This window comes from Hordeum vulgare, chromosome 2H, assembly GCF_904849725.1.
Source record: "Hordeum vulgare subsp. vulgare chromosome 2H, MorexV3_pseudomolecules_assembly, whole genome shotgun sequence".
NCBI lineage: Eukaryota > Viridiplantae > Streptophyta > Magnoliopsida > Poales > Poaceae > Hordeum > Hordeum vulgare.
The window spans coordinates 19,018,062-19,077,219 of record NC_058519.1 but is presented as its reverse complement, the minus strand read 5'-3'; the positions used below and the strand labels follow the sequence as shown (position 1 = coordinate 19,077,219).

The 59,158-nt window shown below is 44.1% G+C and overlaps 2 protein-coding genes across 2 annotated transcripts; both read right to left on the bottom strand.

Annotated features, from left to right (window-relative positions):
• Positions 1–18,331: 18,331 nt before the first annotated feature.
• On the bottom strand, positions 18,332–19,518 carry LOC123429260 (expansin-A1-like). The gene is made up of 2 exons (XM_045113317.1): positions 19,294–19,518; positions 18,332–19,205 (listed from the first exon to the last, which is right to left on the bottom strand). The coding sequence occupies exons 1-2, from the start codon at positions 19,448–19,450 to the stop codon at positions 18,574–18,576; spliced, it is 789 nt and encodes a 262-aa protein (XP_044969252.1). The 5' UTR covers positions 19,451–19,518; the 3' UTR covers positions 18,332–18,573.
• Positions 19,519–53,586: 34,068 nt separating this feature from the next.
• LOC123429259 lies at positions 53,587–55,506 on the bottom strand. Its single transcript, XM_045113316.1, is given in 5 exon segments — positions 53,587–54,216; positions 54,314–54,619; positions 54,911–55,033; positions 55,035–55,332; positions 55,394–55,506. Coding segments are annotated over 5 exon segments (1,470 nt in total).
• Positions 55,507–59,158: the final 3,652 nt, after the last annotated feature.

The window sequence follows — 59,158 nt, the reverse complement described above, 5'->3', positions numbered from 1 at the left end:
TTATAAAACACGTGGCTAGCAAAATAAGTCTCTACCAATAAGGCTGAACACCTACGAGAAGGGAAAACAACCAATCAGGTTACAAGTTCTAATCGAAAAACAAATTCCTAAAAACTTCATCAGGGCCAGCCCATAGGCCGGGGCAACGGGGCGCCCGCCCTGGGCCCCTGGGAGATTGGGGCCCCGGCCCAGGTAGTAGCACAGTATATGTTTTGCGATATTTCTTTCTTAGATCCAGAAAATAAGAGGAAATAAAAAGCCTAAGACATTACCTAGTTAGCACCAACGGATCAAAAGAATCGATCGCTAGTTTGGGTTTCTTTGTCCACAAGGCTCCATTTGATTTTCCCGCCCCAGGGTCCAAAATATATATGGATGGGTCCTGAACTTCATGACTTATCGATATCTGTACTTACCATAGAAGACATTCTATCAAAAAATAGGCACACGGTACATGTTGTCTTGTAGGTATAGCCTGAGTACGCTGAGTAATTTCTGACATACTGGTAGGATGCAATTTGTTGGCTAATATTTTTAGCGTGTGTTCTTGTTTTCCTTTTTCGTTTCTTCTTTGTACTCCCTCGTTAAACTGATATAAGAGCATTTAGATTACTAAAGTAGTTATCTAAACGCTTTTATATTAGTTTACAGAAGGAGTAGGATTTATCGTCATAAGTGCTTCCTCTGTTTCATCTTTATACCGTTTATCGTCCAAAATGCTTTCTATATTCATAGTAAGAAAATGCTTCCTTTAAATAGATAGTGCCATAGAGATCCAACACACATTGCATCGGTGTAGAAGGGTGTTCTCTTGACTTCTGGGCCCTACGAGGTGTCACTGTCAGGAGCTCCTCTCCCATGCACCAAGCGAATGATATGAGGCAAACATACACCGCAAATTATATATATATATAATGTTTAGGAGATTTAAAACTAACTAAATTATAAAATGCTTATAAAAATTAGAAGGTACTAGAAAATTTTTAAAATGTTTACATAAATATGTTTATGAATTTTGAAAGCATTCATATATTTTGAAAGAAAATGTTCACATATGTTTTTTACATAGTCATAAATTTTAAATATAACAGTGGAACAAAAACATATATAAAACAAAAATGGAGAAATATGAAGAACAAAATAAATTATAGAAACGAAATAAAAATAGAAAATGGTAGAACAACTAGTAGAAATGCTAAAAACTAGAGACAAAAAACTGGCCAGTAAATTCCACACCCCCCCCCTATAACGACCCGCCTAACGCAACCACTGATGTGTGATTCTACCGATTTCAGAGTTTTCCATGCAATGAGCATAAACCAGGATTTACGTTGCTATATTTCGCATAGTACAAGGAATACTTAGCAATCGTCTGCAGTTGTTCTCGCTGGATTAGGCCAGTGTGTCGTTCTCGCCAGGTTTTCTTTCTGAATGAGACATGTATTACCATGTAAAAAAAAGGATTAGGCTAGCGTGTTGTTCTCGCCAGGTTTTCTTTCTGATTTTTGTGGTTTTCCTCCGGATCATGTTTTTGTAAGGTTTTGTTCCGATCTGGTTCTTTAGGGTCATTTTATGCCAGCTCTGTAGATTCTCTTTTGGCCTTTTATTTTATTGTCTTTTGTACCTTTATTTTTTTTCTCATTTAATTATTAATTCTGTTTCAAATTACTTTTCTTTTTTCATGTTTATTTCTGACATGAACATTTTTCTACAATGAGTGATTATTTTAAAAAACGTAAGCATATTCCATTAGTGTTCCTAAATACTTCTACAAAGTTTTTTTTAAAAATATTTTCAAAAATCAATTTCAAAATATTTATTTTATCACATTAATATACTTAGAAAGTGCGAAAACACTTATTAAAATCGGATGATACATAAGTAAAGTGTGATCGCTTTTAGAAATATCAGAAAACAAGGATATGTTTTAGAAACACATGCTTTTTTTTATATTATATGTTTTCTACTCCCTCTGTTCCTAAATATTTGTTGTTGGGGAGAACTAGACTAGTTCTCCCCAACAACAATTATTAAGGTACAGAGGGAGTAAGATATTAGCAGATTTTAAAATGAAATGAACATTTTATATAATTATAATTTTTATTTGATATGTGAGAATATCTTTTATGATAAACTATTACTACTTTACTTATTAAATTAATCAGTGATATCAAATTTATTTTTCTTCAAGGTTTTCGTTTTTTGCGGATTCAAGGTTTAAATTAGTAAAAGGGGAAAAAGGAATACCTTTTTTTTAAGCTAGGGAAAAAGGAATACCTGTTAATGGGCAACAATATAGTTGGGCCAACTGGAGTCGCCAGCACACAAAAGTTCTGCTCGCGCTATGAGGGAGTGATTGACCTCTTATTTGAGGCCCGTCAAAAAGTACGCGAGAACACGCTTGAAGGAAAAATCCAAATTGGCCAGTCCAGTTGGGCAAGCTCAGTTGAGCTGGGTTTTCATTTTTGTTTTCAGTTTTCTGTATATCATTTTGAATAAAAAATTTGGTGGAATTTTGAAAAATAATAATTAATATTAAAACATATATTTATTTAAACAGTAAGTGTGCATTAAAAACAATTCACCATATATTTGAAAAAGGTTTACTTTACATAAATAAAACTAACCATGTATTTAAAAGAATTTCATAATATGATAATTCTGTGTCTATCATAGCTTACCATAGAACTAGTTTAGCCTTGCGAAGTTTTAACGGTTTAAAAATTATCAAAATTATAAAATAAATAGTGGAGCATCACTATAATGTAATAAGATGAATCAATGAAGGGATTTTGAAAATATGCATTTATGTGTCCTCGGTAAAAATATATATTTTCAGCTCACCTAGACATAAATATATACTGAATCATTTGTTATTTTTGTCCAGGTCACATACAATCATCTTTTTCTCAATCGCTTCATTCTATCATCTTATATTATAGGTGTGTTGTTTCAGTTTTTTTTTCAGAATTAGTGAGAACTTTTACACCGTCGAAAACCTTAACTAATTATGTGGCAAGCAATGATAGAAAATCCTACTACTTCATAATACAGAAAAATAGTTCATCCTATATTACAAAAATAGTCCATCACATATAAAAGACATCCAACATATAGTAAAAAAATGTTTTTCGTGTCTTAAAAAAAGAACGATGGGTATTCAGATTCACCTTATATTAGAAAATGTTTACAATATGGAAAACTTAGAAAAATAAAAAACCACAAAAGAAAAACCAAGAGAAAACAAAATCACAAAGGGAAAAAAATAATAAAAACCATATCTCGAAGAAAAACGGAAATGAAGATAAATATGATAGAAAATCAAAAAAACAACATAAGAGAAAAAAAACTGAAGTAGCAACAACACCGAAGACTCCACTAGGCCGACACAACTTGACTCCCATGTGGACTTCGTGTAGGCTGGTTGCCGCATGCTGGCACCGAATAAGATCATGCTTACATCCATAATTGCCCACTAGATGTGCCTTATAAGTTTTTCGATTTCCAGGCTCGAGGATGTTTGAGAGGAAGACTTTGTGTTGTGTTGTGTGTCAATGGAAATGCCTATACGTGCATAGAAAAAAGGCAAGTGTTTTCCCCTACGGTTTCTCCAGGGTCTACATCTCCTTGGGTAGCGATTACCGATATCCACAATATTTTACAGTTGATTGTCGAATCTTCTCTCGGCGATTGACATGTCCACCAAATTGAGCTTGTTTTGCGAGGTTGCATTGTGGAATTGAGGCAAAAGGAGATCAGTTGAGGGTGACTGTTGGAAATATGCCCTAGAGACAATAATAAAGTGATTATTATTATATGTCCTTGTTCATGATAATTGTTTATTATCCATGTTATAATTGTATTGATAGGAAACTCGAATACATATATGGATATATAGACAATAAAGTGTCCCTAGTAAGCCTCTACTAGACTAGCTCGTTGATGAAAGATGACTAAGGTTTCCTAGCCATAGACATGAGTTGTCATTTGATAACGAGATCACATCATTAGAAGAAGATGTGATGGACAAGACCCAAACCTTAAGCATATCATCTGATCGTATCTGGTTCACTGCTATTTTTTTTTCTGCATGTCAATGTATCTCTTCCTATGACCATGAGATCATGTAACCCACTGACACCGAAGGAATGCCTTGTGTGTATCTGATGTGTCTCCATCGTATCTACTTTTTCAAACTCTTTTGCCCTTGTTTTGGACTCTAATTTGCATGATTTGAATGGGACTAACCTGGACTGACGCTGTTTTCAGCAGAATTGCCTTGGTGTTGTTTTTGTGAAGAAATGAAAGTTCTCAAAACGTCCTGAAAATTTACGGAGAATATTTTTGGAAAATATGAAAAATACCTGCGCAAAGATCCACCGGAGGGGATGGGCCAGTGGGCCACAAGCCCTGTAGCCGCAACCCCCTGGTGGCGGCTAGCAAGCTTGTGGGGCCCACGTGGCTCTGCCGCCCCCAATCTCAGCTCTATAAATTCACTTTCGTCCCAGAAAAAAATAAAAAGATAAGATTTCGTCGCGTTTGCGATACGGAGGCGCCGCCACATCCTGTTCTTCATCTGGAGGGAAGATCTGGAGTCCGTTTTGGGCTCCGGAGAGGGGAAATCGTCGCCATCGTCATCATCAACATTCTTCCCTCTCGAATTTCATGAAGCTCTTCATCGTTCGTGAGTAATCTATTCGTAGGCTCGCTGGGCGGTGATGAGTAGGATGAGATCTATCATGTAATCGAGTTAGTTTTGACGGGGATTGATCCCTAGTATCCACTATGTTCTGAGATTAATGTTGCTACTACTTTGCCATGCTTAATGCTTGTCACTAGGGCCCGAGTGTCATGATTTCAGATCTGAAATTATTATGTTGTCACCATATATGTGTGTTTTAGATCCGATCTTGCAAGTTGTAGTTACCTACTATGTGTTATGACCCGGCAACCCCGGAGTGACAATAACCGGAACCACTCCCGGTAATGACCATAGTTTGAGGAGTTCATGTGTTCACCAAATGCTAATGCGTTGGTCCGGTTCTTTATTAAAAGGAGAACCTGTTGGGGGAACGTCGCATGGGAAACAAAAATTTTCCTACGCGCACAAAGACCTATCATGGTGATGTCCATCTACGAGAGGGGATTTCCGATCTACGTACCGTCGTAGATCGCACAACAGGAGCGTTAGTGAACGCGGTTGATGTAGTGGAACGTCCTCACGTCCCTCGATCCGCCCAGCGAACCGTCCCACGAACCGTCCCGCGATCCGTCCCACGATCCGCTCCGATCTAGTGCCGAACGGACGGCACCTCCGCGTTCAGCACACGTACAGCTCGACGATGATCTCCGCCTTCTTGATCGAGCAAAAGAGACGGAGAGGTAGATGAGTTCTCCGGCAGCGTGACGGCGCTCCGGAGGTTGGTGGTGATCTAACCTCAGCAGGGCTCCGCCCGAGCTTCGCAGAAACGCGATCTAGAGGAAACACCGTGGAGGTATGTGGTCAGGCTGCCGTGGCAAAAATTGTCTCAAATCAGCCCTAATACCTCAGTATATATAGGAGGGAGGGGGAGGGAAGAGGCAGCCTCAAACCCTCAAGGTTTGGCCGAAATTGGAGGTGGAGGAGTCCTACTCCAATCCTACTTGGAGTAGGATTCCACCTTCCCACTTGGAAACTCTTTCCACCTTGTGTTTTTTCCTTCTCAAACCTTATGGGCCTTAGTGGGAACTTATTCCAGCCCACTAGGGGCTGGTTTATCTCTTCCCATAGCCCATGAGACCCCTTGGGGCGTGACACCCCTTCCGATGGTCCCCGGCACCCCTCCCGGCACTCCCGGTACACTACCGATGAGCCCGAAACTTTTCCGGTGACCAAAACAGGACTTCCTATATATCAATCTTTACCTTCGGACCATTCCGGAGCTCCTCGTGACGTCCTGGATCTCATCCGGGACTCCGAACAACAGTCGGTAACCAACCATATAACTCAAATACGCATAAAAGCACGTCGAACCTTAAGTGTGCAGACCGTGCGGGTTCGAGAACTATGTAGACATGACCCGAGTGACTCCTCGGTCAATATCCAATAGCGGGACCTGGATGCCCATATTGGATCCTACATATTTTCCGAAGATCTTATCGGTTGAACCTCAGTGTCAAGGATTCATATAATCCCGTATGTCATTCCCTTTGTCCTTCGGTATTTTACTTGCCCGAGATTCGATCGTCAGTATCCGCATACCTATTTCAATCTCGTTTACCGGCAAGTCTCTTTACTCATTCCGTAATACAAGATCCCGCAACTTACACTAAGTCACATTGCTTGCAAGGCTTGTGTGTGATGTTGTATTACCGAGTGGGCCCCGTGATACCTCTCCGTCACACGGAGTGACAAATCCCAGTCTCGATCCATACTAACTCAACGAACACCTTCGGAGATACCTGTAGAGCATCTTTATAGTCACCCAGTTACGTTGCGACGTTTGATACACACAAAGCATTCCTCCGGTGTCAGTGAGTTATATGATCTCATGGTCATAGGAACAAATACTTGACACGCAGAAAACAGTAGCAACAAAATGACACGATCAACATGCTACGTCTATTAGTTTGGGTCTAGTCCATCACATGATTCTCCTAATGATGTGATCCCGTCATCAAGTGACAACACTTGCCTATGGTCAGGAAACCTTGACCATCTTTGATCAACGAGCTAGTCAACTAGAGGCTTACTAGGGACAGTATTTTGTCTATGTATCCACACATGCACCGTGTTTCCAATCAATACAATTATAGCATGGATAATAAACGATTATCATGAACAAAGAAATATAATAATAACTAATTTATTATTGCCTCTAGGGCATATTTCCAACAGTCTCCCACTTGCGCTAGAGTCAATAATCTAGTTCACATCACCATGAGATTCCAATGAATCCAACACCCATATAGTTATGGGGTCTCATCACGTCTTGCTCGTGAGAGAGGTTTTAGTCAACGGTTCTCAAACTTTCAGATCCGTGTGTTCTTTACAAATCTTTATGTCATCTTATAGATGCTGCTACTATGTGCTATTCTGAAATACTCCAAATATCTACTCTACTATACGAATCCGTTTCACTACTCATAGTTATTCGGATTAGTGTCAAAGCTTGCATCGACGTAACCCTTTACGATGAAATCTTTAACCACCTCCATAATCGAGAAAAAAATCCTTGGTCCATCAGTTACTAAGGATAAATTTTGACCGCTGCTAGTGATTCAATCATGGATCACTCTCTGTACCTCTCAACAGACTTTGAGTCAAGGCACTCATCAGGTGCGGTACCCAGCATGGCATACTTTAGATTCTACGACCAAGGCATAGAAGACGACCTTCGTCTATTCTCTTTATTCTGTCGGGGTCGGGTTTTGAGTCTTACTCAAATTCACACCTCACAACGCAACCAAGAACTCCTTCTTTGCTGATCTATTTTGAACTCCTTCAAAAACTTGTCAAGGCATGCATCTTGTTGAAACTTCTATTAAGCGCTTTCGATCTATCTTCATAGATCTTTGATGCTCAACGTTCAAGTAGCGCAATCCAGGTATTCCTTTGAAAACTCCTTTCAAACAACCTTGTATGCTTTACAGAAATTCTACATTACTTTTGATCCACAATATGTCAACCACATATACTTATCAGAAATTCTATAGTGCTCCCACTCACTTCTTTGGAAATACAAGTTTCTCATAAACGTTGTACAAACCCAAAATCTTTGATCATCTCATCAAATTGTATATTCCAACTCCGAGATGCTTGCACCAGTCCATTGAAGGATCGCTGGAGCTTGCATGCTTGCTAGTATCTTTAGGATCGACAAAACCTCCTGGTTGTATCACATACAATGTTTGCTCAAGGAAACCGTCGAGGAAACAATGTTTTGACATACTATCTACAATATTTCATAAATAATGCAACAACTACTAACATAATTCTAACAGACTTTTAGGATCGCTACGAGTAAGAAAGTCTCATCATAGTCAACTGTTTGATCTTGTCAGAAACATCTTTGCGACAAGTCGAGCTTTTCTTAATAGTGACTTATCACCATCATCGTCTGTCTTCCTTTTAAAGATCCATCTTTACTCAATAGTCCTATGACCATCAAGTAGTTCTTCCAAAGTCTACACTTTGTTTTCATACATGGATCCTCTCTCGGATTTCATGGCCTCCAGCCATTTGTCGGAATCTGGGCCCACCATTGCTTTCTCCATAACTCGTAGGTTCACTGTTGCTCAACAACATGACCTCCAAGACAGGGTTACCGTACCACTCTGCAGTAGTACGTGACCTTGTCAACCTACGAGGTTTGTAGTAACTTGATCCGATGCTCGATGATCACCATCATCAGCTTTCACTTCAATTGGTGTAGGCGCCACAGGAACAACTTCCTGCGCCCTGCTACACACTGTTTGAAGTAATGGTTCAATAACCTCATCAAGTTCCACAACCCTCCCACTCAATTCTTTCGAGAGAAACCTTTCCTCGAGAAAGGATCCGTTTCTAGAAACAAACACTTTGCTTTCGGATCTGAGATAGGAGATGTACCCAACTATTTTGGATATCCTATGAAGATGCATTTATCCGTTTTGGGTTCGAGCTTATCAGACTGAAACTTTTTCACATAAGTGTCGAAGCCCCAAACTTTCAAGAAACGACAGTTTAGATTTCTCTAAACCTCAGTCTATACTGTGTCATATCAACGGAAATACGCGGTGCCCTATTTAAAGTGAATGCGGTTGTCTAGACATCATAGCATGCACCATACCAAATAGTGCGTGGCTATGACGTTCAGACACATCATCACACTATGATGTTCCAGGTGGCATGAACTGCGAAACAATTTCCACATCGTCTTAACTGCGTACCAAAACTTGGAACTCAGATATTCATTTCAATGATCATATCGTAGACAGTTTATCCTCTTGTTACGACGAACTTCACTCCTGAAACAGAATTGAACTTTTCAATATTTCAGACTTGTGATTCATTAAGTAAATACTCTTGTATCTACTCAAATCGTCATTGAAGTAAGAACATAATGACATCCACTGCGTGCCTAAGCACCCATTGGACTGCATACATCAAAATGTATCACTTCCAACAAGTTACTATCTTATTTCATCTCAATGAAAACAAGGCCTTGCTCATGTGGTATGATTTGCATGTCACTAGTGATTCAAAAATCAAGTGAGTATAAAGATCCATCAGCATGGAGCCTCTTCATGCAATTTATACCAACATGACTCAAGCGGCAGTGCCACAAGTAAGTGGTACTAGCATCATTACCTCGTATCTTTTGGCACCAATATCATGAACATGTGTAACACTACAATCGAGATTCAATAAATCATTGAAGGTGATTATTCAAGCAAATAGAGTAACCATTATTCTCTTTAAATGAATAACCGTTGCAATAAACACGATCCAATCATGTTCATGCTTAACGCAAGCACCAAATAACAATTATTTAGGTTTAACACCAATCCTGATGGTAGAGGGAGTGTGCGACGTTTGATCATATCAACCTTGGAAACACTTCCAATACGTATCGTCACCTCGCCTTTAGCTAGTCTCCGTTTATGCCGTAGCTTTCATTTCGTGTTACTAATCACTTAGCAACTGAACCGGTATCCAATACCCTCGTGCTACTAGGAGTACTAGTAAAGTACACATCAACATCATGTATATCAAATATACTTCTTTCGAATTTTGCCAGCCTTCTTATCTACCAAGTATCTAGAGTTGCTTCGCCTCAGTGACCGTTCCCCTCATAACAGAAGCACTTAGTCCCGGGCTTGGGTTTAATCTCGGGTCTCTTCATTAGTGCAGCAACTGCTTTGCCGTTTCACGAAGTATCCCTTCTAGCCCTTGCCTTTCTCGAAACTTAGTGGTTTTACTAACCATCAACTATTGATGCTCCTTCTTGATTTCTACTTTTGCAGTGTCAAACATCGCGAATCGCTCAAGGATCATTGTATCTATCCTTGATATGTTATAGTTCATCACGAAGCTCTCACAGCTTGGTGGCAGTGACTTTGGAGAACCATCACTATCTTATCTGGAAGATCAACTCCCACTTGATTCAAGCGATTGTCGTACTCAGATAATCTGAGCACACGCTCAACGATTGAGCTTTTCTCCTTTACTTCGTGGACAAAGAATCTTGTCGGAGGTCTCATACCTCTTAACAAGGGCATAAGCATGAAATCACAATTTCATATCTTTAGAACATCTCTTATGTTCCATGACGTTTCAAAACGTCTTCGGCGCCTTGCTTCTAAGCCATTAAGTATTTTGTACTGAACTATAGTGTAGTCATCAGAAACGTGTATGTCGGATGTTCACAACATCTATAGACGACGCTCGAGGTGTAGCACACCGAGTGGTGCATTAAGGACATAAGCCTTCTGCGCAGCAACGAGGACAATCCTCGGTTTTACAGACTCAGTCTGCAAAGTTTGCTACTATCAACTTTCAACTAAATTTTCTCTAGGAACATATAAAAACAGTAGAGCTATAGCGCAAGCTACACCGTAATTCGCAAAGACCATTAGACTATGTTCATGACAATTAGTTCAATTAATCATATTACTTAAGAACTCCACTCAAAAACTACATCTCTCTAGTCATTTGAGTGGTACATGATCCAAATCCACTATCTCCAGTCCGATCATCACGTGAGTCGAGAATAGTTTCAGTGGTAAGCATCTCTATGCTAATCATATCAATTATATGATTCATGCTCGACCTTTCGGTATCATGTGTTCCGAGGCCATGTCCGCACATGCTAGGCTCGTCAAGCTTAACCCGAGTGTTCCGCGTGTGCAACTGTTTTGCACCCGTTGTATGTGAACGTTGAGTCTATCACACCCGATGATCACGTGGTGTCTCGAAACGAAGAACTGTCGCAACGGTGCACAGTCGGGGAGAACACAATTTCGTCTTGAAATTTTAGTGAGAGATAACCTCATAATGCTACCGTCGTTCTAAGCAAGATAAGGTGCATAAAGGATTAACATCACATGCAATTCATAAGTGACATGATATGGCCATCATCATGTGCTTCTTGTCTCCATCACAAAGCACCGGCACGATCTTCTTGTCACCGGCGTCACACCATGATCTCCATCATCACGATCTCCATCAACGTGTCGCCATTGGGGTTGTCATGCTACTCATGCTATTACTACTAAAGCTACGTCCTAGCAATATAGTAAACGCATCTGCAAGCACAAACGTTAGTTTAAAGACAACCCTATGGCTCCTGCCGGTTGCCGTACCATCGACGTGCAAGTCGATATTAACTATTACAACATGATCATCTCATACATCCAATATATCACATCACATCGTTGGCCATATCACATCACAAGCATACCCTGCAAAAACAAGTTAGATGTCCTCTAATTGTTGTTGCATGTTTTACGTGGTGACCATGGGTATCTAGTAGGATCGCATCTTACTTACGCAAACACCACAACGGAGATATATGAATTGCTATTTAACCTCATCCAAGGACCACCTCGGTCAAATCCGATTCAACTAAAGTTGGAGAAACCGACACTCGCTGGTCATCTTTGAGCAACAGAGTTACTCGTAGCGATGAAACCAGTCTCTCGTAAGCGTACGAGTAATGTCGGTCCGAGCCGCTTCGATCCAACAATACCGCAGAATCAAGAAAAGACTAAGGAGGGCAGAAAAACGCACATCACCGCCCACAAAAACTTTTGTGTTCTATTCGAGAAGACATCTACGCATGAACCTAGCTCTGGTACCACTCTTGGGGAACGTCGCATGGGAAACAAAAATTTTCCTACGCGCACAAAGACCTATCATGGTGATGTCCATCTACGGGAGGGGATTTCCGATCTACGTACCCTCGTAGATCGCACAGCAGAAGCGTTAGTGAACGCGGTTGATGTAATGGAACGTCCTCACGTCCCTCGATCCGCCCCGCGAACCATCCCACGAACCGTCCCGTGATCCGTCCCACGATCCGCTCCGATCTAGTGCCGAACGAACGGCACCTCCGCGTTCAGCACACGTACAGCTCGACGATGATCTCGGCCTTCTTGATCGAGCAAGAGAGATGGGGAGGTAGATGAGTTCTCTGGCAGTGTGACGGCGCTCCGGAGGTTGGTGGTGATCTAACCTCAGCAGGGCTCCGCCCGAGCTCCGCAGAAACGCGATCTAGAGGAAACACCGTGGAGGTATGTGGTCGGGCTGCCGTGGCAAAAGTTGTCTCAAATCAGCCCTAATACCTCAGTATATATAGGAGGGAGGGGGAGGGAAGAGGCAGCCTCAAACCCTCAAGGTTTGGCCGAAATTGGAGGTGGAGGAGTCCTACTCCAATCCTACTTGGAGTAGGATTCCACCTTCCCACTTGGAAACTCTTTCCACCTTGTGTTTTTTCCTTCTCAAACCTTATGGGCCTTAGTGGGAACTTATTCCAGCCCACTAGGGGCTGGTTTATCTCTTCCCATAGCCCATGAGACCCCTTGGGGCGTGACACCCCTTCCGATGGTCCCCGGCACCCCTCCCGGCACTCCCGGTACACTACCGATGAGCCCGAAACTTTTCCGATGACCAAAACAGGACTTCCTATATATCAATCTTTACCTTCGGACCATTCCGGAGCTCCTCGTGACGTCCTGGATCTCATCCGGGACTCCGAACAACAGTCGGTAACCAACCATATAACTCAAATACGCATAAAAGCACGTCGAACCTTAAGTGTGCAGACCCTGTGGGTTCGAGAACTATGTAGACATGACCCGAGTGACTCCTCGGTCAATATCCAATAGCGGGACCTGGATGCCCATATTGGATCCTACATATTTTCCGAAGATCTTATCGGTTGAACCTCAGTGTCAAGGATTCATATAATCCCGTATGTCATTCCCTTTGTCCTTCGGTATGTTACTTGCCCGAGATTCGATCGTCAGTATCCGCATACCTATTTCAATCTCGTTTACCGGCAAGTCTCTTTACTCGTTCCGTAATACAAGATCCCGCAACTTACACTAAGTCACATTGCTTGCAAGGCTTGTGTGTGATGTTGTATTACCGAGTGGGCCCGGAGATACCTCTCCGTCACACGGAGTGACAAATCCCAGTCTCGATCCATACTAACTCAACGAACACCTTCGGAGATACCTGTAGAGCATCTTTATAGTCACCCAGTTACGTTGCGACGTTTGATACACACAAAGCATTCCTCCGGTGTCAGTGAGTTATATGATCTCATGGTCATAGGAACAAATACTTGACACGCAGAAAACAGTAGCAACAAAATGACACGATCAACATGCTACGTCTATTAGTTTGGGTCTAGTCCATCACATGATTCTCCTAATGATGTGATCCCGTTATCAAGTGACAACACTTGCCTATGGTCAGGAAACCTTGACCATCTTTGATCAACGAGCTAGTCAACTAGAGGCTTACTAGGGACAGTGTTTTGTCTATGTATCCACACATGCACTGTGTTTCCAATCAATACAATTATAGCATGGATAATAAACGATTATCATGAACAAAGAAATATAATAATAACTAATTTATTATTGCCTCTAGGGCATATTTCCAACAGAACCTTAATATCCCGTAGTTTCCTTTTGGACCTCGCTGCCACGGGAGGGATGGACAATAGATGTCATGCAAGTTCTTTTCCATAAGCACGTATGACGACACACGGAATGCATGGCTACTTCACATTGACGAACGGGAGCTAGCCACATATCTCTCCGTGTTATAACTGTTGCATGATGAATATCATCCAAACAAATCACCGACCCATTGCCTACGAGTTTGTCCCACTGCTGCTGTTACTTGTTTTGCTCTGCTGCTGTTACTTGCTACTGTTGCTGCAGCTGTTACTTGCTGTGTTGCTACTTGCTACTGCTGTTACTTGCTACTGTTGCTATTTGCTACTGCTGTCACTACCGTTGTTCCTTGCCACTGCTACTACTCGTTACACTGCTGCTACCGGCTACAATTTTGGTTCGCTCGGCGTTGACGGGAAAAGACAATTTCCGTCAACGGGCAACGGCTGGCGCCATTGATACGACCGTTAGAAATAGTCTGCCGTGTCAACAGGTCGTTTCTGACACCGTTGTTATCATACTACTTTGCTGTTGATACTTTGCTTGCAGATATTAATCTTTCAGGTGTGGTTGAATCTGACACATTCAGCTGCTAATACTTGAGAGTATCCTCTCACTTCCTATCGACGAACCAACAAATTTGGGTTGAATACTCTACCTCGAAAACTGCCTCGATCCCACGCGCTGGTGGGTCATTGCAAGACAATTTCTAATTGTTGAGCAATCGAGATAGCATTCGTCTAGCTATTGCCAGAGAGTGCCAATCAGTATCAAACATCATAACGTAACTGAGTGACTATAAAATGCTCTACAGGTATCTCCCAGGGTGTCTGTGGAGTTGGCATGGATCAAGACTAGGAATTGTCACTCCGTATGACTAAGAGGTATCTCGAGACCCACTCGGTAGTACAACATTACAATAAGCTTGCAAGCAATGCGGCTAAGGAGTTAGTCACGAGATCTTGTATTACGGAACGAGTAAAGAGACTTGCCGCTAACGAGATTGAATTAGGCATGGAGATTCCGATGATCGAATCTCGGGAAAGTAATATACCCATGGACAAAGGAAACTACATACGTGATCAGCTCAATCCTTGACATCGTTGGTTCGATCGATATAAATCTTCGTAGTATATGTGGGAATATAGCTAGCCACCCTCTCCCATTGCCCAACGTTTTTGTTTCTTCCGCACTTCCAGTTCTAAAAATACCAAAGATCGGTGATATGTTTATGCAGAACGGTTCTTTAACTTGTGCATTTTGTACGATGGGCTACAAAAATCCATGCACAAAAGGGCAATGATTAAGGATCAAGGCATCATCAGGTGAAAACAAAAACATATCTGAAGAGTGCATGTCGGATGATGCCCGAGATCCATGTGAATTCTTGCCCCCCCACTACACACCTAGAGTAAACAATATGCCTCGCGATATTGCGGATTGTGAGTTATGTAGAACCATAACAAACTATTTCACCTAGTGCACACCCACGGCATTCTTTAGAGTATTATAGATAATTCCAATTTATTTTGCATACTTTGAGCACAACGCCATAGTTTTAAGCCGGTCAAACCCCATGCATCCTTATGAGTCATCTCCTCTACCCTCGACCCTACACAACATGATTAACTCATCAACTCTGCCTAGTGCGAGTCACTGTGTCCATCTTATAATCATCATTTGCATCATATAATTACATACACATGGTGTATTAAGACCGTATCAAAATTATATTCTGGATGTTTATGCGTTTATAATAATTTTCATGATATCCGATATGTACCAATGCATGTATTCCTATTACTTTTGTTGTGTAGTTGTTAGGTCCATTTTACCTAGTTCGCACCAAGGCCTCTATAATGCTAGGGTTGGCTCTGTGGTGGACCACTTCCCACCTTATGTTAGGTAAGGGAACGATAGCACCCCCTCTAAACATTACCATATTGTGTTTATTCAGTCGTTATTTATGCTTGAGTACATGTATCTTACATTCATCCTTTATATCATAAAATACATACACCGATGCACCCGTTGCAACCGGAAATTCCCCATTAGGCAGTCTTTGGTCTGCTTGTTGCGAAACGACGTGCTCGATGACAGGCGTGTCGCAGCCACTGCGATGTCCACAACATCGATAGGATGAATACATATTTCAAAGCGTCATGTGAGTCTAGATGAACTAACGTGATGATAGACAGTACTGCCACAAGATGACGTGGGGTTTGAGTTGTACGATTGATGGACAAGATCACACAGATGCAACACTAGTTTAGTGTTATGGAAATAGTTTTATCTGAGAATTACTTAGTTCTTAGTGGATGTTGAGACCGTCCTATTTCGAGTTAAGAGCAGTGCAAGCCATATGGTTTAGGCTAGATGGCATGAGATGGTAATTTTTCATTGCCTTTTATACTTTTGGCCACTCCTCAGTTTTGCTGAATGTGATGTGTAAATTGCTCATACCAGATGCTACTGGCTAGTTACATGCGTGTCGAGACATTGTCGGTTGGGCTAGGGTCTCCACCATTAGTTGCACATTGGAGAACTCAATTACTAACTGAAGATGTCCAAAAGAGAGAATCGAGGGAAAATACGAGTGAATCTCGTTAGAATCCTTTTCTGAGTAATTTGACCATCTCCTTAAGGAACACCACGTGGGGATTTTCCTTTTATTATTATAGCCTAGTCAATGAAACTAATTCAACAAATAGTAGTCTATGAACTGAAAAGTTGATGTTACATAGCCATAATCACCTTTTATTAGGCGAAAGAATTGTCCGCTTTGTGCTCACTACCTTGTATATATACACATCAAGTGTAGTCGACAATGCGGAATTCAGATGCGCTAAAGGATCTCGGTACCCTTTGATGGTTTCTATAGTCTAATGATTGTTTCCATCAATAATCACTAAATGTGAAGCACAATAACTGTAAAGTGCTTATTTGAGTTTCGTATTGGAGAAAACCCAATCAAATGAAGTTACATATATAAGGAACAATCATCCAAAGTGGCATGTCAGCTGAAATGCAAAGCATATGTGACTCCACATAAATATACAACAACACACCTTATGTAAACAGTGTGCCTTGATATTGTGGATTGCGACTTATCTAACATGATAACAAGAAATTTCACCGAGCGCCTGCCCACGACATTCTTCTGAGTATCACGAATACCTCCAATTTCATATGCGAACTTTTAGCACATCACCATGGTTTTAAGCCCATCAAACCAGTTGCATCCCTCATTAGTCATCTCCTTTGACCAAGACCCTCCACAATATGAATAACCCATCAAGGCACATACAAAATCAGAACAAGTCGAGCATGCAAATTCTTACTTGTAGCCACTATCTAAGTGGCTATCATGGCAACCACGGACTCTTCCCTCCCATTGCACTCCGTTGCCACACACATTGCTAAGTGCCAGGTTGTCAAAGAAAATGACAAGAGCATGTGAAGTCTTAATCGCAGATAGCGTTGCATGTATATAAATATCCTAGCATGTTACCTTGTGATTTAGTTGCTCGTATTAATGTGATTGTATAAATAAATATTTATTAAATCCTGCCCGTAATTTACATTATGTTTTAAAGAGAAGTTTTACAAGTAATTAAAGTGTAATAGGCTCATAAGATAAGTAAATTAAGGTAATTAATTATCATACAAGGAAGGTTGGACGAAGTGGGTGGAAAGAAAAGTGAAACATGGAAATATCGAATCTTACCTTCGTTTTAGAAAATTTTAGTAGTAGAGATAGAGAAGAGATTTTCAATTCTATTTGTTTTTTCATCAATTTTCCAGCTGCAGTATAGATACGTTCAACAATGAAATTCATTTTCCATCTAAAACAAAAACAATGAAATATATTATCCACTTCCTTTTTCTATATAATTTAAAAAGTACACAAGTAGAGCAACCTGTCATTGTGAAATATATTATCCACAATATTTCACCAGGACACATGACCAAATATTATGCATCCATCACGGATCAAGAAATACATACATTTTTAAAATATAAACAAATTTAAGAAAAAAGCAAACATCTTTGAAATTGCCGAACATCTATAAAAAAGAAAATGAAATAAAATAAAAAACAAACCAAAAAGCTAAAAATGAAATGGACCGGCGGGCACCATATGTTTATAATTGTATGTAGGATCTTCAAACCATAGCTAGGATCTTCTCAACCTAATTAACCTCTCCCCTTGATATTCAACGGGGTGGCCCCTCCTCCCCCCTTAATCTCCAATCAAAACTCTGTTCTTGTAAAAGCCCGTAGTGTTTTGTACGTGTAGCATTACTCGCTTTCTCTTGGGCCAATTTGCTGTGTTACCCGTTCTCTTTCTTTGCAAATTTGTTTGTGGAATATCTCCTTTAAAAAAAGTTTATGGAATTTCCATTTTGTGGATCAAAAGTTCGATTTTCATAAGATCTACTTCCTCTAGTGACTTAAAAGGCCTTATAAAAGTTACAGGGGGGGGGGGGGGTAAGATCTAGCAGTCCACGCGGCCCCAAACCTCGAACTAGTATGCTCCAATGTCGTGCTGCCACGTGGCATGGTATTAGAAATCCAATTCTGGCCAATCAGAGGACGTCACATGTCCTTTTTTTTTTTCCTTTCAGATTAATCTTAAAGCATCTTGAACTTTGAAAATCCATATCTTTCGAACCATAGGTTTAAATTTGATGAAACTTTTTGCATTCCATCGTGAAGGTTGACTCCAACTCGGACGCAGAGCCAAATGCATGGATGATTAACACAAAACCCACACAACACCTCGTCCGGAGAAGATTTCACGGCGACGCTGCCGGCAGATGATCGAACATTATGCACCGATCACTGATCAAGAAATACCGGACACCCCAAAAGAAAGGACTGGAGTATAGATTAATTTGTAAACCTCTCTAATTACGAGAATTAAGAGAACTGCTTGTTGGTGGCGAAGGTCTGGCCGAAGCCCCATCCGGCGGGAGCGACGTTGGGGAAGGTGATCGTCTGGCCGTCGGTGCTGGTGACCTGGAACGAGAGGCTCTGCCCGCTGAGCAGCGCGTTGGACTGCCAGTTGACCCCCCAGTTCCTGGACATGGGCATCCACCCGGTGCGCGACCCCTTGATGGACACCGACCGGATGGAACCCACGCCGCCGACGTTGCTGACGAGCACGAGCTCGAAGTAGTCGTGGCCGTTGACGGTGAACCTGACGCCGCCCTTCTTGGCGCAGGGCACGCGCTGGTAGAGGACCGGCACGATGCCGCCGCGGTAGACGCCGATGTTGAGCCATGCCGGCTCCGCCATGTCGAAGTGCTGCCGCGGCGGGTTGCACCAGCCGCCGTCGTCGTTGGGGAGCGCGTAGTTGGGCGGGCAGAGGTTGGTGGCCGTGATGGTGACGGAGGCGCCGCGGATGCAGAACCGCGGGTCCGCCGCGTAGTCGCACCTGATCCGGTAGCACTGCCCGCATGACGCGCCGTCGTTGAACAGCGCCGTGCTCAGCGCCGCCGTGCTCGTGCCGTACCCCGTCGAGTACAGGTTCCCGTACCCGCACGCCCCACCTGCGATCGAGTGCTCAGCATCGCATCATCAGCTTGAGTGTGTTCGTCAGGATCGAATGGAGTCAACTACCCCTGCTTACGTACGTACCCATGGTCCCTGAGGCGTCGCTGCCGCCATAGAAGGTGGCGAAGGCCCTGCTGACGCCGGACGCGGAGAAGCCGGACGCCGTGCTCCAGAGCAGGCACGTCGCGGCGGCGAACAACGCAAGGAACCGGGCGAACGATCCGGCAGCTGGCGTCCCCATGTTAGAGAGATCAATGAAGCTCGTGGTATTGGTAATGGCCAGACCCAGACATGACCGGCAGATCTGGCAGCTTAAATAGCCATGGCTTGCACTGCACTGGGGCCAGCTGGGGGATGGAAGCGCGCCCGGACGAAGCTCTGCTGGCGCGTTGCGACGGGCCATGCATGCATGTGGGCGTGCATGCACAGATGCGGGTGGAGTGTGTGCTCTTTGGGGAGCCGAGGTGACGGGGACACGAGCTCGCTCGCTCGATCGATCGGTGGCGGTGCTGGCGAGCGGCATTATTAGTGCAGGCCGACGCATGGAGGCTCGTGGGAGATTCTATCGGGAGAGCTCTGCCCATGTTCCCGGGTCAATAAACTGTTGCGCGCCTCTGACGTGTGTCGGGTGGAGCCATGAGCTAGATGCATGCGGCGTTTAATTTCGATCTGTCGGCGGGGCGCTTGCCACTCCCCCTCGTAGATCCCGGCTCCGTGTCTTCCCCTCTCCCCTGTGCCGCACAGTGAAATTCGGCGCTTGTTTTTGCCGTGGGTACACATGGGGAAAGTGTTTCCTTGGATTTTCATAGTGAGAAACAAGGGGCCACGAATGAAGTTGAGGTTTAGCTGATTTTTCTTGGGGCTGCTACGCATCTATCGGTGGATATTTATTAAACATCCACCGCCTCGAGAGCGTTAGATCTCGCGCGTAGCGTCCGATCCGCTCCTGTACTTAATTCCTGAAACGACGCTCGAGTTGCAGAAACTTTCGCTTTGTTGCAAGAAATAAACTTTGGACCCGTTAATTCCTGAAACAACGGTCAAGTTTCAGAAACAATTTGCTTGTTGCAGGATTTTTTCTTCGTTTTGAGGGAGAATTTTTTGCAACAAAGGTCAAGTTGCAGAAGCACTACCTAGCGAGCAGGAAAGCTCCCCCGGCGGCGGCATCCGACCACGGGAGGCGGCGTGGTCCCGTTGCTTGCCGGACTGGAGAGAAGGCGTCCGGCGAGCTCTAGGCGGCGGGGTGGCCGGCGAGCTCTTGGTGGCGGGGCGGCCGGCGAGCTCTTGGCTTGCTTCCGGTGGAAGCCGTCGTCGCCATGCCTGAGTTCCCTTCTTCTGCAACTACTTTCAAGCTGCAGGAACAACGTCCTGAAACAATGGAGTTGTTTCAGGAAAACGGTCACGGCTCGTTCGCCTGGCCACGTGGCAAACAAAGGAGGCGATGGACGCGAGAGCAGGATCAGTCGATTGAAAGGTAACGTTTCCCATTTTTCTTTCTAGAAGAAACTTCCAATCTACTCACCGGAAACTCGCACGGGCACGCACCCCTGCCAGGCCGCTCTATTGCCTCGCGATTCGGAAAGTAGCTGAATTGCGCACGAGTCGAAAAATAGTTGAATCCTGCACGAGGCCACGCATAGCAAAGGAGCTAACCTCCCGACCCTGATGTTGCCTTGTTTGGGCGACACGGGGAACCCTGAGCCGCTGCCGCAAGGCCTTCACCCCCTGCCCCCTGCATCACCGCTGCTGGAGTGTTCGTCGACTAAGCCCGTGCGTACCAAAGGGATGGTGGCGGCGGGGCATTTCCTCTGTACCTGGGCTTGTGGCGTGAGGGTTGCGACCTCGGGTGGATCTGGGCACGCCCATCTCCGGGACGATGGATCCATTCGATTGCGACGCGGGAGGTCCTCGGCACGTGCAGTGGCGCTTCCATGGTGGGTGAGCGGCGCATCGGGCATCCACACCCTGCTCGCGGTGATGGTGGACCGACCAGATCTGCACGATCATGGTGGCTCCCGGTGGCGCGGCGACTCTCGATGTCTTGGTGGCCTCCTAGGTGGTGCCTTCTGTGGGTGGTGGTCACAGAAGAAGCTTCGTCGATGAGTTCCGGGCTCTGTCCCGGCTGCTCATCCCCGGCGAGAGGGGTGGTGTGGCGACCTTCTTCTTGCTTCTTGGAGCTTCGCCTCTGCGGGCGGCTGCTGCATGTGGAGGCCTTTGAAGTTATGTTGCACCGTCGGTCATCCCGGTAGGCAAGCACGGGGTACGATCACCGGTCTTCAACGCAACGACCCAAAGGGGAAACGGCGCTGAGACGACGTCGTTGTCCGACCCAGATGAAGTGGGTCGAAGAATTCCACGACGTGCCGTCAAGAAGGGAGACGACACTCGTAGACGCCGCCACCGCCGGCCAGCCAAAGTCGAGCCAAGCTTGCACTCAGTGCCGACCCGACGAACATCGTCACGCAGCCAACTGAAGTCAGCCCACACCACCAGTGGCCCGCACACCCCTGCAAAGCAACTGCGTTGTTGCCACACACAGACCACCACTCAGTGCATCCGCCTCGCTGCTGCCCGCCATGGGTGCACGGCGTTACGGTTGGCAGGTGCCTAACCGGTGATGCGAGTGGTTGGCGTTGCAACTTGTGTGGCGGCAACAATGATGCCGTGCGGAGCTGGGTCGCGACTTGTCCTTCTGATGTCGATTGTCCGGTTTGCCAACAAGTGTGCCTATGTTTATTTTTCACTCTGACAGAAAAGTCGAAGATGCGTCAGGCGGGGACCGTACGACAACGATGACTCCATGAAGGTGGTTTGAGTGGATGGTGCTATTCGGAGGTTGCACTGGGTTAGGTCGGTGCGAGGTGTGTAACTTTTTCCCGTGAAGCGCATCAACAAAATTGGAGTTGCCGGTCCTCGACGGCTTCGATTGATTGTTTGGCTTTGGATGGCAAGGTTGTCGTGTACGGTTCGTCCGAAGGGGTCTTGACGGGTCGTCTGCGGCGAAGTCGGAGTCACGTGCTCAGGGAGATGTGATACCGATGACAATGCATGCATCCTCCACAATGTCCTCTTCTCGATGGTGTGTGTGGTTTTGTTGGTGTCAGGTCTGCAGGGTGCCCTCTTTTGATGGTGTGTTGTAACAGTTTTTGTCAGGGTTTCTATAAATTAATCGGACAACTCTATTCTACCCTTTTAATGAATCGGGTCTTAAGGATCGTGTTTCAATTTTTCTTCTTCAAAATTCGTCAATACGTATTTGAAATGGATCTTATTTGAAAGCCCTCGTCATGAGAAACATGAATATGAAAACAAAATCTTAATTTGGACTTTTTTAAAGATATGTTTTTTAAATTGAAAAACAAAAGAAAAAGCATTCACGAGGGACTCGGTGCTCCTGCACTTGAGTGCCACAAATCCTTTGTCATCTATTCACCATCAATCACGCCAATCATGACAATACAGAGAACTGAGAATAACAGAGGTAATAACAATCACAATCACCGATGTAGCGACGTGCTATAGAAACAATTTTTAACCCTTTTTCGCGACGAATGTTTAGATCGTTGCATTGCATGTGTGGGCGATAGGAGAGTCCATCCCACACGGTATGGAAAAATCATCGGCGATGGTGAACGACGAACACAAGCGATCTACGAAACATAATCATGTACGGCGAAGAAACATATCACACACACTATATTTTGGACGTACGTATGGGGTTTAGGATCGATCACACACGTCTATCACGAGTCAAATGCGTCTAATTTCTCATGAAAAACAAACAATGTTTGACCTTTTACTGTTTGCAAAACATTACCTAATGCACAGGGGTCATGGTAGAAACTATGTGTGATATCTTCACTATCGCATGAGATTTCCCTCCCAACCGTGTGCCATGCATGATATTATCGCACACGTTTCCCAAAAAGTTACACGTGGGATGTCTTTGCATCGGGCATGGTTTATTTTTGGCTTACATGTGAGATAAGGTGCTATCTCAAATGATTAAGGAGCTCCTCGCACACATACAAGTGACGCAAACTGTGTGCAATTTCTTATGTATCACCGATGTTTTAGTATGCTTTTCCTGTAGATCACAGACGGTCGCGCTATGAGTTGCGTGCGCTTTCCATTATACTAGATCGCACACGCTTGGTTGCTTGAACCGTGTTCGTTGAAATGACCAGGTTATTTTTAAATATCGCATTTGAATCACTCCGTGAATAGAAAATTCGCCACAATATGCAACCGAATAAATAGTGCGCACACAAAGAACATTCATCATGATTAGGCACAATATGCAATTGAACAAATAGTTCACCATAATTTGCGACAATATGCAATTGAACAAAGGCTAGATAAGTTCCACAGATGTATGGGTGTACTCAATACATAATCTTATTTTATGAAATACGAAGAGATGATCACATGGAAAACAATACATCCATGCATATATGTGTAGCTGATAACACTATATGAATGCGTGCTTATTATTGGGGGATACAAATACTGAAATCTTCGATGTCTTTGGCGGGCTTGATATAGTGATTCACAAATATGGTGCTGATAAATTTTCTAACAGACAATAATTCATCTGCGGCGAGCGGTTCAAAGTTTATCGATCCGAGGATCAATTGCAGGACTTTTAGATCAGAATGTGACATACGTGTGGAGTAGAAGATAGTAATTAAGAAACAGACTTATTGGTTTAGTGTTGTCAGCATCGAGACCACATAGAATATGTCTCAGTATGTTCATCATGTGTGCGCAAACGTAGTCACTAGTAGAAAACGGGCCTTTGGCCTGGACCATTTAGTCCCGGCCTGCCTCTGGGCCGGGACTAAAGGCCCGGCCACGTCGCCCCAATTCTCAATGCCTCCCTCGAGGCTTTAGTCCCGGCCCGTAAGGAGCCTTTAGTCCCGGTTCGTGTCCCAAACCGGGACTAAAGGGCTACGCGGTGGGCAGCCCGCATGTGCGTCACCTTTAGTCCCGGTTTGTGTCTCAAACCGGGACTAAAGTCCTCTGCCTATATATAGCACAACCCCCCTCTCCCCACTTCGTTGCATTTTTCTTGGATGGAGGATTGTGGGTGGGTGCTTGCTCTCCACTTTTTTTGATGCACTAGAGGTGTTTGTTGTAATGTGTGTTAGAGCGATGCCGCTTCAGTTCATCGAACACAACTACGATATGAGATGCCCGAGCCACGCTTAAACCTCTTCCTCTTTATTTCTACTTATTCTAAAAGGTTAGCAACTATATTTCCTCGTTTAGACCGTGCGGTACTAATTTTTAGGATCGTGATTGTATTTGATATACTGTCGTATAACGCAGAGATGAGCCATCCATGGATGTACGGTGATCGACGCACAGCCGCTTACAGAGAAGGTGTGCATTCTTTTCAAGATGCAGCCGATGCGAACAAGCATGGTGGTGGCTATATGTTTTGTCCATGTGTTGAATGTCGGAATGAGAAGGATTACACTTCCTCAAGAGTCATTCAGAGCCACCTGCTTCGGTCCGGTTTTATGTCGGGCTATAATGTTTGGACCAAGCACGGAGAAAGAGGGGTTATGATGGAAGACGACGATGAAGAAGAAGAGAACGATGATGACAACTACCGATCTATGTTCCCTGAGTATGCTGATACCGCAATGGAAGACAATGAAGAAGAAGATCACGATGAAGAACGGGAACCAGATGAGCCTGCTGATGATCTTGGTCGGGTCATTTCTGATGCACGGCGAGGTTGCGACACAGAAAAGGAGAGGTTGCAGTTCGAGCAGATGTTACAGGACCACAACAAATTGTTGTACCCAACTTGTGAAGATGGCCAGAAGAAGCTGGGTAGCACACTGGAATTGCTGAAGTGGAAGGCAGAGACCGGTGTGACTGACTCGTCATTCAAAAATTTGCTGGTACTGATGAAGAAGATGCTTCCAAGAAAGAACGAATTGCCCGCCAGCACGTACGAAGCAAAGAAGCTTGTCTGCCCTCTAGGATTAGACATGCAGAAGATACATGCATGCCCTAATGACTGCATCCTCTACCGCGGTGAGAAGTACGAGAATATGGATAAATGCCCGGTATGCACTGCATTGCGGTATAAGATCAGAAAAGATGACCCTGGTGATATTGAGGGCGAGCCACCCAGGAAGAGGGTTCCTGCCAAGGTGATGTGGTATGTGTTGGGGAACGTAGCATAAATTCAAAATTTTCCTACGCATATTCAGATCTTCCTATGGAGAAACCAGCAACGAGAGAGGGTTAAGATCATCTTCATACCTTTGAAGATCGCTAAGCGGAAGCGTTGCAAGAACGCGGTTGATGGAGTCGTACTCGTAACGATTCCGATCTAGTGTCGAACAACGGCACCTCCGCGTTCAACACACGTGCATCCCGGTGACGTCTCCCGCACCTTGATCCAGCAAGGAGGAGGGAGAGGTTGGGGAAGAACTCCAGCAACACGACGGCGTGGTGTCGATGGAGAGGCGAGGTCTCCCGGCAGGGCTTCGCCAAGCACCGGCAGAGAGGAGGAGGAAGAAGAGCAGGGCTGCGCCGAGGGAGAGGGAAAAGTCGGATCTCCAATGGCCAAAAGTGCCCACTATATATAGGGGAAGGGGAGAGGGGGTGCCACCCCTAGGGTTCCCACCCTAGGGGGTGCGGCAGCCCTCCCAGATGGGTGGTGCGGCGGCCAGAAGGGGGAGGAGGGGGTGGCGCACCAACTGGTGGGCCTTAGGCCCACCTGGCTTAGGGTTTGCCCCCCTTTTCTCTCCCTTGCGCAATGGGCCGAGTGGGGAGGCGCAGCAGCCCACCTAGGGGCTGCTTCCCACCCCCACTTGGCCCACCTTACCTCCCGGGGTCGTTGCCCCCTTCGGTGGTCCCCCGGGGCCACCTCCGGTGGTCCCGGTACGTTACCGGTGATGCCCGAAACACTTCCGTTATCCGAAACCATCCGTCCTATATATTAATCTTTACCTCCGGACCATTCCGGAGCTCCTCGTGACTTCCGGGATCTCATCCGGGACTCCGAACAACTTTCGGTAACCTCGTATAACAATTCCCTATAACCCTAGCATCATCGAACCTTAAGTGTGTAGACCCTACGGGTTCGGGAGACAGACAGACATGACCGAGACACCTCTCTGGCCAATAACCATCAGTGGGGTCTGGATACCCATTGTGGCTCCCACTTGCTCCACGATGATCTCATCGGATGAACCACGATGTCAAGGATTCAATCAATCCCGTACACGATTCCCTTTGTCTGTCGGTATAGAACTTGCCCGAGATTCGATCGTCGGTATACCCATACCTTGTTCAATCTCGTTGCCGGTAAGTCTCTTTACTCGTTCCGTAGCACGTCATCGTGTGACTAACTCCTTAGTCACATTGGGCTCATGATGATGTTCTACCGAGTGGGCCCAGAGATACCTCCCCGTCACACGGAGTGACAAATCCCGATCTCGATTCGTACCAACCCAACAGACACTTTCGGAGGTACCCGTAGTGCACCTTTATAGTCACCCAGTTACGTTGTGACATTTGATACACCCAAAGCACTCCTACGGTATCCGGGAGTTGCACAATCTCACGGTCGAAGGAAAAGATACTTGACATTAGAAAAGCTTTAGCATACGAACAATACGATCTAGTGCTAGGCTTAGGATTGGGTCTTGTCCATCACATCATTCTCCCAATGATGTGATCCCGTTATCAATGACATCCAATGTCCATGATCAGGAAACCATGATCATCTATTGACTAACGAGCTAGCCAACTAGAGGCTTGCTAGGGACACATTGTGATCTATTTATCCACACATGTATTACTGTTTCCTGTTAATACAATTATAGCATGAACAATAGACGATTATCATGAACAAGGAAATATGATAATAACCATTTTATTATTGCCTCTAGGGCATATTTCCAACAGTATGCTCCTATAATAGCACGGTTGAAACGTCTGTTCAGAAATAAAGATCATGCGAAGTTGTTGCGATGGCACATGGAAGATCGTATGAAAGACGATAAGTTGAGGCACAGCGCTGATGGTCGGCAGTGGAGAAAAATTGAGAGAGAGTTCCCGAGATTTGCAGCTGACGCAAGGAACTTATGGTTAGGTCTGAGTACAGATGGCATGAATCCTTTTGGGGAGCAGAGTTTGTTGGAAATATGCCCTAGAGGCAATAATAAATTAGTTATTATTATATTTCTTTGTTCATGATAATCGTTTATTATCCATGCTATAATTGTATTGATTGGAAACACAATACTTGTGTGGATACATAGACAAAACACTGTCCCTAGTAAGCCTCTAGTTGACTAGCTCGTTGATCAAAGATGGTCAAGGTTTCCTGGCCATAGGCAAGTGTTGTCACTTGATAACGGGATCACATCATTAGGAGAATCATGTGATGGACTAGACCCAAACTAATAGACGTAGCATGTTGATCGTGTCATTTTGTTGCTACTGTTTTCTGCGTGTCAAGTATTTATTCCTATGACCATGAGATCATATAACTTACTAACACCGGAGGAATACTTTGTGTGTATCAAACGTCGCAACGTAACTGGGTGACTATAAAGATGCTCTACAGGTATCTCCGAAGGTGTTCGTTGAGTTAGTATGGATCAAGACTGGGATTTGTCACTCCGTGTGACGGAGAGGTATCTCGGGGCCCACTCGGTAATACAACATCACACACAAGCCTTGCAAGCAATGTAACTTAGTGTAAGTTGCGGGATCTTGTATTACGGAACGAGTAAAGAGACTTGCCGGTAAACGAGATTGAAATAGGTATGCGGATACTGACGATCGAATCTCGGGCAAGTAACATACCGAAGGACAAAGGGAATGACATACGGGATTATACGAATCCTTGGCACTGAGGTTCAAACGATAAGATCTTCGTAGAATATGTAGGATCCAATATGGGCATCCAGGTCCCGCTATTGGATATTGACCGAGGAGTCTCTCGGGTCATGTCTACATAGTTCTCGAACCCGCAGGGTCTGCACACTTAAGGTTCGACGTTGTTTTATGCGTATTTGAGTTATATGGTTGGTTACCGAATGTTGTTCGGAGTCCCGGATGAGATCACGGACGTCACGAGGGTTTCCGGAATGGTCCGGAAACGAAGATTGATATATAGGATGACCTCATTTGGTTACCGGAAGGTTTTCGTGCATTACCGGAAAAGTTTCGGGCTCATCGGTAGTGTACCGGGAGTGCCGGGAGGGGTGCCGGGGACCATCGGGAGGGGTGTCACGCCCCAAGGGGTCTCATGGGCTGTGGGAAGAGATAAACCAGCCCCTAGTGGGCTGGAATAAGTTCCCACTTAGGCCCATAAGGTTTGAGAAGGAAAAAACACAAGGTGAAAAGAGTTTCCAAGTGGGAAGGTGGAATCCTACTCCAAGTAGGATTGGAGTAGGACTCCTCCACCTCCAATTTCGGCCAACCCTTGAGGGTTTGAGGCTGCCTCTTCCCTCCCCCTCCCTCCTATATATACTGAGGTATTAGGGCTGATTTGAGACAACTTTTGCCACGGCAGCCCGACCACATACCTCCATAGTTTTTCCTCTAGATCGCGTTTCTGCGGAGCTCGGGCGGAGCCCTGCTGAGACGAGATCATCACCAACCTCCGGAGCGCCATCACGCTGCCGGAGAACTCTTCTACCTCTCCGTCTCTCTTGCTGGATCAAGAAGGCCGAGATCATCGTCGAGCTGTACGTGTGCTGAACGCGGAGGTGCCGTCCGTTCGGTACTAGATCGTGGGACTGATCGCGGGATTGTTCGCGGGGCGGATCGAGGGACGTGAGGACGTTCCACTACATCAACCGCGTTCTCTAACGCTTCTGCTGTACGATCTACAAGGGTACGTAGATCACTCATCCCCTCTCGTAGATGGACATCACCATGATAGGTCTTCGTGCGCGTAGGAAAATTTTTGTTTCCCATGCGACGTTCCCCAACAGTGGCATCATGAGCTAGGTTCATGCGTAGATGTCTTCTCGAGTAGAACACAAAAGGTTTTGTGGGCGGTGATGTGCGTTTTGCTGCCCTCCTTAGTCTTTTCTTGATTCCGCGGTATTGTTGGATTGAAGCGGCTTGGACCGACATTACTCGTACGCTTACGAGAGACTGGTTTCATCGTTACGAGTAACCCCCTTTGCTCAAAGATGACTGGCAAGTGACGGTTTCTCCAACTTTAGTTGAATCGGATTTGACCGAGGAGGTCCTTGGATGAGGTTAAATAGCAACTCATATATCTCCGTTGTGGTGTTTGCGTAAGTAAGATGCGATCCTACTAGATACCCTTGGTCACCACGTAAAACATGCAACAACAAAATTAGAGGACGTCTAACTTGTTTTTGCAGGGTATGATTGTGATGTGATATGGCCAACGATGTGATGTGATATATTGGATGTATGAGATGATCATGTTGTAATAGAAATATCGACTTGCATGTCGATGGTACGACAACCGGCAGGAGCCATAGGGTTGTCTTTATACTAACGTTTGTGCTTGCAGATGCGTTTACTATTTTGCTAGGATGTAGCTTTAGTAGTAATAGCATAAGTAGCACGACAACCCCGATGGCAACACGTTGATGGATGATCATGGTGTGGCGCCGGTGACAAGAAGATCGTGCCGGTGCTTTGGTGATGGAGATCAAGAAGCACGTGATGATGGCCATATCATGTCACTTATGAATTGCATGTGATGTTAATCCTTTTATGCACCTTATTTTGCTTAGAACGACGGTAGCATTATGAGGTGATCTCTCACTAAAATTTCAAGACGAAATTGTGTTCTCCCCGACTGTGCACCGTTGCGACAGTTCTTCGTTTCGAGACACCACGTGATGATCGGGTGTGATAGACTCAACGTTCACATACAACGGGTGCAAAACAGTTGCGCACGCGGAACACTCGGGTTAAGCTTGACGAGCCTAGCATGTGCAGACATGGCCTCGGGACACATGAGACCGAAAGGTCGAGCATGAATCGTATAGTTGATATGATTAGCATACAGATGCTTACCACTGAAACTATTCTCGACTCACGTGATGATCGGACTTGAGATAGCGGATTTGGATCATGTACCACTCAAATGACTAGAGAGATGTACTTTTTGAGTGGAAGTTCTTAAGTAATATGATTAATTGAACTAATTGTCATGAACATAGTCTAATGGTCTTTGCGAATTACGATGTAGCTTGCGCTATGGCTCTACTGTTTTTTATATGTTCCTAGAGAAAATTTAGTTGAAAATTGATAGTAGCAAACTTTGCAGACTGGGTCTGTAAAACCGAGGATTGTCCTCGTTGCTGCACAGAAGGATTATGTCCTTAATGCACCACTCAGTGTGCTGCACCTCGAGCGTCGTCTGTGGATGCTATGAACATCCGACATACACGTTTCTGATGACTACATGATAGTTCAGTGCAAGATACTTAATGGCTTAGAAGCAAGGCGCCGAAAACGTTGTAAAACGTCACGGAACATAATTGATGTTCCGAAGAGATGAAATTGTGATTTCATGCTTGTGCCCTTGTTAAGAGGTACGAGACCTCCAAACAAGATTCTTTGTCCACAAAGTAAAGGAGAAAAGCTCAATCGTTGAGCGTGTGCTCAGATTGTCTGAGTACGACAATCACTTGAATCAGGTGGGAGTTAATCTTCCAGATGAGATAGTGATGGTTCTCCAAAGTCACTGCCACCAAGCTATGAGAGCTTCGTGATGAACTATAACATATCAAGGATAGATACAATGATCCTTGAGCGATTCGTGATGTTTTGACACTGCGAAAGTAGAAATCAAAAAGGAGCATCAATAGTTGATGGTTAGTAAAACCACTAAGTTTCAAGAAAGGCGAGGGCTAGAAGGGATACTTCGTGAAACAGCAAAACAGTTGCTGCGCTAATGAAGAGACCCAAGACTAAACCCAAACCCGAGACTAAGTGCTTCTCTAATGAGGGGAACAGTCATTGAGGCGGAGCAACTCTAGATACTTGATAGATAAGAAGGCTGGCAAAAGTTGAAAGAAGTGTATTTGATATACATGATGTTGATGTGTACATTACTAGTACTCCTAGTAGCACGAGGGTATTGGATACCGGTTCGGTTGCTAAGTGATTAGTGACGCGAAATGAAAGCTACGGCATAAACGGAGACTAGCTAAAGGCGAGGTGACGATACGTGTTGGAAGTGTTTCCAAGATTGATATGATCAAACGTCGCACGCTCCCTCTACCATCGGGATTGGTGTTAAACCTAAATAATTGTTATTTGGTGCTTGCGTTAAGCATGAACATGATTGGATCGTGTTTATTGCAATACGATTATTCATTTAAAGAGAATAATAGTTACTCTATTTTCTTGAATAATCACCTTCAATGGTTTATTGAATCTCGATCGTAGTGTTACACATGTTCATGATATTGGTGCCAAAAGATACGAGTTGATGATGATAGTACCACTTACTTGTGGCACTGCCGCTTGAGTCATGTTAGTATAAATTGCATGAAGAGGCTCCATGCTGATGGATCTTTGTACTCACCTGATTTCGAATCACTAGTGACATGCGAATCATACCACATGAGCAAGGCCTTGTTTTTCATTGAGATGAAATAAGATAGTAACTTGTTGGAAGTGATACATTTTGATGTATGCAGTCCAATGGGTGCTGAGGCACGCAGTGGATATCATTATGTTCTTACTTCACTGACGATTTGAGTAGATACAGGAGTATTTACTTAATGAATCACAAGTCTAAAATGTTGAAAAGTTCAATTCCGTTTTAGAGTGAAGTTCGTCGTAACAAGAGGATAAACTGTCTACGATATGATCATGGAAATGAATATCTGAGTTACGAGTTTTTGGTACACAGTTAAGACAATGTGGAAATTGTTTCACAGTTCATGCCACCTGGAACATCATAGTGTGATGATGTGTCTGAACGTCATAGCCACGCACTATTTAGTATGGTGCATACTGTGATGTCTCTTATCGAATTACCACTATCGTTTATGGGTTATGCATTAGAGACAACCGCATTCACTTTAAATAGGGCACCGCGTATTTCCGTTGAGATGACACAGTATAGACTGAGGTTTGGAGAAATCTAAACTGTCGTTTCTTGAAAGTTTGGGGCTTCGACACTTATGTGAAAAAGTTTCAGTCTGATAAGCTCGAACCCAAAGCGGATAAATGCATCTTCATAGGATATCCAAAACAGTTGGGTACATCTCCTATCTCAGATCCGAAAGCAAAGTGTTTGTTTATAGAAACGGATCCTTTCTCGAGGAAAGGTTTCTCTCGAAAGAATTGAGTGGGAAGGTAGTAGAACTTGATGAGGTTATTGAACCATCACTTCAACCAGTGTGTAGCAGGGCGCAGGAAGTTGTTCCTGTGGCGCCTACACCAATTGAAGTGGAAGCTGATGATGGTGATCATCAAGCATCGGATCAAGTTACTACAAACCTCGTAGGTCGACAAGGTCGCGTACTGCTGCAGAGTAGTACGGTAACCCTGTCTTGGAGGTCATGTTGTTGAGAAATAGTGAACCTACGAGTTATGGAGAAAGCGATGGTGGGCCCAGATTCCGACAAATGGCTGCAAGCCATAAAATCCGAGAGAGGATCCATGTGTGAAAACAAAGTGTAGACTTTGGTAGAACTACTTGATGGTCATAGGACTATTGAGTAAAAATGGATCTTTAAAAGAAGACAGACAATGATGGTGATAAGTCACTATTAAGAAAAGCTCGACTTGTCGCAAAGATGTTTTCGACAAGATCAAACAGTTGACTATGATGATACTTTCTCACTCGTAGCGATGCTAAAGGTCTGTTGGAATTATGTTAGTAGTTGCTGCATTATTTATGAAATATTGCACGTAGGATGTCAAAACATTGTTTCCTCGACGGTTTCCTTGAGCAAACATTGTATGAGATACAACCATGAGGTTTTGTCGATCCTAAGGATACTAACAAGTATGCAAGCTCCAGCGATCCTTCAATGGACTGGTGCAAGCATCTCGGAGTTGGAATAAGCACTTTGATGAGATGATCAAAGATTTTGGGTTTGTACAAGGTTTATGAGAAACTTGTATTTCCAAAGAAGTGAGTGGGAGCACTATAGAATTTCTGATAAGTATATGTGGTTGACATATTGTGGATCAGAAGTAATGTAGAATTTCTGTAAAGCATACAAGGTTGTTTGAAAGGAGTTTTCAAAGGAATACCTGGATTGAGCTACTTGAACGTTGAGCATCAAAGATCTATGGAGATAGATCGAAAGCGCTTAATGGAAGTTTCAACAAGATGCATGCCTTGACAAGTTTTTGAAGGAGTTCAAAATAGATCAGCAAAGAAGGAGTTCTTGGTTGCGTTGTAAGGTGTGAGTTTGAGTAAGACTCAAAACCCGACCACGGCAGAATAAAGAGAATAGACGAAGGTCGTCTTCTATGCCTTAGCCATAAAATCTAAAGTATGCCATGCTGTGTACCGCACCTGATATGTGCCTTGACTCAAAATATGTTGAGAGGTACACAGAGTGATCCATGATTGAATCACTAGCAGCGGTCAAAAATTTATCCTTAGTAACTAATGGACTAAGGGATTTTTCTCGATTATGGAGGTGGTTAAAGAGTTTGTCGTAAAAGGTTACGTCGATGCAAGCTTTGACACTAATCCGAATAACTATGAGTAGTGAAACGGATTCGTATAGTAGAGTAGATATTTGGAGCATTTCCGAATAGCACGTAGTAGCAGCATCTATAAGATGACATAAAGATTTGTAAAGGACGCACGGATCTGAAAGTTTCAGAACCGTTGACTAAAACCTCTCTCACGAGCAAGACGTGATCAGACCCCATAACTATATGGGTGTTGGATTCATTGGAATCACATGGTGATGTGAACTAGATTATTGACTCTAGTGCAAGTGGGAGACTGTTGGAAATATGCCCTAGAGGCAATAATAAATTAGTTATTATTATATTTCTTTGTTCATGATAATCGTTTATTATCCATGCTATAATTGTATTGATTGGAAACACAATACTTGTGTGGATACATAGACAAAACACTGTCCCTAGTAAGCCTCTAGTTGACTAGCTCGTTGATCAAAGATGGTCAAGGTTTCCTGGCCATAGGCAAGTGTTGTCACTTGATAACGGGATCACATCATTAGGAGAATCATGTGATGGACTAGACCCAAACTAATAGACGTAGCATGTTGATCGTGTCATTTTGTTGCTACTGTTTTCTGCGTGTCAAGTATTTATTCCTATGACCATGAGATCATATAACTTACTAACACCGGAGGAATACTTTGTGTGTATCAAACGTCGCAACGTAACTGGGTGACTATAAAGATGCTCTACAGGTATCTCCGAAGGTGTTCGTTGAGTTAGTATGGATCAAGACTGGGATTTGTCACTCCGTGTGACGGAGAGGTATCTCGGGGCCCACTCGGTAATACAACATCACACACAAGCCTTGCAAGCAATGTAACTTAGTGTAAGTTGCGGGATCTTGTATTACGGAACGAGTAAAGAGACTTGCCGGTAAACGAGATTGAAATAGGTATGCGGATACTGACGATCGAATCTCGGGCAAGTAACATACCGAAGGACAAAGGGAATGACATACGGGATTATACGAATCCTTGGCACTGAGGTTCAAACGATAAGATCTTCGTAGAATATGTAGGATCCAATATGGGCATCCAGGTCCCGCTATTGGATATTGACCGAGGAGTCTCTCGGGTCATGTCTACATAGTTCTCGAACCCGCAGGGTCTGCACACTTAAGGTTCGACGTTGTTTTATGCGTATTTGAGTTATATGGTTGGTTACCGAATGTTGTTCGGAGTCCCGGATGAGATCACGGACGTCACGAGGGTTTCCGGAATGGTCCGGAAACGAAGATTGATATATAGGATGACCTCATTTGGTTACCGGAAGGTTTTCGTGCATTACCGGAAAAGTTTCGGGCTCATCGGTAGTGTACCGGGAGTGCCGGGAGGGGTGCCGGGGACCATCGGGAGGGGTGTCACGCCCCAAGGGGTCTCATGGGCTGTGGGAAGAGATAAACCAGCCCCTAGTGGGCTGGAATAAGTTCCCACTTAGGCCCATAAGGTTTGAGAAGGAAAAAACACAAGGTGGAAAGAGTTTCCAAGTGGGAAGGTGGAATCCTACTCCAAGTAGGATTGGAGTAGGACTCCTCCACCTCCAATTTCGGCCAACCCTTGAGGGTTTGAGGCTGCCTCTTCCCTCCCCCTCCCTCCTATATATACTGAGGTATTAGGGCTGATTTGAGACAACTTTTGCCACGGCAGCCCGACCACATACCTCCATAGTTTTTCCTCTAGATCGCGTTTCTGCGGAGCTCGGGCGGAGCCCTGCTGAGACGAGATCATCACCAACCTCCGGAGCGCCGTCACGCTGCCGGAGAACTCTTCTACCTCTCCGTCTCTCTTGCTGGATCAAGAAGGCCGAGATCATCGTCGAGCTGTACGTGTGCTGAACGCGGAGGTGCCGTCCGTTCGGTACTAGATCGTGGGACTGATCGCGGGATTGTTCGCGGGGCGGATCGAGGGACGTGAGGACGTTCCACTACATCAACCGCGTTCTCTAACGCTTCTGCTGTACGATCTACAAGGGTACGTAGATCACTCATCCCCTCTCGTAGATGGACATCACCATGATAGGTCTTCGTGCGCGTAGGAAAATTTTTGTTTCCCATGCGACGTTCCCCAACAGAGTTGCAGTCACAGCACCTGGCCCGTTACTCTATGTATCTACAACCTTCCTCCTTGGTTGTGCATGAAGCGGAAGTTCATTATGATGCCAGTGCTTATACAAGGTCCAAAGCAACCCGGCAACGATATTGATGTGTACCTAAGGCCATTAGTTGATGAACTTTTACAGCTGTGGGCCGAACCAGGTGTACGTGTGTGGGACGAGCACAAACAAGAGGAATTTGACCTTCGAGCGTTGCTTTTCGTAACCATCAATGATTGGCCTGCTCTTAGTAACATTTCAGGACAATCAAACAAGGGATACAATGCATGCACGCACTGTTTGGATCAGACAGAAAGTATATATCTCGACAACTGTAGGAAGAATGTGTATCCGTACAATCGTCGTTTTCTTCCGCCCAAGCATCCCTTAAAGAAAAAAGGCAAGCATTTCAATGGCAAGGCAGAACCCGGGGGAAGCCTGTCATCTGTACTGGTGCTGAAGTATTTGATATGGTCAAAGATTTAAATGTAATCTTTGGAAAGGGTCCTGGCAGCCAACCTGTTCCTAACGGCCCTGATAAGCGCGTACCCATGTGGAAGAAGAAATCTATATTTTGGGAGCTACCCTACTGGGAAGTCCATGAGGTCCGCTCGGCAATCGACGTGATGCACCTGACGAAGAATCTCTGCGTGAATATTCTAGGCTTCCTGGGCTTGTATGGGAAGTCAAAAGATACACCGGAAGCACGGGAGGACCAGGAACGTCATAAAGGAAGAGATGGCATGCATCCAGGGCAGTTTCAAGGGCGTGCCAGCTACGCTCTTACTAAGGAAGAGAAGGAAATCTTCTTTGAAGTCCTGTTCAGTATCAAGGTCCCGACTGGCTTCTCGTCGAATATAAAGGGAATCGTAAATATGAAAGACAAAAAATTCCAAAACCTAAAGTCTCATGACTGCCACGTGCTTATGACGCAATTGCTTCCGGTTGCATTGAGGGGAATTCTACCAGAAAATGTTCGCCTGGCAATTGTGAAGGTATGTGCATTCCTCAATGCAATTTCTCAGAAGGTAATCGATCGAGAAAGTCTATCAGGGTTACAGATTGATGTGGTCCAATGTCTGGTCAGCTTTGAGTTGTTGTTCCCGCCATCCTTCTTCAATATAATGACACACCTCCTAGTTCACCTTGTCGAAGAGATTAGAATTCTCAGTTCTGTGTTTCTACACAATATGTTCCCCTTCGAGAGGTTCATGGGAGTCTTAAAGAAATATGTTCGTAACCGTGCTAGGCCAGAAGGAAGCATCTCCAAGGGCTATGGAACAGAGGAGGCCATTGAGTTTTGTGTGGACTTTCTTCCTGACCTTAAGCCGATTGGTGTTCCTGCATCTCGGTATGAGGGTAGGCTGACAGGAAAAGGCACACTAGGAAGGAAAGCAAAAGTATGTATGGACGGGCATTCTTTCTCTCAAGCACACTACACAGTTCTACACAATTCCACCATGGTGGCTCCGTATATCGTGAGACACAAGAATATTCTACGCTCCGAGAACCCGGGGAAGGCTAACTCTTGGATTAAAGGGGAACACGAGAAGACTTTCGGCAGTTGGTTGCAGACACATCTCATGAATGACGACACCGTTGAAGATGAGCTGTACTGTTTGGCCAGGCCACCATCTTCGACTATATGTACTTTCCAAGGGTATGAGATAAATGTGAATACATTTTACACGGTTGCCCAAGATAAAAAGAGCACCAACCAAAATAGTGGTGTCCGCTTTGATGCAACAGACGAGAATAGGCACTGTTTGGAAACATATTACGGGTACATAGAGGAGATATGGGAACTTGACTATGGACCTACTTTTAAGATCCCTTTATTTTGGTGCAAATGGTGAAGCTGACAGGAGGCAGGGTAGTTGTAGACCAAAAGTACGACATGACAACAGTGGATCTCAACAATCTTGCATACATGACGAACCATTTGTCCTAGCCAATGATGTCGCTCAGGTTTTCTATGTGAAGGACATGTCTACATTAACGAGAAAAAGAAATCAGCAAAAGAAGATATCGTCCGATGAGCCAAAACGCCACATAGTTCTTTCAGGGAAAAGAAACATCGTGGGAGTAGATGATAATACAAACATGTCAGAAGATTATAATAAGTTTCATGAAATTCGGCCCTTCAAAGTGAAAACTGACCCAAGCATCCTACTGAATGATGAAGATTCTCAATGGCTACGACCCAGAAGAAAACAGAAATAATAGATAGGAATATTGGTGCAATAATGTAATAATGTATTAAACCTTTTATGTAATGCATGTATGGAATGTACTAAATTTCAAACACTTTTCATTTTCATAGTATCCATGTAAGAGATGAGTTCTCGTTCGAAACCTTGATACTTCGAGAGAGATTGTCCGTTTTGTACACGAAGTGCATCCAGTTTTTGTCGTAGCCCTCTCAACTTTTTAACACATGCTATGTGGGTGAAATGATGATAGTATGCCAACTTTCAACATTTTCAGAGTTCATTTGTAGTGCTTTTCAATTTCAGGGTCAACTAGCTCAAAAAAAATAAGTAAATGCACGAAATATACCAAATGAAGTCAGAAATTGTTGAAATTTTGTGATGTGCCTTTGAATGGTGCATTTTGAACACACAAAAAGTATGGAGTTCAAATAAGTTCAAAAAAATGAAATCCCTTTGTAAGAGATGAGTTCTCGTTCGAAACCCTGATACTTCGAGAGAGATTGTCTGTTTTGTACACGAAGTGCATCCTGTTTTTGTCGTAGCCCTCTCAACTTTTTAACACATGCTATGTGTTTGAAATGATGATAGCATGCCAACTTTCAACATTTTCAGAGTTCATTTGTAGTGCTTTTCAATTTCAGGGTCAACTAGCTCAAAAAAATAAGTAAATGCACGAAATATACCAAATGAAGTCAGAAATTGTTGAAATTTTGTGATGTGCCTTTGAATGGTGCATTTTGAACACACAAAAAGTATGGAGTTCAAATAAGTTCAAAAAAAAAATGAAATCCCTTTGTAAGAGATGAGTTCTCGTTCGAAACCCTGATACTTCGAGAGAGATTGTCAGTTTTGTACATGAAGTGCTTCCAGTTTTTGTCGTAGCCCTCTCAACTTTTTAACACATGCTATGTGGGTGAAATGATGATAGCATGCCAACTTTCAACATTTTCAGAGTTCATTTGTAGTGCTTTTCAATTTCAGGGACAACTAGCTCAAAAAAATAAGTAAATGCACGAAATATACTAAATGAAGTCAGAAATTGTTGAAATTTTGTGATGTGCCTTTGAATGGTGCATTTTGAACACACAAAAAGTATGGAGTTCAAATAAGTTGAAAAAACCATTGCAGAACATATGACCAAATTAATACAAGTTCATCATCACATTAAAGCCAAAGAACACTAGTGATCAAATGTTATTATTGCAAAAAATAAATACATAAAGTTCTCTCATAAAACAACATACAACTATGTAAAACATTTAAATGCAACAACAAACGCGATCAAAATCGCAACTAAGGTAACAATTGACCCAACAGCATAATGATACCAAGCCTCTTTATCAATGACATATTTTCTAATATTCCTAATCTTCAAGCGCATTTCATCCATCTTCAAGCGCATTGCATCCATCTTCAACCGCATCGCATCGATCTTCATCTTGCGATCATCGATGACATCGGCGACATGCAACTCCAGTTCCATATTCTTATCCTCAATTATTTTCAATTTTTTCTTCAAGTATTTGTTTTCTTTTTCAACCAAATATAACTTCTTGAAAAGAATTTTTATGTGGGTTGGAATTTCCGGTTCACATACCTCCTAGATTAAAAAAATATATGTCACATTGGTCGTCATAATTGTCATAAACACTAAATAAAATAAATAGTTATAAATGATAATATATACCACATCCGAATCATAGACAGGACGAGGGCCGACGGAGGCGGATACCAAAACCATCGCACTATATAATAACAAAAAATAATGAAAGTGAGTAATTTATACAAGTATGTATCTAAATCATACAAGTAAGATTTTTTTGATTTTAAAAAGAAGATAAGAACAAGAGGCTCACCACGGTGGTGCTCGCAGTTGGTGCACGGCCAAACCTAGACAAATATTAAGGAAAATGGAGCTTGGAGGTCGAGCTTGGAGAGGAGAAAGCTTAAGTAGAGTGGCTCGGGCATTTCATCGAACACGTCATGTGCATGAACTAGAGTGGCAAGAGCATGGCATGGTCACACTTCAACAACCAAAAAACAGGGGATATGGCGGGCAGGGGCGAGGGTTTATATAGGCAAAACTTTAGTCCCGGTTCTTGCCACGCCCCGGGACTAAAGGCCCCTGCTTCCCACCTTCTTGTGTGCCGAAAAAGGGCCTTTAGTCCCGGGTCGTGGCTAGCCACGCCCCGGGACTAAAGGCCCCTGCTTCCCGCCTTTTGGTCTGCCAAAAAAGGGCCTTTAGTCCCGGGTCGTGGCTCCACCCGGGACTAAAGGGGTCTTTAGTCCCAGATCGAGCCCCGAACCGGGACTAAAGATGCACCTGTATAAGCGGGAGTTAGAAAATTTCGAACCCAAATCGTCCATTTTCTCTTCTTCTTCCTCTCGTTCTCCTGCCCGGCGCGGCAAGCGACGAACTCGACGACGCCATCAGGCTGCTCGCCGTCCTGCTCGCCGCCGCCTGCCGTCCTCCTCGCCGTCGCCGTTGTCCTGCTCGCCGCCGCCGTCCTCCTCGCCGCGCTCCGCCCTCCTCGCGGCACGTCGCCGTCCTCCTCGCCGCGCGCCGTCGACACCTCCAGCCGGTAAGCCCCACGCCCCCTCCTCCCCAACACTCCGTCCAGCACAAGCAAAGAAGAAAAAGGAGAAGAAAGGAAGAAAAAGGAGAAGAAAGGAAGAAAAAGGAGAAGAAAGGAAGAAAAAGGAGAAGAAAGGAAGAAAAAGGAGAAGAAAGGAAGAAAAAGGAGAAGAAAGGAAGAAAAAGGAGAAGAAAATAAGAAAAAGGGAAGAAAGGAAGAAAAAGGAGAATAAGAAGAGGAGGAGAAGAAAAGAAGAAAAAGGAGAATAAGAAGAGGAGGAGAGGAGAAGAAGAGGAAAAATAGAAGAAGAGGAGAGGAGAAGTAGTAGAAGAAGAGGAGAAGTAGAAGTAGAAGAAGAAGTAGAAGAAGAGGAGAAATAGAAGAAGAGAAAAAATTAGTTTAGGGTTACAAGAAGAAGAAATATTTTTTTTGTCATTTAATTTTGCTATGGTATAGTGTATATGCTTAAGTGTTAATAGTGTTTCTTAGATTATTGCTATTGTATATGCTTAAGTGTTAATAGTTTAATTTTTCTATTGTATATGCTTAAGTGTTAATAGTTTATTTTTAGCAAGAAAATTAATAGAACTAGTTTAATTTTGCTATTGTATATGCTTAAGTGTCCGGGACTGGGCTCCGCCCGGCTGGTATTTTAGAGTTTAGGTTCTAGCCAAGACCCGGGACTAAAGGTCCTCCTATATAAAACGAGCCTTCGAAGTTTCCGCCCGGCTAGTTTGTTAGTTTATTAGTTAATCAAATGTCCGTTTTTTGCAGAACTATGGATCCACATATCAGGAACCTCGAAGAGGAAGAACTTCTCGAAGATATAATCAAAGACGGCCCCGACGTTGAACCAGCCGAATCTCCGACGTCATATCTAAACGACTTCGGATATGGAATGGAGGTCGAGCGACACGAAGATGAAGCCGATGGGGCAGGAGATAGGTCCCGTGACGGTGAAGGTGATAGCTCCACTGATGGAGAAGCCGGTGAAGAAATAATAAAGTCCGGCGAGGTATACATATGAAGTTCGACAATCACTTGTAATATGTGAAAAATATTGGAGATAGCTCTATATTGTATACATATACATTCATTTGACGAATGTTTCTCCCTCTTAGGCCTCCACATCGAGCAAATCTACGAAACGAGGCCCGACTAGAAAGTTGGATGCACGGACGCATTACACCTTTGAGGTGATAATGCCTACGGGCGAACCCAAGCTTCCTAAGAATGCTGCTGACACATTCAAGAAGCAATGCGGAGTTCTCGTTAGGGATCACGTCCCGATCAACGTTCGGGAGTGGAACAAGCGCAAAGGGGCAGCCGACAGTGACTATGTCGCTGAAAGGTACAAAGATAATCTTTGGAATGATCTCATGTCACATTTCAACCTGCCAGAATGTGAGAATGAAGACGCCGCACACAAACTGAGGGCCAAAGTCAAGAGTGGACTCTAAAGAAGATGGCCGAACTGTTCCGTAGCTCAAAGAAGAAGCTATGGAAAAACTATCTGGAGACAAAGAAAGTGCCAGTATTCGAGGGTTATCTAGCCAAGCAGGCGAATCACTGGAAGGAATTTCAAGAGTACAAGGAGTCAGAAGATGCACAAGCATTATCAGAAAAGAACAAGATAAATGCCGACAAGAATAAATATCACCACAAGCTCGGGCCAAGGGGCTATGAGACTGCCATCCCAAAGTGGGAAAAGAAAGAGCAAGATCTGATAGATAAAGGCATCGTACCTGAACCACTCCGTGATGAGTGGGAATTGAGAGCAAGAAATTGGTTCCTTGCGCATGGTGGGTCGTACGACGAAACAACAGGGGACCTCATCTGCAATGACAATCTTAGGATACCGAGGGAGAATTGGAAAAAGATAGTGAAAGAAATTAAGGAGGGACAAAGAAAGTTCACTACAGATAGAGATAAAGATTTGCTCACACTGGTCCTCGGCAATGACGAACATGGAGGACGAACGCGAGGCTTCGGTCCATCTTACCCGTGGTGGCTTGGGTTTGCCAGAGACCAAGACACTTACAGAAGCCGAGAGAGAGCAAAGAAGCGGTAGCAGGATGAGGAGAATGACAAGTTCAACCAGTTTCTTGCCAGGATTAACGAGCAACATAAGCAGATTGATGAGCTTAGAGGAGTACCGCGCCAGGAAGATCCTGCACTTGATACTACCGACGCCCCATCTAAGCGGAAAAGCAGCGTGGCTGAATCTGAGGCCCCGCCCGGCGATGAACGAAGAATGATAGAGGGCGGTCCCGGCTACCCCGTGGATGGAATCAAGGAGTCAACATCATGTGAACTCCATAAAAAATTCAAGAACATATCCATGAAGGTGGCCGTCGGACAAGCTTTACCTTCTGGCCCTGATGCACGCTGGCATGGCCGTGAGATTCCAGCTGGCTTTGCTAAAGTCGGGGTGGATGAAATCATGATGGGGTTTAGTGATATGGAGCTCGACATAGCTGGACCCCAAGATGAGAGGACACTCGGAGAAGTACTGGGTGGAGTCATCCTATGGGACAAGAACTACATCAAGCTTCCAGGCTCGGCCCCAAGGACAACACTGCCTCTGAGTCGTCGCAGGTCACCTACACCTCCATTACCTCCAAGCCCTCCACATGACGTCGGCCAGCACAACACGAGTCCATCTCGATCACCGCCGCCGGACTTGGGTCGTCCGTCTCCGCCGCCGCCCGCTCCAGATACAAAGCCTGAGCCTGCAACGGATACAAAGCGGGAGCGTTCCACCAAGAACGCTCCGCTGCCGCCCGCTCCGGATACAAAGCCCGAGCCTCCACGGATACCAAGCGGGAGCGTGCCACCAAGAACGCTCCGCCGCCGCCCGCTCCGGATACAAAGCCTGAGCCTGCCATGGATACAAAGCGGGAGCGTGCCACCAAGAACGCTCCGCCGCCGCCCGCTCCGGACACAAAGCCTGAGCCTGCCACGGATACAAAGCGGGAGCGTGCCACCAAGAACGCTCCGCCGCCGCCCACTCCGGATACAAAGCCTGAGCCTGCCACGGATACAAAGCGGGAGCGTGCCACCAAGAACGCTCCACGGCCGCCCGCTCCGGATACAATGCCTGAGCCTGCCACGGATACAAAGTGGGAGCGTGCCACCAAGAACGCTCTGCCGACGATTCCTAAGCCACAGAGCACCCCAAAGCGCAAACGGTCGCCCCTCCCAAAGGTACGTCATGCTAATCTTCCTATCGGACCTTATGATCGTACCCCCTTCCATCACAGTATGACTTACACCATAAGCCTGATGACTATACACGCACATTGCAGAAGGAAGTGAAAAAGAGCAGATCACGTGCAAGCCCTCCACATGACGTCGGCCAGCACAACACGAGTCCATATCGATCACCGCCGCCGGACTTGGGTCGTCCGTCTCTGCCGCCGCCCGCTCCGGATACTAAGCGGGAGCGTGCCACCAAGAACGCTCCGCCGACGATTCCTAAGCCACAGAGCACCCCAAAGCGCAAACTATCGCCCCTCCCAAAGGTACGTCATGCTAATCTTCCTATATCAGACCTTATGACTTCCACCATAAGCCTGATGACTATACACGCACATTGCAGAAGGAAGTGAAAAAGAGCAGATCACGTGCAAGTGCAAGTGGGAGCGAATCAAGTTCAACTACAAGCAAGAAAAAATCAGACGTTCCTCAGCTTGGACAACAGGCCAAACAGTCGATCCCACCCCTCAAGGTGTTAACCGAGAATGTTCCCCCTTCGGTGCAGGGGCTAGCTTTAGAAAGTGCAAAGGAGTTGGCGGCTGCATGTGGTGTCTCGGTTGAAGAATTGCTGTCTTCCCAAGACGACAAGGTACCCAAGGCTGTGGTAGCCCCTAAGCCACAGTTTGTCATGGGTGAGCCTTTGGTCAGCAAAGATGATCTCCCAACAAATATGCGTTACTTGCATCAATGGTACTTAAGTGAATCAAAGAATGGGAGAACGATGATCGTGCTGAGTGTCCCACAAGAGTACTACGGCCGCCCGAACAAACCCATATCGACTTTGATGAACCCTTCCAGATGTACAATGGCGACGCCCTCGACAAATCACTTATGAGTTGCTATTGTCTGTAAGTTTTTCAATTCGTTGTCTACATATAACTTGTTTAGTTTTTTCAATTCATTGTCTATATATAACTTGTACTCTATTATGCAGAATGAAGATTCTGGATTGTAAAAGTAAGAGCATCCTAAATATTGGGATTATTGACCAAGATAAAATACATATAGCGACGCTAACTAATTATCCCAAGGAGAGAGAGGAAAACCTTCTAAGGTTTCTAATAAATCAAAATTTCTGTGACCACATACTGTTTCCATACAACTTCAGGTGAGGGTCTTTACTCTGTTGTGTCCATTCACATATAAGTGTAATTGATAAGTTACTGACACACACACACACACACACACACATATATATATATATATACATGTTCAGCTTTCATTGGATTCTGTTGGACATTCAAATTGATAAGGGAAGAGTTGATGCCTTCGACCCATTATCGAGACCCTTGGAACAGTTCCAAAGCCTGCAGGACATGCTCCAAGGGTAATTTTAATCATTCTTGCGCTCTATCGGTCTCTTTCGATGATTTTCTGATATATCAATTAATGAAAAACTTAGCAAATCATTATCCTTGTCGGGCAGGGTTTGGAAGCGGTTCAAGTGCGTGACTCCCGGTAACTTTCATGAGAAGCTGACCTTTAGAGCGGCTCAGGTAAGTAGTAGTATGATATACTTCTATTAATTTTCAATACATTTATGATGCTAGATTATTATTTTGATTATATATATTCTATTTTCGTAAAGTGCGACCAGCAGCCACGGGGAACGCATCTATGCGGATACTATGTTTGCGAGACCATTCGCACGTTTACCTCTCAGCACAAGGATCACAGATTCGATGTAAGCAATGAACATTCACACCTGTATTTTTACCCGTCATTCTTTGTTATCATGATTGATATTCATATTCATCTCCTCTTCTTATATAGCACACGACCATGACGACGAAGGTCCTACCAGAGCAACGCGCGATTGCTGTTGCAGAGGAGCTTGCGACCTTTCTGAGGACGGAAGCTATAGATGACAAAGGACGATTTAGTGTAGCTAGGGGCCATTATTGATGTTCGTCCATGTAATCGAATAGACGGGCTCTAGTCCCGATAATTCAGATCTCCATGTAATTGTATATATATGCTCGCTTGTAAGATAAGTTAGTCTTATATATATATGCATAATTATTTCTATTTAAATTATATTAAAACTAATTCCCGAACACCAAACGAGGCATCACATTAATCTTCCGAACACCTAAACCCTAAAACCCTAAAACCCTAAAACCCAAAAATAATTTCATTAAAAAAAAACCAAAAATAAGCAAAATCTGAAAATCTTTAGTCGTGGTCCTTGTAACGAACCGGGACTAAAGGGCCTGCCCCTGGGGCGCTACGAGGCGCCCACGTGGAGCACCTTTAGTCCCGGCTTGTAACAGGGCCGGGACGAAAAGGTTAGGCCTTTAGTCCCGCCCCTTTAGTCTCGGTTGGTGAACCGGGACTAAAGCCCCTTACGGGCCGGGGCTATAGGCCCTGTCCCCACTAGTGAGTATGCACATAGGCTGGTCCCTTGTTGTTGAGGACACTATTTTTTTATAATATTAGTCATGCATTTGCCCTGTTAGGAACAACCTAACCGGTGTAACTTTTTGTTTTTTTTTCTTTGGATATAAATATAAAGAGGATTACTTACAAACTTGAACATCTCGCTAGCATCTTCTGAAAATAACGGATTTCGTTCACTTACCAGAGAAATGATCACGTGCTCCGGAGATAGTTGGTGGTCGAACAGTCTCCTTCCTAAAGTTATGTTCTTTGACAATACACTACAAATGAAGATGAATTTTCACATACTCAATTCTTGAACCAGATATGAACAGAACATATTAACATGAAAGAATTCAATACCTATCCATGAAATCCTGAAGATCATTTAGACCCCGAGGCTTATTTGAGACTCTGAGAGAATCCACGCAGTAAACCGTGTTGCGTTTTGGAAGAATGTCCACCAAGATCCAATGCTGGCTATAGTTTAAGAAAACCTTGAACTTACGAGCTTTGTCAAACACTGAAAGGCGATTAATGCATGCGTGGTTGTATATTTAACTTACCATTCATGATATGGCCACATGAAGAATTCTGCTAGATTTAACTTAAACAAGATAATGGCGACACGATCAATGGAATCCTTGCGTGTAGCATTATTACGTAAAATGTCGTTTGCTAAATAAGGATCTATGAAATACGCATGCACCCTCAGTGCCCCGTCAATACTCTGAGAGGAATACAATACAATTAGTTTTTTTGTCCACTTACATCCTTGTATAGAGAAGTTGATCACAGTTTGTGAAGTACTTACAACATCAAATATTTGACAAGAGTGGCAACAAGCTCATCGAAGTTGAAGTAGAGATGGAAGTCCTCGAATTCCACATTGATAGTACCCTCACGGTGATTGATGTGCCTACTATCGTAGTGCACTTGCAGAATGTTAGTATCTTCTCCTTCTCACATACTGCCCATGCAATATTTATGTAACTTGCGACAAGTGGAACTTCACTCCTCATAGTATACGCCAACAAGAAATGGCTGTCCATGCTTGTACTTGCGTGCTTGATAACCCACAAGTGTAGGAGATCGCGACAGTCTTCAAGGGTAGTATTTCGTCCTAATTTATTGAGTCAACATAAGGGGAGCCAAAGAATATTTATTGGCCATAACAGTTGACTTGTCAGTTCAACAACACTTGAGATATCCTTCGGCAGCAAATATTTAGTAGCACAACAAATGATAGTTGAAAGAGTAAGAGTGATAGCAGCAATTTTGGTAATAGTAGTAGCAGTCGTGACAGTAGCAGCAATAGTAGTAACTTAGCAAGATTTAATAAATGTAACACATAGGCACGTGGATCAGCAGTGAATAATGTTTTAGATGACATTGATCATATAACAGTTACACACGAGGGCGACACAAAACTAGCTCCAATGCATCAATATAATGTAGGCATGTATTCCGTATATAGTCATAGGTGCTTGCGATAAGAACTTGCATGACATCTTTTGTCCTACCCTCCCATGGCAGTGGGGTCCTATTGGAAACTAAGGGATTTTAATGCCTCCTTTTAATAGAGAACATGAATAGAGCATTGACACATTGTGAATACATGAACTCCTCAAACTACGACAATCACCGTAAAGAATCCCAATTATTGTCACCTTGGGGTATGCAGATCGAGACACGTAATAGTAACTATAACTTGCAAGATAAGATCCAAATCACTCTTATATTCATGGAAAAATGATAGGTTCAGATCTAAAATCATGTCACTCGGGCCGTAGTGACAAGCATTAAGCATAGAAAAGTCATAGTAACATCAATTTCACAACATAGTGGATACTAGGGATCAAGCTCTATCAAACTTAAATCAATTACATGATCAATCTCATCCAATTCCACCGCTGTCCAGCAAGCCTGCAAAGTAATTACTCACTCCCAGTGGTGAGCATGATGGTGGTATTGATGGAGAAGGGTTGGTGATGACGACGGCGATGAATCCCCCTCTCTGGAGCCCCAAACGGACTCCAGATCAGCCATTCAGAGGAAGAGCACGAGGTGGCGGCGGCTCCATCTCTTAAAACGTGATGAAAACTTCTCTCCTATTTTTTCTCGACGAATAGGAGTTTATAGGATTGGAATTAGGGTCGGAGAAGCCTCGAGGGCCCCACAAGCTATCTGGCCGCAACCTAGGGGGGCCTGATAGCTTGTGTCCCCCTAGTATTTCCCCTCCGGCAGGTCTTCGCTCCATAAATCCTTATAAATCCCAAAAATAATTCACAAGAATTTCGTCCGATTCCGAGAACTTTTATTTCTGCACAAAAATAACACCAAGGTAGTTCTGCTGAAAACAACGTTAGTCCGGGTTAGTTCCATTCAAATCAAGCAAATTAGAGGCAAAAATCAGAGCAAAAGTGTTTGGAGAAGAAGATGTGTTGGAGACATATCAACTCCCCCAAGCTTAACTCATTGCTTGTCCTCAAGCAATTCAGTTGATAAACTAAAAGTGATAAATAAAACTCTTACAAATAATTTTGTTCTCGTTATTATACACATGCTTAGCTAGTGTTCAAGTTTTCAGCATAAATCATAAACAAACACATCCATGATAATAATTTAAACATCATATCCAATCATGGCAATACTTAACCAACTAGTAAACAATAATAAGATATCTCACATGCCAAAAATTTGTCAAAACAATCACAAAATAATATGGTGACATGGTATCTCACTAGCCCTTTTTGAGACCGCAAAACATAAATACCGAGCACCTCTCAAATTAAAGTAGTGACTAAATATTATAATTCAGAATAGAAATAGATTCTAGTCATTCTCATAACCAAAATTGACTAGACCCAATGCATAAAAATGACAATAATGCTCTCTGGTCAGGTGCCTCTAGTAAGAGGGTGATGACTGAACATAAAAGTAAATAGATAGGCCCTTCACAGAGGGAAGAATTGATTTATAGAGGTGCTAGAGCTCAAGTTTATAAAGAAGGATTGAAAATATAATTTTTGAGTGGTGTTCTTTACTGTCAACGTTACGACAAAGGTTCTCAGTATCTTCCATGCCAAACTCATTATAGGTGGTTCCCAAACGAAATTGTAAAGTTTTACTCCTATCCACCATCCATACACAACCATAGCTAGCCAAATTCACGGATGCCCTCCAACATATCATCCTGCCCAAGGATTTTGTTTTTGATTTAGTTTTGGTTAAGCAGGGCTAGGAACCCTTGTTACCAACCTTCCTCGTGCAATGACAATAAATAAACGCCCGTCTTGAGAGTAACTCACTTAGCATGGAAGATATCGATTGCCCCGTGGCTGCATGAGCGGTACGAGTGCACAAAATAGATGTTTATTTGATGGTTTTAGACGTGACACATGAAATTTACTTGGGATGGAAGGGTAATACCGCATATAGGTAGGTATGGTGGACTCATTGGAATAACTTGGTTTCAGGATATTGCACTACAGGAATCAGAGACTTTGTCGTCTGCCATGGCAGACGGCAAAGGGGGGCACCCTGGACGGCAAAGCCTTTGCCGATCGTCAGCCCAGGGCAAACTAGACGTCAAAGAATTATCCGGTGAAGCGGTACTTTGCCGTCTACCTTTGGCCTGCGGATGACAAAGAACCTTTGCCGTGGGGGGGGGGGGGGGGGTAGACGACAAAGAACATGGGACGACAGATCCGCGGGCACCTCCATTAAGTGTTAACGACAGCCTGCTGGGCCCACCTACCCTTTGCTGTCTACCATGCCCTCCCTTTGCCGTTTGCCATGCTTGTGGGCAGACGACAAAGGGGGGCACCCAACCCCTCTCGTTGGACCCTTTGCCGCCTGCCATGTATGTGGGCCGACGGCAAAAGGGGGCACCCAGTTTGCTTCAACCCTAAACCTTTGTACCCTTTGCCGTCTGTTGCAACCCCTTTGCCGTCGGTGGGCAGACGACAAAGGATCCAAACTGCCCCTGTTTATTTTATTTTTTATAATATCCAGCAATTTTCACACAAATCAGGGATATATATATATATATTTGACAGAAATAATGTTGTTGCCATACTCATAACCATATTAAAATAAGTTTCATCCATAATACATACATATTATGCAAGTTTCATTCATACCAAACCATATATTACACTAGTTCCATCCATACATACAAAGTTTTATATCCATATACTACAATAGTTTCAATCCAAGCTTTCATGAAGCTATTTTAGAAGAAACCATATTGAAGCACTCCATCAATATAATCCAAGCTTCCGTGAAGTGAATGTAATATGCAAAATGGGGAATAAGAAAGTTAGAAGAAGAAGACTAGATGAAGAAGAGAAGTATAGGTCATTTTAGAACTAATTTAGCTTACTACATCATTTAGGAGGAAACTAAGCTAAGTATATGTCATTTTGGAGCAACTTAAGTAAAAATAGGTCATTTTTGAGCTAACTATGCTTATTAAGCCATTTTGGAGCTAGCTAAGCTTATTATAGGCCATTTAATAGCTAAGTTAGGGGGAATAGGTCATCTTGGAGCTACGTAAGCATATTATGTCATTTAGGAGAGAACTTAGCTAAGTATAGGTCATTTTTTTTATTAAATAGGCCATTTTGTAGCTAACTAAGCTAATTATATCATTTAGGAGGAAACTAAGCTAAGTATATGTCATTCTAGAGCTACTTAGGTAAAAATAGGTCATTTTGGAGCTAACTATGCTTATTAAGCCATTTTGGAGCTAGCTAAGCTAATTATAGGCCATTTAATAGCTAAGTTAGGGGGAATAGGTCATCTTGGAGCTACGTAAGCCCGATTATGTCATTTAGGAGACAACTTAGCTAAGTATAGTTCATTTTTAATTAAATAGGTCATTTTGTAGCTATCTAAGCTAATTATGTCATTTAGGTGGAAGCCAAGCTAAGTATAGGTCATTGTAGAGCTAACTTGCGTAAAATATGTCATTTTGGAGCAAACTATGCTTATTAAGCCATTTTGGAGGTAGCTAAGCTAATTATAAGCCATTTAATAGCTAAGTTAGGGGGAATAGGTCATCTTGGAGCTACGTAAGCTTGATTATGCCATTTCGGAAAGAACTTAGCTAAGAGGGTGTTTGGATACTCTCTAGTCATGTGACTAGTAGTAGTCAGACTAAAAGTTTTTAGTCAGGCCCTGTTTGGAAGGTGACTACTACTAGTCAGCATTAAATGTCTCAGTATTAAATTTTTCTCTCTCCCTTCCATTTATCTCTCTTCTCTCCCTTGTGCAACAGAAACTACCGCTATACTCCCGCGCAAGGAAGGAAAGCAGCTTCCTTTTCTCCCTCACGCCATGCAACAACAGCTCTCAATACCCTTTTCTTCTCTCCGCACGCAAGCAACACAAGCACCAGACTATCCCTCACGAAAAGCACAAGGAAAAATGTACATACATAAGAAATCAAAATTGTCCACACAAGGAAATCAAAACTGTCCACACATAAGAAAACTAAAATTGTCCCATAACGTTACATGTTGGAAACGAAATAAATAACATCACAAATTTCTCAACGCCTGTTGAACAAACCATCAGCAATCATATCTCTCACTCGATTCATATCCACTGAATCTAGCTCCATTTCTTCACCCCTAGTGTTACGACGCCTCCTCCTCCTTGTTTCCTCAATGAGAGGTTGATAACTCTCATCATTGTCACACCTATCGAATTCCTTGTCCGCCAAATGACTTTCACGAATAAAATTGTGCAAGGCCATGCATGCCACAATAATTTTTGTTTGCTTGCATAGAGGATAACTTGGTACTTTGAAAAGAATCCTCCACTTATTTTTCAAGACTCCAAAACAACGCTCAATGACATTGCGTAGTCTAGAATGAGTATAATTGAAGTGCTCCTTTTTACCTCTCGGCATGGTGCCTTGATGGAACTCTTGAAAATGATACTTTTGGCCCCTATACGGTGCAAGATAACCCTGTTTGTTGGGGTAGCCCGAGTCAACAAGATAAAATTTCCCTGTTCATGGCAATGCATTTTAGCAAATGTCAATGTAAGGCATAAAACTATTGTACTGAGTATCAAGTTTTGTACCTGAAGGTGGATGTGGAAACTTGTGATCAAACCGGCTAAGAGCATCCTTGAATGGCCTCATATCATGGACCGATCCAGGCCACCCCGCAAGCACAAAAGTGAATCTCATGTCGAAATCACACACAACCATAACATTCTGACTACAGTAACCATGTCTGCTTAAATACTGTGGAACCTTGTTTGGTGGCACCACAACCGGCACATGAGTCCCATCTATTGCTCCAATGCAATCATTGAACCATGGATACCACTGAGCACCTCTTAACCTTTCATGGACAACTCTAAATTCAGGATCTCGTGGCTTAATGATGTCAATGGAAAGCTTAACCATACATTCCAAAACTTTGTTAAACTTTCTACTGACTGTCTCCATGGACCTGATAAACCGATTCTCAGCATGTCTAACAGATTGGGGAGATCCAACTATATATAAAAAGAGAGCTAAACTCTCAACTGATGACATTTTCTTGGTTGACTTCAGTCCATAAGACTCCACTAGCAGATTATGTAGTTTATCAAACACCGGTGGGTACATCCTAAACATTTTGTAGCAATCTGTTCTGTTTCCTAGAGTTCTCACTACCCATTCATATCCAGACTCTTTAGATTTTAAAATTCTCCTTTCCCCTTTAACCATGAAACGATCCATGTAGTACATACCAAACATGTGGGCGACCATACCTAGTTTGTTGAGCCTCTGCCGCCTCAACTGAAGTAGTGCTAGCACTCTATTGGTCCTTGTATATTCTTCTTCCTCATCACTAGAGTCATCATCTTCATCAGTCCTGTCCTCATCACTAGACTCATCATCTTGGTCTGTACTGTCCTCATCACTAGATTCATCCTCATTCTGCAAGAAAAGCACAAGCAAATAGAAATCATGAAGTCTACAGACATAATGAACATATCATCGACACATGCAAATACACAGATCGGTAGATAATAATTTGTCCACAAATCATGTCATCCACGACTCCAGACACAAGAGGACACACATGACTCAAGACACAAGAGGACACACATGACTCAAGACACAAGACTAGCTGACACAGATTCTGCCTTCATATCTCGCCATCTGCTGCATACATGTTCTTCGCCCTGCACCATCTCTTCAACCATATCAACCTAGCTTCAGGGGTCTTCATGTTCTGGAAGACAGTTCTGTTGTGTTTCTCCTTGAATAAATCACAAGCAACAAAGTACTCAACTGACTCTTCTGATGCTCCACACTCAATGGCAAGGTTCTGACAGTTTTTTACTGACTGAGCACGTTCCTCACTTCTCCTAACCTTTTCATTGCCTTGGTTCACAAGAGCCTGCAAAATAGAGTCTGTTTTCTCACTTTCCTTCTCCAACTTAGTTTCAATGTCCTTCATATATTTCACAAATGGACCCCGAGTTTTGCCTTGAGTACGAGGCATGTTGTCTAAAGTTTTGCTTCTCTTTGAAGGACTACTAGCTGTACTCCTTAACTCTGAGCGGCTCCCTCTCTTTTGAGTGCTGGTACTCATAGGGCTGGACACAAAGCCTTCATTGCCATCCAGGTCATCATCATTACTTAACTCCAAACAATCTTCTGTCCCAGGAACATAAGCAGATGAACCATCCACAGCGACCTCATGAAATATCTCATGTAACAGGGGCATATACTCAGGGTTACCATTTCTAAATTTCTTGAGATTTGGTCTATCCTGAAAAGAAATAATAGAAAGAAATCAGCATATATATCTTCTGTCATTGGAGCATGAACACTTGAAGGAGAGGGAGCAAGGATATAAGCATAAATACCTTGATTTCTTTCTCCCACCAATCTGCAGTTGCCGTCACTTCGCCATCTGAGCCGCGGCCGCAGCCGGTTTGCTGCTGCAACCATACCCAATCATTGTACAAGCCCTTCAAGTTAGTTATTTTGTTCCTGAATTCCCTGCCTGGATGCCACAGCTTTGCCCTTTCCCAATATTTCTCCCTCATATTCTTGTACGCCTGAGGGCTCCAAACTCTACCAGCGTAATTGCCAGCATCTATTTCCTCACAAGCTATTTCACATAAAGTCAATGTATTTCTGTCTGTCCAGTTAGCCTTGCTTTTTGGCCTCTATTAAAAAAATGTATGAGAAAACAGAACAAGTACTATTTCAGATACTGTACTATTTTTGATAAATATGACAGAACAAGTAGCAGGAAAAATGTATGAGAAAACAGAACAAGTACTATCTCCTCATGCATTTTCTGCTTAATAGCTATTTTCTTTCATTTGTCCAAACTGAACACCTTGCTGTAGTTTCTACTTTCTACTTTCCACTTAACAAGCTGTAGTTTCTACTTTCTACTTTCCACTTAACATACATTCATTCAAGCAAACACAACAATTAGACAAATATTGTACCTGGATATGCTGGTTCAGCATGCTGTCGTCTTCCTCTGCCTGAACATCTTCTTCAGCTGGTTCATCTTCTTCCTCAACATCTTCTACCATGATCGGTGCTGCCTGCCGCTGCCTGCCGCTGCCTGAGCGACTTGAACTAGCACCACCTCGTCCCGACGTCGCGACTACCTGCTTGCCACGACGATCCTGGGGCCTCACTGGGGGGAGACCTTGGCGAGGTGGACGACCCTGCCGATGCGCCACACCGTCCGATCTGGTCCGCTGGAGGGGCACACCATGGCCGGCCGCACTCCCCTGATGAAAAAGTTGCGTGTACATGCCCATGTTGGGGTAGGAGGCGGTGACGGCGGAGTCGGCGTTGAGGTCGATGTTCTCCAGCCCGATGGGAGCGCGGAGCCCCCCGGCCACCGAGCCGCGGCCGAGCCCCCCGGCCACCGAGCCACGGCCGAGCCCCCTGCCACCAAGCCGCGGTCGGCGGATCCCCGGAGACGAGGGGGCGTCATCCCCCACCCGTCCTCGTCGATGTGGTGCGCCGCAGCACCGGAAGACGCCGTCTGCGAGAAGAAATCAAAGGGGAGTTCGCCGTCGCCGTCCATGGTACGGACGCGGGAGCGCGGCACGGCGGAGTGCTGCGGGCGCGGCGGGAGTGCGGCGGCGGCGGTGGAAAGGGAGTACGGACGCGGAGCGGCGCGGCGGAGTGCTGCGGCGGCGGCGGAGTGCGGTGGCGGCGGTGGAAAGGGGAGCGGCGGCGGTGGAAAGCGGAGCGGCAGCCCCCTGCGTGCGAATGGGATGGGGCGGGATGGGGCGGCAGATGCGTTGCCGATGGGCCCGCCAATTAATTAGAGGAGAGAAAAGTCACTTTTAGTTGGGGGTGGGGTGACTAGGGACTAAACTAGTTTTAGTCACCCATTAGTCAGGGGTGTTTGGAGGTTTACTGACTAAAAGTGACTACTACTAGTCTCTAGTCTCTAGTCACTAGTGATCCAAACACCCTCTAAGTATAGGAGGTCATGGAGGTCATGTTGTTGGACAAAAATGAACCTACGAGCTATGGAGAAGCGATGGTGGGCCCGAATTCTGACAAATGGCTGGAGGCCATGAAATCCGAGATAGGATCCATGTATGAAAACAAAGTGTGGACTTTGGAAGAACTACTTGATGGACGTAAGGCTATTAAATAGAAGTGGATCTTTAAAAGGAAGACAGACGATGATGGTAAATGTCGTCATTTCGAAAGCTTGACTTGTGGCAAAGAAGTTTCCGACAAGTTCAAGGAGTTGAATACAATGAGATTTTCTCACCCGTAGCGATGCTAAAGTTTGTTAAAATTATGTTAGTAGTTGCTGCATTATTTATGAAATCTTGCAGATAGGTTGTTAAAACATTGTTTCCTCGACAGTTTCCTTGAGGAAACGTTGTATGTGATACAACGAGAAGGTTTTGTCGATCCTAAGGATGCTAACAAGTATGCAATCTCCAGCGATCCTTCTATGGACTGGAGCAAGCATCTCGGAGTTGGAATATACGCTTTGATGAGATGATCAAAGCTTTTGGTTTTATACAAAGTTTATGAGAAACTTGTATTTCCAAGAAAGTGAGTGGGAGCACAATAGAATTTCTCATAAGTATATGTGGTTGACATATTGTTGACCGGAAATGATGTAGAATTTCTCGAAAGCATAAAGGGTTGTTTGAAAGGAGATTTTCAAAGGAAAACATGGATTGAACTACTTGAACATTGAGCATCAAGATCTATAGAGATAGATCAAGATGCTTGCTATAACTTTCAATGAATACATACCTTGACAAGTTTTGAAGGAGTTCAAAGTAGATCGGTCAAAGAAGAACTTCTTGACTATGTTGTAAAGGTTTGAAATTTGAGTAAGACTCAAAGCCCGACCACGACAGAAGAAAGAGAAAGGACAAAGGTTGTCCCCTATGCATTGGCCATAGGCTCTATAATATGCTATGCTGTGTAGCACACCTGATGTGTGCCCTGTGATGAATTTGTCAAGGGGTACAAAAGTGATCCAGGAATGGATTACTGGACAACGGTCAAAAGTTATCCTTAGTAACTAGTGGAGTAAGGAATTTTTTCTCGATTATGGAAGTGATAAAAGAGTTTGTCGTAAAGGGTTACGCCGATGCAAGATTTGGCACTAATCCAGATAACTCCGAGTAGTAAACCGGATTTGTATAGTGGAGTAGTCATTTGGAATTGTTCCAAATGGTGCGTGGTAGCAGCATCTACAGGATGACATAGAGATTTGTGAAGCACACACGAATTTGAAAGTTTTAGACCCATTGACTAAAAACCTCTCTCACAAGCAAGACATGATCAAACCCGAGAACTGTATGGGTGTTAGATTCATTACAATCACATAGTGATGTGAACTAGATTATTGACTCTAGTGCAAGTGGGAGATTGTTGGAAATATGCCCTAGAGGAAATAATAAATTAGTTATTATTATATTTCCTTGTTCATGATAAATCATTTATTGTCCATGCTAGAATTGTATTGATTGGAAACTCAAATACATGTGTGGATACATAGACAACACACTCTCCCTAGTAAGCCTCTAATTGACTAGCTCGTTGATGAAATATGGTCAAGGTTTCCCGGCCATACACATGAGATTACCTGGGCCAAGGAGCCGCTCGAGTCTACCGACCAGACAGTTGGCATCGACGGGGCTGCGGACAAGGAGAATGGTGCGATCCATGCGAATAACGTGGCCGACGTCCGGTGCAAGTATGATGCGGCTGATCTCTAGTGCAAGTACGACACAGACGGTCATTGCCCATTCCTCGTGAGAAATCAGGCTACTAACGCGTTGTGGACACAGCTGCGATGTCAGGTCGAGTGGGACAGTACGGAAGCAGGGTTGGAACCGCTCTTGCAATGTCGTGCACCGCTCCTCTCGCTCTGCGGACCTCCATTGGTCTTGCGGTGCGGCACACTATACCCTCTCTGTGCGGATACACATGTTTTGCTCTAGGGAGCACCACCGATGATCTCCTTGTTCGGCTCGCTGTAGCCTCTCAGCGGTGATGCGTCAATGTTGCTCGGCGGCGCTGCCACGCCCTCGCCAAGGGTCTGCTCAACCCTTGCGATGACACGCATCACAACATTATCCGGCGCGTCGTCAGGCACGCCATTAGCCTCGACGGGGCATTGTGCCTGCACTAGATCGTTTTCGTCGTCGAGGAGGTTGATGGTAGATGCAGTGTTTGATCGGGTTGGCATGCTTGGTAGATGGTATAGGCTGCACTAGGTGTGCATCCGCGTGTGTGACGTGCTCACTCTTATGCTCATTCGCTAGTCTCTAGAAACCAATGGGCAAGCTTGCACGGGAATCTGCGTGGTTGCACGCGGTAACGTGGCTAAAAGAAATGCTTATGCGGTGCCGAAGGTGCACTTGATTCCTCGGGCGGCAACATGGTGAAAAAACGGGACACATGAGGAAGAAATGGTAAGTTCACAAACGCGATTATTAATAATAAAAAAATGTCTGCGTTGCACTATCCATTTACATGCCTCCATGCGTCCCCCTTATTTTATTGGCTTGGAGGTGTTGTGGGTGCCGTTTTCATTAGACGGCACACGTGGGAGCAGTCCACCACGCATGCCGAGAGGAACACATCCGAGCAGTCTAGGAATCGAGCCCTTTGTCATCCACCCACAGCCCGCCTTGCTCCCAAGTTATCCATTAATGCTCAATGATACTTGTGATCAGCGTTGGATTTTCCGTGATGAGTAACAGGTTATTGCAACATAATGTGGGTAAATATTTCTTCACTTATGAAATTAAGGTTCATCAGACCAATAGGAATATCAACCACAACCGCCTTGAGCGGCTCCACACAAAAGAACAAACAACTTGCATCCAATGCGGGCAAGAGGGTTGTCAATCCCCTTGGTCTCTTATTTGCAAGCAAGTGAGACGTGTAGATAATTCTAGATAATTATAAATTGCAAAATAAAATAAAAACAAGTAAATGGATATAAGGTATTGAAGGTTCTCTAAATATATAGTGAATAGACCCGGAGGCCATAGTTTTTCCTAATGGCATCTCTCATGAAAAACACCATACGGTGGGTAAACAAATTACTGTTGGGCAATTGATAGAAGAATGGATAGTTATGCGATATTCACGGCAATGATCATGTGTATATATGCATCATGTCCATAAACAAATAGGCCGACCCCTGCCTACACCTATTACTATTATTCTACTCACCGACC

What these genes read in the sequence shown, in the direction of transcription:
- LOC123429260 (XM_045113317.1), bottom strand. Translation starts at nt 19,450, where the DNA reads ATGGGGACGCCAGCTGCCGGATCGTTCGCCCGGTTCCTTGCGTTGTTC. An exon ending in CGACGCCTCAGGGACCATGG is followed by an intron (nt 19,206 to 19,293) that starts GTACGTACGTAA and finishes ACTCGATCGCAG; the next exon opens with GTGGGGCGTGCGGGTACGGG.